The sequence below is a fragment of the Streptopelia decaocto genome (genome assembly GCF_964273445.1).
Source record: "Streptopelia decaocto genome assembly, chromosome: 6".
In the NCBI taxonomy this organism is placed as follows: Eukaryota; Metazoa; Chordata; class Aves; order Columbiformes; family Columbidae; genus Streptopelia; species Streptopelia decaocto.
The window spans coordinates 12,453,974-12,521,961 of record NC_138660.1 but is presented as its reverse complement, the minus strand read 5'-3'; the positions used below and the strand labels follow the sequence as shown (position 1 = coordinate 12,521,961).

At 40.0% G+C, this 67,988-nt stretch overlaps 2 protein-coding genes across 5 annotated transcripts; one reads left to right on the top strand and one right to left on the bottom strand.

Moving 5' to 3' along the window:
* Positions 1–12,767: 12,767 nt before the first annotated feature.
* NCEH1 (neutral cholesterol ester hydrolase 1) lies at positions 12,768–34,678 on the bottom strand. Of its 2 annotated transcripts, none has more exons than XM_082056562.1 (5): positions 33,606–34,678; positions 23,560–23,788; positions 21,628–21,697; positions 19,013–19,184; positions 12,768–17,508 (listed from the first exon to the last, which is right to left on the bottom strand). In XM_082056562.1, exons 1-5 carry the CDS (start codon positions 33,741–33,743, stop codon positions 16,891–16,893), a joined length of 1,227 nt encoding a protein of 408 aa, XP_081912688.1. In that variant the 5' UTR covers positions 33,744–34,678; the 3' UTR covers positions 12,768–16,890. The 2 variants fall into 2 exon arrangements, with proteins under 2 accessions (XP_081912688.1, XP_081912689.1); XM_082056563.1 differs by lacking the exon at positions 33,606–34,678 and adding an exon at positions 33,145–33,521.
* Positions 34,679–37,975: 3,297 nt separating this feature from the next.
* Positions 37,976–67,517, top strand: ECT2 (epithelial cell transforming 2). 3 transcript variants are annotated; one of them, XM_082057080.1, is made up of 25 exons: positions 37,976–38,118; positions 40,602–40,759; positions 41,597–41,679; positions 42,803–42,985; positions 43,520–43,609; positions 44,612–44,719; positions 45,848–45,921; positions 46,045–46,175; positions 47,041–47,156; positions 47,349–47,411; positions 47,773–47,995; positions 49,566–49,702; positions 50,393–50,512; positions 52,159–52,227; positions 53,203–53,313; positions 54,334–54,430; positions 55,151–55,232; positions 56,189–56,267; positions 56,457–56,576; positions 57,739–57,877; positions 59,444–59,598; positions 61,574–61,681; positions 62,359–62,505; positions 64,551–64,876; positions 66,248–67,517. In XM_082057080.1, the coding sequence occupies exons 2-24, from the start codon at positions 40,630–40,632 to the stop codon at positions 64,857–64,859; spliced, it is 2,874 nt and encodes a 957-aa protein (XP_081913206.1). In that variant the 5' UTR covers positions 37,976–38,118; positions 40,602–40,629; the 3' UTR covers positions 64,860–64,876; positions 66,248–67,517. The 3 variants fall into 3 exon arrangements, with proteins under 3 accessions (XP_081913206.1, XP_081913205.1, XP_081913204.1); XM_082057079.1 differs by lacking the exon at positions 64,551–64,876 and having other exon boundaries at positions 41,600–41,679; XM_082057078.1 differs by lacking the exon at positions 64,551–64,876.
* The last annotated feature ends 471 nt before the right edge of the window (positions 67,518–67,988 follow it).

Genomic DNA, 67,988 nt, shown 5'->3' with positions numbered 1-67,988 from the left:
GGTGCCTCCCAGGCACTAGAACAATATGTCCATGCCATAGTTTCCTTCTGAAGGGTCTCATTTAGGGTTAATTGAGAGGCCAGTCAGAGACAGCTTGAGAGACACCACCAATAGCTTATCTGAGATGGTGGTTTGACCATCCCAATGGCAGTATCGCTTTACAGCTCCCAGACCCTTTTTAACCAGGTTTGAAATAAATCTTCTTCAGTTCTCAAGTCTGCATTATGGCGTTGTAACATGAAGGGTTTCACTGATGTATTTAAGAGACAAGGTGGTGCAGAGCAGCATAAGAAACCTTCATGCAAAGCTGTGGCCTGAGGTCCCTTTGAATGAAAGGAAGGGCTGGGATGATGGGTCAGTCATTCACATGCCTCCTTCCACCTTGGCTTCTGAACCAGCTTTAAACTTCACTGATGTTACTCCCTGCCAGTGCCCAGCTGTGCAAAGGAGATTGGGATTATTTGGGGTAACACTGGCACTTCTTCCCTGTAAGGTGTTTTAGAGAAAGAGGTGGAAAGTGGAGCGGGAAAGGCAGCCTCATGGCTTAGCTGTGAATCACATGAGGTGGCTGTGAATTTTAAACAGAGAGATCTTTTGACACTGCAGCTCAGCCCTTAAAATGGGAAACATAGGTCCTTTGAACTCACTGTTATCAACTGGAATAGTAGAATGGAGTGTGAAATAGCGATGTTAATTTGAGCAGTGAGACTAATATATAGCCCACCATGTTTGCCAGTGCTACTGTTCTGCTGATTGCTGATGGATATACAGATTTTATTTAAATTACAGGATAGCAGAAGACAAGGAGTTGCTGTTAAAAATGTAGACAGAAGGGTTATCAGGGTTGATTCCACCAGGATTGCCCAAGAGGAGAGAGAGAACACTGGAGATGTTAGGAGTGGACACCCAAAGTGTACTCAGCTCTGCACACAACTACATTTCCTTTTCTTCAATGTGTCTTTCAAAGACACATTTACCACCACCCTCCCTGTCACAAATAAGAGGTACTGTTTCCATTTTTATGTCAGATAAAACTGATCAACTGTCCACAAGCAATAGATGTTTGTTTAGAAAGCCCTTTTTTGTAGCTTGCCTATGGAACCTATTAAACAGAAATTTGCTCCTCTTTACAAAATATTCATAGGGTGGAAGCTGGTAACATTTTATAAGTATTCCATACATAGCCTGTTTTCTTGTGGTTGTATCCTCTTTCTTTGCTCAGAAATTTTCTCCAGGGTCACTTGAGGATGTAACTGTAGATGCACAGCAGCTCTCCCCAGCCTGCCATGCCTGCAGAAATCTCAGATTTGCCACCTATGTCCGCCTTCAGAGTGAATCAATTTGGGGGAAAGAATTGTGCACATTCCTGAAGACTGATGTGTAAGGTATGGCGAATCAGGTAGATCTGAAAGTGCTTGACTGCATATGCACCTATTGTACGAGTGCTTATATTTCTAGCCTGAAAATTGTAAACAAAAAAACAGCGCTTGTACTTGTAATGTGTTTGTTTTCTTGTGCTTATCCTGCGTTTTGACATGGCTACACAGGCGTTTATTCCACAGGGAGCACAATAGCTGGATGGGGATAGCAGAGATTGCAGATAATACCCTTACAAAGCATTAGCAGGACAATGCAGTAAAGCCCTTTGAAGTTACCCACAAAGAGTTCAACATCCCTGGGTTAACTAAAGTGTGTAAATATGCATTGAGAGCAGGGCAAGGGCTGGGGTCTGAGCCTGGAGGGGGGCTATGGCAGCAGGAGATGGAAGCAGGAAAGTTTTGGTAAGAAGGAAAGCAGATGTGAGCACATTGTTTGTAAAAAACCCTCCCTTTTCAAGCACTGTTTCCTGCCTGCAGAGGAGGCTCCCTGATGTTTTGAAAGGACGGAGTCAAGTCCCAGTATTTTCAGGGCCTGCTCTTGAGGTGGGTTTTGATGCTTCATCTAGTTAAATGCACACAGGAATCCCTTCTCTGCCCCAAACAAATGGTGAATTTCCTGCCTCTTCTCTGAGCTGTGTAGGAATAGGCTCTTATTTAAACAGGATCAAAGTAGATGTCAGCCCAGACTCAAGTGCCAGTGTAGATTAGCAATGCTCCATCTCTGCTAAACATGACCCTGATACCCATCAAGACAAAGCAGCATTGCAGAAAGAACAAGAGCAACAGGAAAGTTGCAGGAATTGGAATCTGGTCGATTCTGTTGCCTTTGGGAATTTTAACCCTAAATCTGCCACAAGGAGAAAGAGCTGGGAGAATTTGGTGCAACAACTCAACAAGTTGCTTTGGATTTTGACTTTCTTTTATTCTTTCTTTTATTTCTTTTATTCAACACCGAATCTTTTTGAAGGTTAGAGGCAGTGAATTCACAGAGGCATCATTGCCTAACTCAGACAAGAACCTGTTGCTAATCAGAACAGGTTTAGCGACCTCCTTCTTTTGAAAGTCTCTGCTTCAATTAGAGAGGTAACATTGCCAGTGAGCTGACTGCCAGGGGCTCTGGATTATGGTTCTTAAAATGCAGTACAGGAAGTCTCCAGAATTTTATAAATGTTCCCGAGGCAAGATTTGCAGGAAAAAGCAATAACTTCTGCTTCATTTGCACTTTGTAAATCAAAACAAGGGTCTGAACAGTGAATTACATTCCTCATTCCTTATCCTGGTATGCCGCCTGTCTGATTTCGGTTGTGTCTGATCCTCACAGCCACGTAATGGTTTTAAATCTGGACAGTTGTACAAGAACAGAGCAGGTCAATGATGCTCTACATAAAGGCATGACTTAGAAGAGTACGATGAGTGGAAGTTGTGTCTTCAGCAGGACATTTAAGCTGCCGGTGTTTGCCTGCATCCCGCTAGAAAGAAACTTGTGAGCTATTGGTTTTGTTTGTTCCCCTCCTTAGAGCCAGTCCAGGTGTAATGTGTTATATGAGGCAAGCCTCCAGAGGCTGACAGCTCTTGTCACTGCTTCTGATGGAGTGCATGGAGAGAGAAAAAAATTCCTTCTGACCTTTCATGGCTAGATCTGGCAAGGCTGAATGGCTGCATCCTCCCTGGAGCAACAGGCTGCCAGGTCCCCAAAGGTCTTAAGAGAAAACATCTGGTGTTCCCTTCCCTTGCTTTTGGGTTTTTCTGAGCTATGAACTTCTTATTACAGATTTTAGGGCTGGAAAATTGCTTTTGTTTTCTTTAATAAGTATACATTTATTAATCGATGCTTAATTATTCATTTACTTCCATGAGATGGTGTTGCTGTAGAGAGTAAACTGCATCAAACAGATAGAGATGTGTGGTTCAGGGAGAGACCTGCCAGAGCTCCTGAGAGCTACACTGGACTCTTTGTCAGATTTCTTCTCTGACTTTAGCCAAATTATTCAGCTTTTCTACCACAGAGTGTCCCTGTCTTCAAGGAGACCATGAGGTGGAAGAAATCCCAGCACTCATCTCCCCCACAGGTGGATTAGGAAGAATTCATGCCTGAAGAGCACTTTGCGAGAATTGACTTTTAAGGCTGAATTATTGATGCCTTGACAAACTTCTGCTTTTTTGCACAGGGAAGTAATGTCATGGGAAACAGATTGCTTAAAAACTCTACTAATCAGATAATTCTTGCACATGGTACTGATCCGGACTTAAAAATCTCCAGGTTTGCATAGATATGGAGGTGTATAAATGAATGCACACTACTATCTATATATATATATATATTTGAATACCTGCACACAGTCTGTGTAATTCATACCAGCGTAAAGTAATCCTGGTTTGGTGCATTCAGCAAAATTTTGTTTGTCGTGCTTTAAATACTCTGGATAACATTTATGCCCAGATACAAAAATACTGTAGTTGAACCAGTAATCTGTTTTGCATAGAAGATACTTGATATTAAAGTTTCCTAACATAAAGAAAATATTTTTCAAGCAAATGCAGTTCACTATTTGGTAAGCACGCAGCTCTCCAAAATCCCTTTCAGGTTACTTTGCTTTTTCTGACAGCCTGAAGCAGAGGTGTGATATATGTTAAATGTGTGTTTACACCCAGTTCTTGCAAAATCTCTTGTATTCACCTCTTTCTTTTTCTCAGATTAATGTAGGTAGAAGACATAATGTTCAACCTGGCTTTCAAAGTTTCTCACCTAATTTCTGATCTTTGGTGGAGTCTCAGCAGTTGCAGCGGAGTGCAAAAGTCTTGTAAAGGTAAGAGAAAGCGAGCAGGGTGTAAGTGTTGATGATCAGGGATAAGACATCTATCTCCTGAACAGAAATGTCAGGTGCAGGAAGCATTAGCTCAAGTAACTATAAAGGCCTTAGGCTGTGTTTGGCTTAAGACACTACTAATTAATCTAATGGTATCAATGTTGCCTAATCTGTACAGTTTCAGAAGGATTGTGTCCTGACACAGGCAGCACCAGCAAACAGGTCTGCTGATGGTCAGCATCACGTCTCACTAGTTCATCCGTACAACCCTGAATGCTTCCAGAGAAGGAACTTTTGTGCCCCAAGGAACATTTTTAAGGTACGTGTTATCTATTTATGAAATCCGGTTTTCAAAAGGCAAAAATGTATTTTTCTGAAGCTTTTCTTCCTAGTCATGGTATTTTAACATTCCTGTGATGCAGTTCAGACTAGCAAGTGCACCGAACAGAGGGAGCACAGCTTGATGTTTGGGCTGTGCTGTTGGCAGCTCAAATAATCTAGTCATGACTTGCAAGCTAACTGTTATAAAATCACTGTTACTGGATAAACATGGAACATCTGGCTTTCATCCCTTATAACAGCACCTTTCTGAGTGCTCACAGGAACACTGATCTGAACTGAAGATTGCAAAGTAAATGTGCAAGTCTGTAAAGATGCTTAGGGACCTCTGCAATCGAGTCATCAGCAGGTAAAAGCACCGAGGCTCAGCTACACAGGCAATCCCTGCAGAAATCACAGAACTGACACAGAGGCATGATTTGTGCTTGGAGACTCACCCAGCTAATGAGATCATCGTCAAGCGAGGGAGAAATGTCATGTTCTTCAGGAGCTGGTCTTCGTAATAGTGAATTCTCTAGTAGTAATACGAGGGATCTATTGGAACAAGCACTGCAATGTTAGCGTGCAACCTTACACTGAAGCAAAGAACTAATGGCTTGTTGATGCTGAAAGGAGACTGTCCTGTCACTCAGCTGCTTGTTCCCGCTGTCTCCCTTGAACTATCATTCACCTGACCTTGCCCTGGGCCAGGCCACAGAGCAAAACAGGAACAAGAAACAACTCCACGTGCACAGAGAATAGAATTTTTTGGCAGTTTGCGCTCTCACTGGAGTTTCCCCAAATGCTTTGTTTTTACAGCTGATGATTTTTTGGGTTTGAAATATGTGCGAGTGTCTTTGGGACCATGCATTGGATGTGGTCCTGCCCTCATTCCAGTTCACAGCAAAAGCCACAGGAACTGCAACAGGAACAGGCTTGTTTCATGGCTTACGGCCTGGAAATACTGTACTCAGTGCAACGTGGCTTTCCAAAACTGGATATGATCGACAGCATCACTGCAGTGTTTTGTTAGGTTAGATGGCCAAATAACCTGTGGAGAAGCCAAATACAGACATGTTTTCTTTATAGTTAGTAAAAGATCTTAAAAAAGCATAGCAAAGAGCTGCCAAAGTTTTGGAACTTGGGACATAATGCACATGCAGGAGAGTTAACTGTCAACTGGCATAAAGGGGTGAAACTCTCTCAAGGTTAATAGAAATATTTCAGAACACCAGCAGGGAATTTGCACAGCTGTGTTTCAGCTGCTGCCATGCAAAGCCCTAGAGAATCGGGCTTTCTCCGAAGAAACTGTAAGCTCTGCAGTGTCGATCAGCAGGAATACCTATTTAGTCTGTCTTCAAACAGAAGTTCACAGGACTCAGATGGTTGAGCAAATTACTCTGCTTAATGAATGTTAAGCAGTTTTGAAGTTATTTACTCTGGATGGACTTGTAGATCAAACAGAAGAAAACCCACCTTGGCTTAAAACTCAAGGAAAAGTACTTACCTTTTTACTTATTTCACCTTGCAACTCTGATGGACTTAAAACCAAAGCTCTGGTAATGTGTTTGTGTATTTTCCAAGCCCATAAAGATAATCTTAGCCCTAGAGGGCTTACAGTCAAAATCGTTACCTTGCAGCTCCTCGTGTACACACAAACTGCTGTGCAGCGCCAATGGAAACAGTGTGATAGTTCACCTCTGCAGGTACAGAGCTAGGCGCGGATAATAAAATGTGTTGCCACTGTTGGGTTTGTAGGAAGGTCTTTCTGTTTCAAAAGCCTTTTGCTCATTGCACCTGTAATCACAGAAGGATCTTTTAGTAATGCATCTTGAGACCAGTGTAGGGAATGGGGAAGTGCACCCAGCAAGATAACTCTGTCTGATCCTCTTCCTCCCTGATAACTCTGCACACAAGCTTTCTCACACTTGTGTGAAATATTAATGTGGAAGAAGGAGACTGGTGCTCGAGCCCCTCCTGACGTTTTCAATGTATTTCCCAGGCCTGTTTTTCCATCCTGCAGTGTAAAATTAATTTTGGCAAAATCTTGAGTGAATTAAACTGCAACACAGTGATCTCCTTGCTCAACTCATATTTGCTGTCTGCCTGATTTATGTTGAAAAGAGGCACTTGGGCATGCCAATTATCCTTTCTTTTATTTGCTTTGTGCATTGAGCCTTTGGCTACTAGAATTAAACTGGAAAATGCAATTAAAAGCATTAGCTGTAGCAAACATACCACAAAATATCATTATATGCTTGACAATGTTCTCCTTCATATTATTAATCCCCACAGATCTACCTGTGCTATTAGATTTCATATATGGATTCTGTTTTTCTCAAACACTACATTAATTGGAATGAGCAAGTTGCATGCCTAATTGTGTAAGGAAAGAAAAGGAAGATGTCACCATACTGGAAAACCTCACCTGACTTCTCTTGGTAAATATGGTCTGAACTTGAACTTGAATTGAACAAACATTATTCAAGCTTCAAAATATTTGTGAATAGCTAGACAATGTTATTAGATAATGTTTTTTAGATAAACAAGTGTTTGGCTTGGTGCACCATGGAAATTATTGTGTGTAAACAAAGTTGTCTTCAGTTGTGATGAACAGCACAGAGAAGCAGCTCAGGTGATGGTGATCTGTGCAGATCCTTCCCATGTACACACCTCAGCACGGCCTTGTGAGCCAGGCTGGCCATATCCTCTGAGGAGCAGGCTTGGACAAAAGGAGTGCAAATGTCCCCCACTCTTCATTCCCAAATTACAATAAATGAACAAAGAAAAGCAGAATTCTTAAACAGAATGTAGTTACAGTCAGTTGGAAAGTGAGGGAGCGCACTGCTCTTTAACACAATACACAAATTCCCAAGGTTATTTCCATGTGAAAATATTTAAAAAAAAAAAAAAAAAAAAAAAAGAAGGATAAAAAAGCCTGAAATGGTATTAACTGTGCAAACTCAGGTTACTTGCCTCATCCATGAGTCCGAGAACCCAAGCTTGCCTAACACTAGCTCCTCTAAAACCACTGAGCTTTATGGCCTTCTTTATGGTGAGAATGTGTTAGTTTTAATAATTGCTCACAAAACCCTTTAAAAAATATGTCTCTTAACTCCTGATAGAAATGCACCATTGCAAGAGGGACTCACAGAAATCCCTGTCACCCTTAATTTAAACCTTCTCTCTACCTGTGCCTGACACCAATAAAGTGTTGCCTTAGAAAGCAAACGTCCAAAGCATGAAGAGGTACATGCAGGAGAAATAAAAGGATAGGGAAGAAAGATGAATGCGGAGAAGTCAAGATCTGTGGTGACATATTTGCATCTCCATTTAGGTGGTGAAGAGCAGATAGGCTGGTACCTCTGCAGAGTTATAATAGATCAGGCTGGAAAAAGGTGATTTTTTTTAAATTAGCCAGGTCCTGCATTTCCAGCCCTTTGCTCCATGCAAACCTGTTAAATACATGATGCATGAAAATCCCAACAATAATAAAAAGCTGTAATTACAGGCATAAGGTGGAAGAAAAGTTTTGTTTTAAGAATGGTAGTGTCAGCAGTGGTGATATCTCTGACTGTAGGTTGTTTCATTGCAACATTTAAGCCCTTCTTGCTAGTCCTGATAAGGGTTGTAAAAGTGTATAAAAACAGGCACCTTTGCCCTGTTTGACTCATTTCACTTAACGATTATTGCTCAAGGTGGATCAGAGAGAAAACAGAAATGAAACTTTCTATACTCAGGGCACACAAAACTTCAGATACACAGGGTACTTCAAAGCACCTGGAAGTACTCTCTTCTTTAATTGTAAGGCATTCGTTTTCTGGCTGGTGAAATCTGGACACTTCTAGTAAGGTTTTGGCTAAGAGCTAATGTCCTGATTTGCACTAGTTCCCCATGTTTCCTGAGATCTGTTTTTAATGGTTTTGTAAGAGCGATGCTGACCTCTCGTTCACAGCAGCCCAGGCTGAGTCAGAAAACAGGCAGGGCGTTTTGGCCAACCGCCTTCCTTGTTAGTTATGAGCAGCAGAGTCGTTTAATATTTGAAGCACTCTACTGGAACCGCATTGGCTCATTTATTTGCAAACATTTCAGGGAAAGGAAAACAAGCTGAGTGGTGGGGCAGGGCAGATAAGGAACTGTGTTGTTTTTCCCTTAGCTGATTAATTTATTGATCTTGCAGAAAGCACTGAGTCTGAAAGTTTTAACCTTACTCACCTGTGTTGCAGTTTGCCTGTTTGAAAGAACATGGTAAAATGCCATTTATGACAGGTTGGTTTGTTCCAGTTACTGCTCTCCTTGCTCTGGTGTCAGACATCCCTCACCAGCACATTAGATTAAAAAACCCCCTATAACTGCGTGGGAAAAAATTTTATAAAGTCTTGTCTGAGTTAGTTGTATCCCTATTCAAATCCCACTGTAACAAAGCTCAAGAAATGCTGGGTGCTCACAGATCTTTATGGCTGGGGCAGCAGCAACCCACTGCTGGGGTCTTGGAGCTCCCTCTCCACAAGCCTTAGTTAAGGTCCTAAAATGTCAGTATGTCAGTCAGCTAATTTCTTCCTTATGAAATAGCTAAGCCTCCTCAGCTGCTGTGGGGAGTACAGTATTTTCAGAGGACTCTGCCCGCTCCCAAGCCTGCAGCAGCTTGGGTGTTGTTGGACACCATCAAGGAAGAAAACAGCAAAACTGCTCCGTCAGTGCAAGTGCCAGCTCATGATGGCGTGTTGATGTATTTGCCTGACTAAACACCACTGACACGCTGGTGAACTGGTAGGTTATGCAATGCATTGCACAGGTAGGCTATAGAAAACATAGAGTTTAAGAGAAACACAAGCAGCTGAATGCTGGGCAAGTCACGAATTCCCAGCCTTTGGCTGCTACAGCTCCATTCGGGAGCAGAAGAAGGGCTCGGTGGGCTCCAAACTAGTTGTTTGGATTAAATTCAGTCTCTTCCTGCAAGCCTAAATGAGTGAACAGTGAACGCCCTCATTGTTTTGTCTCAGTGTTTACAAAGGGCTGGCATGTGCGCAAGCGCTGTGCTGTTCCAGAGAGCCCAGAGAAGTGTCCCAGGCGATGGAATTCCCCCAGCCCCACCTGGGAGTCCCCCCAGCTCCCCCATGGGCTGGCTCTGCCCGTGGGAGAGCTGCTGCCAGGGCTAGTGGAGGCACGACGGTTTAGCCCAGCTCATCTCCAAGCCTTGCTGGGTTTTGTTGCTTTTTTACATTTTCCTCTCCCCACTCAAATGTGCTTCCCACACAGTAAAGATCCCCTGGCTTCCAATATGTTCTTTAGAAAAAGGATTAAATATTGAAAGGAAAAGCATCTTCTGCTCTAACTTGTTCTTCATCTGGAAAAAAGTCTGGAAAATTTCCTTGTGGATCCTGGCACATATTAGCCTTTAATGATTTGTGTGCCCTCATCGATTTGAAGTTGCAAGATAGTTGGTTTTGCTCCCAGCTCTGGAAACTGCGGTTGAGTCAAGCTGCATTGCTTGGACACATGCAAGTCAAGTTTGGTGGCTCCTGTCACAAAGACAAGAAGGTGCTGAGTTAACCCTGCTGCCCTTCACTGATTACACATTAGTAAACAAGTCTGTTGAGGACGTTTCAGGAGAAAGAGCACCCAGCTGTCTTGAGTCTGCTGGGTTAATATGCAAACAGTGAACGACTTTTCACAGCTCAGGAGATACTGTTCTGGGCAGGCATAGGAGAGGTCCCATGGTAAGAATAAATTCTACTTGGGGTAAAGTTGCATTTCAAAGTGACACTGAAAAGTAAGTTAAAATTGGGATTTACATTTTGAGGTAAAGGCTCAAAGAGGTGGAATGGGTTGCTGATGCAATTAAGCATGTGTATTTGCCTCAAAGGTGACTGGTTAGGGGACTTTTTTTAGTTCTTGCTTAAACTCAGACACTCCCTTGGAAACTCAGGTCAGAAGACTGCCAGCTCAAGAAATCAAGGTGATGACACTCATCGAAACAGAAGGCCCAAATTCATGCCAATAGCCTCAGTTTCATCTAAAAAAAAAAAAAAAAGACCATTATAAACCTAGAGTCAGTCTATAATCCTTAATGAAGTGGTTTTAGGTTTGTAATATTGCAACATATATATGCATATATATGTCTGTACGTATATATATGAATATAATTCATAATACGTAGTTCCTTAGAGCATGCTTAAAAATACACATTGGCTCAGGCTAAAAGCTTCCGTCTCACCAGCTTCACCATATCGTTCATGGTGAGCAGTGCAGTTGCACAGCCCAGTTCCCATGTCCCAACCCCCCCAGGACCAGGTGACTGTGCCCCCTGCACTGGGACAGACTCCCCCATGCTCCATCACCCCGTCTCAGCCGCAGACTAGAAACATGCACAGCGAGAGCCAAATAACCACGCACACCCCAAACAGTCTTCAAAATCTGAAATAACAGCAGCTAGATCACTTTAAAAAAATCCTTAGGGTGTGCCAAGGACCGACAGAGATGCATGCTGAGAACAGTTCTGAGTTCTTTGGGGTTTTTTTTTTGCACAAGAAATCTGAGTAATTTCCCATTACTGTGAGTTTTACGCCTTGTCTATGCATGAATTCACAAGTCAGGGGTTGCGTTGCCACGAATGTTTTGGTTCAGTTCCTGCAAGAAGGCTTTCGGTTTTATAGCGTGTAGAACTATCCAAACAAGTCTTTGTTTTAAATGCTCCCTCTGCTGGCTATAGTGTGAATTATTATATTTTAAACAAAAGCCTCCAACTAGAATTCGATTGTAATGAAATTACTAGGTTAACAGTAAAGATTCCTTTTCTTTATTCCTCCACCATATTCTGACTTCCACATCTCGATAGCATGGAGTGTTCTGCACCTGTCCCTATATTGACACAGCATTTGTGGGAGAGGTAGTTTTCTATGACACCAATTATTATTGCTGCTTTAAAGCTCTCGATATAAAATACATTCTCTCATTTAACAAACTCTGCCTTTGCTATATGCCTAGACTTTCTTGGGAACCGAAGTGCTGTGGTTTGTAGAGATTCTTCTTCAGAAAAGAACAAGTGATTTTGATGGAAATATTTTATGTTGTCTTGCTTGTATAAAGTCAGAAAGAATTATTTAAAATATAGTTTCTGTAAAAACAGTTTTAAAGGACCCATTGCAGGGTCTCTTTTTTGTTTTCTTTTACCTGTCTTCCTGTTGAACAGTTGATAAACACTTTAAAACGCTATAGAAAATAATTGTGAACAATTATTGAATTTACGTTAGGGGTAAAAGTCTTATATAAATGATGTGCTGCCAACTACTTAAAATCTATAAGAGAAATAAATGCCATTGGGTTAGTGCCAGAAAAAATGGAATGAAGAACAAGGAGAAAACCTGTACCTCCCCTAGGGGTGAACAAAATGAAACAAAATGAAAGGAGGCTCAGCCCCAAAGAGTTTTCTAAGTGTGAGGTGAGGAGAACAGCCCAGCCAGGAGGGTATATATGGCAGAGTAACGCTTGAGTTAAGATGCCTCATGTACTCATCTAGTGCCATTTGAAGGTGCTGATGAGGATTTTGTGCCAGAGACTTTGTCAGGTCTCAGGTGGCAGCTCAGAGTCCATTGGGTGCTCACTGTGCATCCTCCCGCAGCAGCACCGGGCATGGGGTGATGTGCACCCACCCCTGGGAGGCACAGCCCAGCCTTGCCCAGCCTGCACACTCAGCCTTTTCACTGAATCTAAGTAAACATGATGGGAAAAAAAACTTCTGTGGGGCCCAGCCTGTTTTTAATGCATTCAATTTATTGCAAGCAGAATGGCTCCTGCTGATTTAAAAATAGGCTCAGAAGTACTTTGAAGCTTTTTTGCCCAGCACTTTTTTTCAGCAGGGGGAAAGCTTTATATTCTGTGAAAGTCACAGGAACCTGCTGGACAAAATGGCAAACCTCCACATTAGGATATTTCAAAAGTAATACTGATATGACCTTTCATAAATGAGAGAGCAGGGGAAGAAAATGGGTGACAGTTCAGAAAGAAAGAATGTGAAGGGAAGGCAAAATAGGAACGGAAATGGAACTAGGGCTTCCACTGGCTAAAACAGTGACACTGACCTCTGCTAAGTGAAAACTCAAATTGGAAATATTGTATATTGGGCGGAAAAAAACCAACAAAACAACTGAACAGAAAAAAACCCACAACAACAAACAATGGTCCTGGAGAAACAAACAAACCAACCAAACCACAAAACAAACAAACAAAACCCCCAAGCCCCTAAACAAACAAAACCAACATCACAGATCTATTTAACTTTATTTCTTTGTTCTTCATTTTGATAGCACATTTCAATCACAGTTGCCAATTGGGTCTTACAAGATCTTTCCCCTCCACTGGGAAAGAAGCAAATAATGGTCATGCATAAGATATTGAATGGATTCACATCACATTTGTTGTACTTTGGAGTTCCAAATATCATAAATAAGAGATCATTAAACAGGCTGGTTTTGTTTTGAACAACATAATTGTTACAGATCATAGCAGCTTAAAAGGTTTAAGACAAGTGAATTGACTTCCAGTATCTTAATTTGAAAAAGTTTCCAATAAAGTTTAGTAAGAGATTTTAAAATATACCCATGATGCACCTACTTAAAAAATATAGAGGCCCAAACACTACAAAACAATGTTTTAAAGATTAAGCATTTCTGTTTAGTTTGTAGGACTTAAACCCATGATGGCCTTTCTACTTTGCCTAGGGATCTGATTTTGGAATTACTTCGATAAAGGTTAGGAAATTCAGCTTATTTGTGATTTCTATACACCACAAAACATCTTTAAATTAGTCTGGGTTTCCAGAAATGCTGAACACCCACCCTTTAAGAGATTCCAAGCTAGGCAAACAAAACCTCCGTTTATTCCTGCAAATATTAATCAAAATACTAGAGAGACCTGCTAATATAGTTCCCAGGTCCCGAAAGCAGGATGCAAATGCCTATAGGTTCTTACATTTGAATGCTTTGATGGTAATTAGGGAGATATTCTTGCATAGATAAAAATCTAATTGTAGGAGGGGAAACAAAAAAAAGCTATCTTCAAAAAGTAGCTAGCCATACTCCTTGATTTAATGAAATGTAGACAGATTTATTGAGTATCTTCTTTTCCAAGAGTGACTTTGTAGTATGCACTAGTGAAATTTTGTTACAAATACTCGATCGGATCCTACAACGTGCAAAGTGCCCTAAGCTGCTCTGTGAAATAACCAAGGAATGAACTTGCTGGGTACGCCCGAGGAAACGCTTCAGGAGATGCAGGACTAAACACCTGAAGAAATCAGGATGTTGCAACATGCATTTAATCTTCATCTCTTGCTCTGGGGCAGCAGCTTTCCATAACGGTGCCTGCCGGCCCTCAACTTCCAACTTCGCGTACCAGGACTACGTGCAAAGGAGAACAAAAGCAAGGTAGGAGGAAAGGTGAGTTTGGACTAACGCTTACTCCAAGGTTTACTCCGAATTTTAATCGGTGTCTTGTGCAGCAATATACTGAAAGGTCTTCTTATAGCTGGAACTCAGACCTTTTTTTACCTGTTACAGGATCCATCACATATCTTTGCAGCTATCACGTACTTAAACCATGTCGCTGCACGATAAAAGTAGTCAGGATATTTTGACAGAACTAGGTAATACTGTAACATCTCATCCAAGTTGTGCTGCGATCTTAGATGTCGCATCAAGCTACTGATGACTTAGTAAACATATTCCATCCAGTTATATACTCACTACCGTTTCTTGTGCCAAGACTTCAATGTGCTTCAGTGCATGAAGAAAATTTACAACTGACTCCATTAATATGTATTCCAGCTCTCCATTTCATTTCAATGAAAAAAACAGCAGCAATTATATTATAGCTTCATAGCAGATATTTATAACTTGGCTATCAACACATGCTGATCTAAAGCTTTGCAGATAGCTCTCAAGCAAACTTAATTATTATAGAACTTATATTAACCACTTTCTTTTTCCAGTATTACAGTTACTACTATCTTTTAATGACAGCAGGAGGAAACAAATGACATCTTTTCTGACATGGGTTTACTCTTTAAGTGGGAAAGCCAGGAAGAAGCGTGTTGTTACAACTCAGTGTAACAATATATTTTTATTCTCTTTAAGTCATAGTTCAAAATCAGGTAAATGGAGCTGTCTCCATACAGAGGAAAAGGACTCTGGAGCAGATTAGTAATTTGTCTTTTGAATGGACATAACTTTGGTTGCTGTTTTAAGTGTAAATTGTATCTATTGAAGCTGTGTTTATGGAGGAAAGAGGGTTTAAATCCAGAAAAAAAGTTAAAAGTCTTCTGCAGTGTTAACTGGGTATCTTGACCAAAGCTTATTCTGATTCAGATTGCCACTCAGCTGCTCTAATTCCATCGAGTCTTTGTAAAAACTAAATGGAAGAAGAATCTGGGCTGCTGTTGAAAAAGCTTTGGTTTGTGACCTCCACGTGAACCTAAGCCCAGAAATGAGTTTCAGCCTGCATGACTGAGCCGACATTGAGACCTTGTCCCATTAATAGCTTTTCTTAATACTTACAACCACATTAACATCCTGATGTTTCTAGGAAGCACTGATTCAGCACAGCCACTCTCTTATTTAATTCAGATATCAATCGAAGTGGACTGCTCTGTATATATGTTCAATGACAGAAGGCAGTTTGCTCTACCAGTGCCTTTTTTTTTTTTTTTTAAAGAACTATTCAGAATCCTGCCATGAGAACCGCTCTAATGAAATTGTCTTTGTCATGATCTCCCAACAGCCAAGAAGCCTCATCCTCTGGTATTTTGACAGCAGCCAGGACAGAGATGAGCCAGCTGCACAGGAGGACCCATAACAGCAACATCACCCGTCATGGCCATCAAAGAATGATGGAAATTCCAAAGCTATGGGGGCCATTCAGTGCCTGCCAGTCACCCTCACATCCCGGTGCTTCACCTGCACCTGTGGATTCAGCTTCACAGCTCCTTTGCGAGGTAGGAAATTACTGCTCCCTCTCTTGCAGAAGAAGAAAGTGAGGCGTAAAGAGATTAAGTTGTTCTCCTGGGGTCCCACAGGAAATCTGTGGTAAAGCTAAGGACGAATTTAATCCACTACTTTAGTCATGGGGCAGCCATTCTCTCCTCTTTGCTAGAAACACTGGGCTTTTGACACAAGCTTCGCTTTTGCAAGCAGTAAGCATCCTGTGACACACAGTGTCACAAGTTGTTTCACTTCCCTGTCTTGCTGCCTGGAATTTACAGACTGGCTCAAACTGTAGAGATCTGTTGCACAACAAGATCATCTTACCTCACGTTTTGGGTCAGTCTCCAACACAAAGTTTAGCTGCAAAGATCAGATATAAATCTTCCATATAGATTAGAGCCCACTTCTGTTCCCTTGCTGCCATCCTTCCAGTAAGCATGAAATATAATAAACATTACAAGCACAAAAGAAAAGTCAATGAACAAAAACTACTATTAATTACAAACATTAGTGCAAACGACACAGTAGAATTTTTAGTAGCTTGTATGTTCTGTAAGGAGGTCATGAAGCTGAGGCTTTAAACACAAAGCCACATTCTTTAGCCAAATAAGTAGTCAGCTTTGAAGCTCACTCACATAAACCACCTGGATTCTGCTGCTACACACAGTATTTTGTCCTATATATTTCTATGCAAGCTGTAATAATTTTTATTGAAAATATATTTAGTCCTGTGCTTTTGTAAAATATAAATAACTAAAAAGACCAAATTCCAAAGCTGAATTACACATTTGGCTAGGAGACTTGTCTAGCATCGTCTTAACTGCCCAGAAGAGCTTTTTATTTTTTTTAAATTTAAACGAGCCATTTGACTATGTGCCTAAAGCCAACACTTAAATCCATGCATGACATTAAAATGCATGGCTCCCCTGTCAAAGGCGAGACTGCTCACACTTTCTTTGACAGCAAGTGCTCACCGCTGTTGAAAACTAGCTCCCATTTTTACATATTCACATGCAGATGTAGGTGTTTGGCTTATCTCCCATCACTCAAAAAATGATGGCCTTTCTGACTAATTAAGAGTCAAAGCTTGAGAGCTGCAGCCAGTTAAGAATGCTACAGGAATGCTGATCTCCCTGCTCAACATTTGCTTATGTTTGGCAATAGTCATCTGAAAAAAAGGGGGGGCGCCAAAAAATAATCAAAGTTTGAAATGGTATTTCTCAAAATTCTTTGCTGGGCAAGGTCAATCGAGCTAGTAAATGCTGTAGTTAGTCATCTGTAACTACCCCCCACCAGCAGCTGCAGTTGAACAGATGAATTTGGAAAAGTGCACTTTTTTACTGTTTGCTCTTTAGCAAGAACAGACACCAGAGTTGGGCACCCCGTGTCTTCTGGAGAGATTTCTCTTCAGAGGTTTTCATCCAGCCATTTGATGTAGCTGTTCCTGGTCTGAACACCCGCTGAGAAGTCAGTAGGCCAGATGGTGAATATCATACAGCCATGAAAGCAGTCATCAAAGTGATCGAGCGTGACTTCCACGCCAGCGTTCTCTAAGCGCTTGGCGTACATCACCCCGTCATCTCGCAGGACGTCGTTCTCACAGGTCAGGATGTAAGTCTTGGGCTGCATCTGCAGAGTTTCATTGTCTGCAAGGAGCGGGACTGCTCGTACATCAAGCAGCGCTGGGATCTCCTGGATGATTTCAGCCCTGCCTGTGGTTTGTATTAAAGGCTTGTAGTTCTTTTTGAACGATGAAGGTAGTAAAGATGTCCAGTTCAGACGTCCTCTGAAAGACAGAGCTTCGCCAACATCCAGAGCAGTGTGGTTGTTAATCAGCAGTGAGTGAGCCAAGTCATAATTCCCATTGAAGTAATCTATCCAATAGTTGATCATGACATAACGAGGAAGAACAGGCATATTCATGTTCTGCTGATAAGAAGGTGTATTGAAGTCAAACGCCTGAAGGACTGGGTAAATTAAGGCCTGCAGTTTCGGTCTGACGGTCAAATGCTCATCTTTGCTAAGCTGTGTGAAGAATATAGGGTAGAATTTGGATTATAAAGAAAATAAACATTACAATATCAACATAAAGCTTCATGCAGGCAACCATTCATTTGACAATTTTTAGGCTGAATTCTGCTCTTATGCATATAATGTTGCTCTCTTGTCTGAGTATTAGCAGGGCGATCTTTCTTATTTTGTTAAGAGGGCCATCCAGGCAGACTCAGTATCCTGTCTCCAGCAGAAATCAATGGCAGAAGCTTGTTGGAGGGTGTAAGAAAAAAAAAAAAAAAGAGTAAAGTGGCATTTTGCTAATGCAGTTTCCAGTTAAACAATGTGCAATTGAAGAACTTCCTGAATCAAAGGAGCTATTCTTGCTTTTAACAGTTTTTAATGGATTTTTCTTCCAGGAATTTATCTAATTTATTTTTTTTTTGAGCATATGCAAATTGTTGGCATGCACAGTTTTCCCTAGCAAAGGCTCACCTTGTACAGAATTACCTCACTGTGACCTGAACCTGCCATATGCATTTGATTTTATCCTACCAATTATACATTTGGTACCCTCTAATCTTTTTCTGGAAGAATCAGCAAACACTTGTTTTGTTTCATCTTCTATATGAGATACAAAGTTCTCCATCATATCCCATCTTGTCTGTCTCTTTTTCAGGCTGAAGAACCTTAGTGTATTTAGCCTCTCCCTGAAACAGCCCCACGTCATTGCTTTAAAAAGAATTATGCATCAGGGAAATGAATTAGGAATGCTGCTTTAAAAACATGGTACTATCATGCTTATCAGTCCTCAATTTTGAAACTTTTAGTGTAATTGTACCCTATTAATTTTTCACCCTAATTCAATATTGCAAGGTTGTCATAATAATTAGCTGTCTGCACATGATATCTGCTTTCTTATCACCAATGGTTATGGTAATACAAAAAACCTAATAACAATATTTCACTCAACCATGAAAAATATTATTACTTGCCCCAGGCTGCCTTTAAAATCTTTACTAGATTAAATCCAGATTACATTTAAATTGCAGATATAGAAAAGAAATTTCCTTAAAATTGCAATATGCTACAGGATGACAATTTAACAGAAGAATTAAGCTTCTATTTATTGTATTTTTGTCCCTCATTTGTATTTGAAAGAAATAAAAACATTTTCAGAGACAAGCATCTAAAAATAGAAAGCTAAATTGATAAATTACGCATGTACCTAGTTAGCTACTTAGAAAAATAAAGAATTCACCAACAAAAGGGATAAAAAAAGTAATTTAGCTACTTGCTCTTAAAATCTGGCCCATAACAACTCATAACTGCAGTAAGACATTGCAAGTGATGTGATTCATATTGCAATTGACTCATTTTTCTTCTGTAAAGTGACCAGATGCTGGCTTTCTACCATTCTGTCTCTAGGGTTGGCATATCACCTTGTGATGACGCAGCACAAAGAACCTGTCAACCTATATGCATCTCTGAATTAGGGATTGTCGTAGTGTAATACATAACAGAGACTGGACGTTACCTGCTGACACACAGCAGCTGCCAAATTTCCTCCTGCGCTATCGCCAGAAATTGCAATTCGACTCGGGTCAACTGAATACTCAGCCAAGACATCAGGCTGCAAGAAATGTTTAGTAGCCCGAAGAGCATCGTGGAATTGCTCAGGGAAGCACACCTCTGGTACCAGCCTGTATCTGCAAAAGAAAAGAGGTGAGAAACAATTATTACCATGTTATCTACCTCTCTTTCAGGATGAGCAGGTGCTATCAGGTATTCTTTAATGGCAAATTACTATTTCATTAGGACAAATACGATGAGAAAAATATGAGGTGTGTAATATTTATGTAAGACTTAATCTTATAATTAATGCTCTAATTCTGAAGGATTAATACAAACCTACTAGATATGAATAATACCAAGATCGTATAAAATTGTGCAGCTCATTCCTAGGATTTCCCAATAGAGGATTTAATCACACATTATAAAAATGAATGAGTATTTAAAACAACCTTGGCAAGGGAGTCATTATAATCAGCCTGTTTTTGATCCAAATCCCCCATGACTAGTATGAGGAAGAATATTTAATATACTCCCGAGAGATTCCACTGAGCCAAATAGCTAAGCAGTTTTTTCCTAAATTTTTACCTGTGCTCAGAAGGGGGTGAACCTTGCTCACCTCTGTGCCACGAAACCAACAATACCCAAGAAGCGAAGCCAAGAAGAACCAATTTTGTTTCAGTGCAACAGATTCAGTAATTCCTCTCCTATATCAAGGAGAGGAGCAAGAATATGCTCATTGCACAGGTGGAGAGAGTGAGGCACAGAGAGAGAAAACAGTAAAACAGTCTGCCCAGGAAGAACCAGCAGCTGAATCCCATTCACGAGATTTTTCTCAGTTTCTAAACAGTGCGGGAGAAGTCTGTTCATATTTACTGAATAATATGTAATATAAGAGTTGTTACTAGGCCTTATGGTACAAAGTATGTCTTCTGTTTGTAGCTTTTCAAATAACAGATTTTACATATTCTCAGCAGAGCTCAGCAAACAAAATCCAATTTTCTGATTCAAAACATTTTCTTTACAATCTAAACTAAAAAAGTTTCATATGCAGAATAAATTTTAAACTTAGGTTATGCAAAAAGCATTTTGAACTCCAAATCTGACCTGCCTTCAGAAAGCAACCTATATATTGCATCAGCTACTAAGGAATACGAGAGAGTCCTTTGGGAACTCCTTGCAAAACTGGAAGACAAACTATGGATATATCATGAAAATGAGACATGCAATTAAACCAATGAGAAATCTAATTAGACTTCACTAATTGAGTAAAAAACTTTGACTGAAAGATATAATGGCTAAGGAGAAGAGGTAAACAATAATTCAGAGAAACAAGCAGAATTACACCACCATAAATCAGAAAAGGAATAATAAGGAACTTTTCAATACTGTGATTGCAGCTCATCTGGAATAACCAACAGTTGCTTTTGTACTTTTCATTTTTTCTACTAATAAATAACAAAAAAAATAATAATAATAAAAAAAAGTGATCCTTTAAAGTATGCTGTAAGTATTGAATGAGTGAATGAGTAACATCAACTCTGTAAAATTAAGTTGCAATTAGATCACAGAGCTTGGTTTGTAATCAACAGCAGGTGGGAAGCTTTAGTAGTTACATCAAGTGCTTGGGTGTGCAACAGAAAATATTAAAGTTGACAATAAGGATGGGAAAAGGACCAATCAAGTAGGAGTCATCTAGGTAGTGAGCTAGTCGAGAGGTTTGTTTACTTTAGACTTGTTCAGCGAGTTAAAAAAGCAACCCTGCTTCTCTGTTGTCTGGCACCCTGGCAGTCCTCGGCTCTTGAGTGGAGGACAAAGCTTAAACGAGACAGTGGAACAGCGGGAGGTTGAGAGAGCGGCAGGGAAATGCCAGACTCCTCAGTATATTCTGTTTAATGAGCGGGGGAGAATGATTTGATAATTTTTTACATTGCAGACCCTTGCTCAATAGGACATAGAAATTACAGTTTATAGACAGACTTCAGGGGGTGTTAATATATATATTTTAATACCATATGATTTTTAATGTGTATGTATATATGTATATATATTAAAAATATACCTTGCACCCGTGGGAGCGGCCACTGAGGATGGCAGAAGTCCCTCTTGCCACATGAGAAGGCATAGAGATGTAGTTCAGCCTTCCTTCAGGTATATATCATGTCCAAATGTGTTTGGTTTGTTTGGTTGTTTATTCTTAAAGTTCACAAGTATTTACAGGATCATAACTTGGTACTTGAGTGATCTCAGGTTTTAGCTGCACTTCTTAAATATAGATACCATTGCAAGATGCACTAAAATTTGCATTTTAGTAATTGTCCAACTGAATTAAGTGCTACTTTCTTTTCCCACATTTCTGCCTTCTAGAAGGACCTCTAAAATAATTAGAAACCCAAATGAATTTTTGATACCTTTCCAATTTGTTCTGATTTTAAAACGGTAAAAATATCACACCGATAAAGAGAATGATTGTCCAAGTTAAAGCCTTATACACAAGCCAGTGACAAGAGAAGAGCTAAAAGGACTACGTTACATATTTCTAATACCTTAAAATTATTTGATCAGTTTCAGATTACTCACTCAACTGAGACAACTACAGCATTGAGAGATTCAGCCATGATTCTGCAGAGATTGTGATAAAGGCTTGTTCCTGGAATGAAAGGACATGGTGTTAGGAACATACGAGTCCATTTGTGTCAATATTCACAAAGCCATAGGTAAACCTTCTCAGAAAATATAAACACATTATACAAATATAAACAAAGTAAATGAGATCAGCGTGCAATAGATAATTGCCAAATTCATATTGTAGCAGAAGGAACATAATTCATGCCTTGAAAAGTCCCTGCAGTCTAATGCTTTCTTTCTCAGCTGGTTCTTGGTGACTTGAGGCATGCCATTTCATCCACCTATTACAATTCTCTCAGTTGGGCAAAATTTAGGGTACCCAGAGGCTTGGGGGCATTAGCGTCCAGAGTTACCACTCTCTGAGTCACTGCTTGTTGGTCATTTTATTATAGCGTGCATTGCTTTAATTCTAATGAGTTGCCTATTAGTGTCAACTGAACTACTCATTTAAGGGAGGATTAATCACAGCTATCATATTTATTGGTGGACTGATTTTCTTTAATTTTATTCCTTTCCAGTTACTTAATTGATGGTTCCTGGTACTATAAAATATACTAAGACACTAAGCGTTTCCTAAAGTATCTAGTTTTAGAATTTAATATTTAGCGTAACATTTGTGCCATTAACTTCTGCATCTTGGACTCAAGGACAGTGTCCTGACACAGCTGAGCTACAGTCATCCAAACAAAGCGTGACAATTTAATATAAACTTTTGGCACAAGAGTCATATGCAAACTGTTACAAAACAAATGAGGTGGGCAGGACACTAACAAACATCCCTTAGACAGGCCTAAGAAAACCCATCTCAGAGTACAATCCCTCTGTAGGAAGAGGAGAAAAAATTTATAGTGCTATAGGATAAAGTGATGGGATTTCCAAAGGCATGTGAAGGCCAGATTTTAAAGTTATTTAGGAACCTAAATCTCACTTAAATCATGGCCTAAGAGACTTACACATGCATAGTCCAAATGCAACCAGTCTTTGTTTTGGAACATTTTGGAAAAACTCCATTAATGTCATTAATGTTCTTTTTCTACAGATGAAGCCACAGGATGCATGAGGGCTGTATGGACTTCATAATGTCACAAGAGCAATGAGGAAGTAAAAGGAGGAAGACTCCCATCAGATGGACCAGCCATAAGAACCACATGCCCTTTCTCCTCCCAGGGTTTTTCTCCTGTACAAGGTGGTAGGATCAGCGGTTAGCTTATCACGGTCTATAGCTATACCTTAATTTCTCTGATCATGTTTCTAGCTTCCAAGTTAATTGGAGTAAACAGCATTAATTTTCAAGGTAACTTCTGCTGGTGGTGGCAGTTGTCCCCTAAGGGAGGGGCCAGACCATGGCAGGGGAACCCACCTCTACTCATTTCCTCCATCACTCTGCCCATTGCCTGTGATCAGCGGGATATATTCCAAGTATGCATTATTTAAAAGCCAAACGTTAGCGATGCTGTTACAGTGTTGTTCAGCTCACTCTTCTGTTAATTACTGAGTGAAAATGGGGCAAAACCCTTACACGTGGTTGCTGGATCCTGATCGGCATTTGAACATGGCCATAGAAAATGGAGGACTGGCCTTACCCCACCCAGGCATCCCAGGAATTTAAACAATAAGCTATTTTCTCCTCTCAGGATGTAACAAAATTAATCTTTTGGCCTTTTTACAGCTCATGTGCAGATAAGAGATGCATTTTTGCTGTGTGTTCATGATATTTTTTCTCCTCCCTCCTTAGAGCTGGATCTACCAGAGCAGAGATAGCTACTACTGAGATCAGGTATGTCTTAGTGAAATGGTCATGCCTGGCAGAAAAAGCAGCTTTTGGCTTCTCCCGCTAGAAGGACACCAGCCCAGAATCCTATTTAATTCCTGGCAGACACATACTTGCACTTGCCAAGGCCCAGCCCCCTCCGTGGATATAGACAACGCTGCGCTTGAGCTGTTCATCCCGCTTCCTAGGGGGTTCAAATATTCGGACCTCCACGCCATCAAAAACAGCATCTGTGATGGTAAGGTCTTCAGAGGAGACAGACTTCAGTTTGTCAAAGGTACAAATTATATAATTCAGAACTATTAAGTGATGGCTGAGTCTCAGGTAGTGAATCAGGTGACACTAGGAAAAAAGAAAAAAGGACAGTTCTGTTACTTCAGAGCATATCATACAAAACCGCATTGATGTTTAATGCAACCATCTTCAAAGGGCAGGTCCTATATGAAAACGAATATGGATTCTTAGAATATTCACCAGAAAATGAACAATTATCAAAGACCTCTAATGCTTTTAAAGCTGTGTTAAAACAAAACCCTGTCCATAAAAGATTCTGTGTTGTCAAAATCAAACTATGAGCACTACATGGATCAAAACAAATGTGAATGAGCACTCAGATCTTTGCCTTTGAAAGACACTTCTGAAAGGAGATGAACATCGCCAGTGTGCTCCACCATGGGGCCTGGGAAGCTCCTCAGACCAGTGCCAGCAGAGGGCAATACCACACAGACTAATTTTTTGTGGTGGTAAGATGCCAAAAATGCCAAGTATTTCTCTTGTTCCACCCCAAAGGGTTAAGTCTTTCCCCTTCCAAATTCTCGAGGATTGCAAAGAAATTTGAAAACAGGAATGGTCTTAAAGGAATATAATAGTTGTTTACTGGCTTGTCCTGTATTTACCTACTGAATTGGGAAGGATCCAAAACATTATCCAAGAACCATGGCAGGCTAGTGACTTTTTTTTCCCAACCTCAGCTACTAAAGCACATGACTTTTTTTTTTTTTTGGTGGGTGGGGTGTAAAACGCTATGAAAATGAAGAATGATCTGATCTTTCTGTCCCCTTACAGTAGAAGGAATAACATTTTATCTCCTTTGCCTATCCAGGACTCTTGTTTTCAAGTTTATTTTTTTAACTTTGCCCTGAAGAGATTAAAAACCTATTTGTCTCAGCAAATAGCACAGGGATCCAAGGCATTCCTCCAGCCCAAATGGTTACGACCTGCTCCCCCTGTGTGACCTGCACACTATTTGCGGTGAATACTTGTGCCCATTCCCTGGCTGGTGCGAAAGGGGAGGCAAAGGGCTGCAGAGACCACGATGTTGATACTGGACATTAAAAAGTAGTGGAGGTCTTTCTCATTGCAAAGTTAATCTCTATGCTAGTGATTAAGGCTAGAAATTGGAAAAATCAGCTCAGCCTTTTCTACAACATTTTCAGTCGAGGTGATGAAGTTGGGAGGTAAAATTAATACAGGCCTGATGTGTATCTTTAGGATGACCACCATAAAGAAAACTGTCAGCTGGGATTTTTTATTTTGGATAGAGGTAACAGATACTTGGAAGAAAAAGTGTCCTGTTAGGAGACATGCAGCTCGGCTACATACAACCACTTTACTGTTTTAATTCTGCCGGTACCAGTGGTACAGCGCAAAACCGCCAGTATGAATTAAAGGTGCTGACACCCGAAAAAGCAGGATCACCCAGGTACCGGTCTGACCACATTTCACATTGTGAAGAACAGATACTTGCCATAGTTTAACCTGTACAAAAGCTAAGTGGAAGCCAAGTCTGGTTCCTTGTGACAGCCGTGATTTTGCAAGTAAGAGTTTCAGAGTCTCTTGCTGGTTTCTATTATCTGTTCACAAGGATACACACACACCTCCGGAGGAAACGCTGATTTTGAAGCATTCAGCAGCATCCATGCCAAAGAAGATCTGTCTTCATAGGTCTACAGCCCTAGTTTCTCACATGTAGCATTTTAATCTGTCATCCTTAGTTTGAACGTTAAAAAAGAATAAAATAATAAATATATATGTATTTGCTTTCAGTTAGGTGCTGTAGAGAAACAGCTCTGCATAGCTGTATTTCCACTGCAGATTGCTGTAGAAAACAGACAAGCTTTTATATGGCTTGCTATGAGAGCAGGGAGAGGAATTCACTTCCAAAACAAGAATTTACAAAAATGACCTTATTTTCTTGCTTTAGCTTGTAGTAATGTCACCCTGCTGCCATAGTTTGGTGGTAATCCAAATTTTAAAATGCTTGCTGCTTTTTGGATGGAATATCATTTCTTTATACTGCAAGGCATTTCTCTGGGAGAAGAAACACAAAGTATGCAGCCATTGGGAAGAAATGCTGAATTCATGAGGCTGTTTGTACCTCTGAATTTCAGAACATGCATTTCTCCTACTGTTACTGAAAAATTCCCACAGGAAAATCCAGTTCAAACTCAAAATCTGAGGAACAATACATCTATTAATAATCTGGCACACAGTTGGGCTGCCACTGATGTAACCAGCTGAAGACCAGACCCTCGCTGTGCCCCATGGAGGCTCCTGGGGACGGTAACCACTGGGAATCAACTTCAGAAATACTGCCAGGGAAAACTGTGCGTTTGTAGATTTATTTTTTTTTTAGCCTGACTGTTCTGCAATAGACATCCCATTTTAGTTTTCTCCCCCTTTAGTCCACATTCTTTGTAGATGAGATGATCAAATGTTCCCTGGAATCAGAAATGTTTTACTTTCAAGGCTAGTTAGTGTTGTTTACTAGGAAGAGTTTTGCCCTGATCTTTAAAACTCAAAGCACCATGGCCATCCCCAGGTTATCACAGGCTTTCATGCTTTTTTTCTTTTCCTAGAATAGACCACTCTTCCTAAGAATCCAAAAGCCTGGAAGAGACACTTTGTACATCAGGGCACAAAAACAACAGTCCTATTTTTTTTGTTAGGCATTGGCTTTTTTTTTTTGCTAAACACTTATCAGACAGATTTTTTTGTAAGTACACCTATCTAATCAGTCTGTCTGATTGCCCTTTATAAGGCATCGTGATTGCACTTTTTGCTGGCAAAAGTTCTTTGCTTGTCCAAAGTTCTTACAAATAAAATTCTGATATTTATATTTTTTCTATAAACAAATATTTAAAATAGATATATAATATCTTATCACTCTGTAATATAACTACTGGCAGCAGATGTGTTTAATGGTTGGCTAACTCTTCTAGGACTACATTGCCCCAAAAAGAGCAAACCTGCCCATCCTGTTGACTGTGCATTCCTGGCACCTTTCTTGTGTTGACACGAACAAATGTGAAGCCTCAGAGTATCACCTTGCTGCATCAGCTCCCTGTGAAGCCAGCAAAATCAGAGAAACAACAGCAAATTCCAGCCAGGTCACCATCTTACTGAGAAGCCAAGGCAGGACAGAGAGACTGGGGGGGAAGGATGCAACCAGCCCTTTTGGCCACAGTCCACAGCTGGATTTGGCTTAAATCCATTATCAAAACTGTATCCAGTCACCTCATGTCAGCAGTGAGTGGTTTGATCCTTGCTGGTATCTATGACTTTATCACTCTTACTGTGACAGAATGCAGGACTGTTGCAGGCTATCAAATACAGCACTTAAATACATGGAAATTACGTGTGCGTGCCTATGCATGCAGAATAGAAGAGAGAAACAGTGTTCGCTGGTGAAAAGGGAGACAAGACAGCGCTGTAATAAAAGCTAGTGAAGGCACAGCAAAAGGACAAGGGGGAAGTTAAGAAATTTGGGGGACTACAGAAAAAAATAAGAGGGGATAGTACAAAGATGAAAGCCCTACAGGCAATTAGCCCAGAATTGCTGCACCAGCCCCAAGCATGGCACAGCACATCATTCAGTCTGGGTCACAAACACAAGTTTTCCCACGTAGGAACAGTTTTTTATGCATCCAGCTGAATAAACACTTTTGTTTTCCGAACAGGTAACTGGGAAAACATGTCAGGTGAACCTGATGGCATCATGGGCTGGATCGAGTAATGGCAAGTAAGGCAGAGCTGGATGAACAGGAGGACCCCGCAAGACAGGCTAGCAATGCAAATGTGAGTATTTTGCTGTCTTTTGAGCCAATTAAGCAAATAACCACCGTGGACGTATTACAATACCCCTATTGCTCATTTCTGATTGCAGCTTTTCATTTTGGGGCTGCTCTCTCTGAGACCCACGTCTGCCTCAGCAGCACTGTGGCTTATGCTCCCCAGCCCTCCAACAAGTCAGGCAAAGCAACCAGTACAGCCACAGTCTACTTCTCTTTTACCAGGACATCCCTATAACAGGAGTTTTCAGGTAGGGACAACCCAGGGACCCTCTAGAGATTGAACTGTTCAAGACTGATGCTTTCCTCCTAGTGAGTTATTTGGTGAGGGGTACTGGATAGTGAAAGATTTAATTGATGCAGGAGAAAATTTTCAATAAATGAAGAAAGGAGTCAGGGTGGTGGTAAAAAGCAGACAGAATGAAGAAAGTAGTGCTCTAGACAGGCAACATATTCACTTTAATCACCAATATCTGTCCCTAAACTATTAGGATTCTTCTACTGGCTCCTCAGCTGGTAATTTCATGAAGAATCCCAAATGCTCATGACTACTACACCTACATCCCTCATGGACTTGTATTCCATATTAGTCATGTGTTCTGTATTACCAAAAAAAAAAAAAAAATCCAAAATAGTTTTCCTGTTGCTAATTTCTATTAACCTCTAACAGTACTCCACATATTGGAATTCTTTGTCCTCGTATGACTTCCAGAGCTAATACTGTTGGGCTTCACATCTCCAACCTTTAGTCACACAATTATTGCAGCAGGTCACATTCAGACAGGGCACAAAGGCACCGTGTCCCAATGCACCAGCTGCTTCCTCTGCTGCCATCACAGCTGTCAGACCAAAGGTCCCGCTCTGACCTTACAGGCCTCAGCAGGATCAGGAATTAGGCAAACAACTAAGGCTCTTTCTTCATATAACCCTACTGGGGACTGAGCCAAATCTCACTCATGACTCAAATGAGTAATGATGCTGGAACTGGGTGACTGAACTGTCTAAGACTAAACTTCCTACCTTAAAAGATGCAGGTACTGTCCTCAATTCAAGCATCACTTTGCAAAACACATTTCTAGAACATTAGAGTCCAAACTGCCAGCTACAGTATTTGTAGTCAGTAACAGAGATTAGTGAAAAATACACTTATGTCATTTCCCCCTTTAGCTATGGGCAGAACATAATTTTTCTTGTAGATTTCATGCAGTTTATCCTGTTTAAAGGTGAATGTCTATTTTCTTTTATTTTACAGACACCTTTCTTAATGCAGATGCCTTATTGCCTAGTAAATAATATGTATTTTTAACACTGTTATATAAAGACAGTCCTCAAAGACAAGTGCTCTTAGTTCTACGAATTGCCTTTAGAACTGAAGTCAAGTAGACTGCTTTACATTTTAGCAATTAGAAGCAGAAACTAGATTACATTTTTAATGTAGGGTTTTGTGCACACAATGGATGAATAGGTATGTGCTTTTATCCTAGACAGAGACAAAAAAAAAAACGAGTTATGTTACTGCACAGAGGACTTCCAGCGTGGTTCCGTTTCTGCTCCGGTGCCACTGCTGTGACACCCACCTCCCACAAGTAGTGGCTTGGCTTACTGTAAAGCAATCCCAAGACTTTTTTTCTTGCATGTAAAAACATCAAGAACTTACTTGGGCAGCTACAACTATGACTTATATCCAGAAGTCACATGCTGTGAAATGTATGAGTAGACAGATTAAAGTGCTAGAACTAACTACTGTTTTCTCTAATCCTAGATGTTGATGCCCCATGCCCTAGAATTCATTACAAAAGCAAGTGGCAGAAAGTCATGAAGGGATTGATTGCTTGGCTGATGAGGACAAATATGAGGATAGTTTTCTCCCCTGTGCAGCTGCCTACCTTCTTCCATATACATCTATCGTATGGACTCTATGCCAACCTATTCGTCCTTCTAAACCTCTGCTAACAGCTGTCCGAGTTCCAGAAAAGTCCTTTCTTCCTTGCCATGCACCATAATAGCAAGTATCTTGACAGCGGTGTTCAGAAAACTTACTGCTTATTAAGTAAACATATACTGCTCTCTTTACTCTGATAAGGGAGACTGGTTAAAGGAAGAAGTGAAAAACACCTCTATCAATCCTGCTGTTAACTGAAGAATTACAACATGCTGCTTTAGACACTTCTTGACAGACACCAAGTAAAACAATAACTATGGTTAAACTTGTTGCTCAGTCCCATAATTAATTTTATGTGGCTGTCCAAATTTCAGTGAATCTGAATTCCGACATACCTATATACATATGTATGTACATAGTTTTTCATTTCTGATCTAAAATTGTGTTATATCAGTTTTCTGTAAAAATGTTACCATGCCCTATTTTGAGACAAGTGAGAGGGGCAAATTACTCTCAGTTAAGCACTTTCACATCAATTCATTAATATTTTTAAAGTCCAAGTTTCTCTGCTTTCATTCTGGGGCAGCACAGGACATTAAAGAGGGTGCAGGAACAAGGCTCTAAAAACCCAGCTCAGTTTCCAGCTGTCGAGGGGGGGTGACAATAAAACCCTGGCAGATGTATTGTTAACCTCCTCCCCGCCTCCCTTCCCCCATTTGCCCCTCCCTCTCCCCTATTCCCACTAAGGACAGGCGATCAGGAGGGAAAGAAGGACAGAGAGAAGAGAGTTGGAAAAATTAAAAATGTTTTACTAATGCTACTAATAAGAATAGAGAAAATAATACAAAACCAATCTTGAAAGTCTCATCAACTACAGAGCTGGCACCCAAAGTCCTGGATTGGACTCTACAGCCAACCGGAGCTGGATTCAGCCTCTCACTAGGCCTCAGTTTGCAGGGATGACTAGCAAGGTCCTTTCCTAATGTTGGCTATAAGGAAAAGGGACGAGATCCTCGTGATCTCCCACTTTTATATGAAGTATTCACGTGAATGGAATGTGGTGGTCAGTTTCTTGGTCACCTGTTTCTCGTTGCCCCTCTAGGGAGATGTGAATCTGTCCTTATCAGTAAGTTTGCATTCCATTGCTGTGTTTACCAAAACATGTATCTGGTTCTCCAGGAAAATGCAGCTAATATGAAAGCTTTAGCTGTCAGGCAAATTCACTAAAAGAGAAACTTGTTTTTTTAAACAAAACCAGGACACCAGCTCCACCACTGGAATTTTTGTGACCTCAGGTAAGTTCTCTTCCTATCTCTGTTCCCCCCAATTTAAGATTAGGATGACAGTATCAGTCCCCTCTGTAATATGTTTTGAAACCTGTTTACAGCAACTGCCATATAAGCATTATGTATATTTTTAACCATGTGATTACACTTCAACTTTTGTTGAAGTGTCTCATCCTAAACTAGGAGCTGAGTTGGTCCTTATATAATTAGTATGCTTAAAGCTAATGACAGCCTTATTATGTTTTATTGGTAGTGATTATTAATGCACTGAGAAAAGAAACACATTATCCTTAACAAGAAATAGTCATGCTTAATTGTCAGAGTCTTTTCCTTATTTTGAAGTAGATTTGCAAAGACAATTAATTGCACTTGAAACACATGAAGTTTGTTTCATGCTTTTGGAAAAAAATGATTACAGTACATTTCAGAGATTTTAAAAATCAGAAATGTACTTCTGTCTGCTACCAAACCCACAAAGGAAAGTAATAAATAGCAAGCTGAAAATACATTCAGAAGTGGGGCAAAGTTCAATGGTCACATTTAGAGAAATGTTAAACCACTTGGTCTTGCAATAGCTGGTAGAGAAAGAAAGGAGAAGCTGAGCTCTAGGAAAAGGCATATCCTTTATTTAAGATACACACAAAAGCTGTCTAACAAAGTAAATACTCAAGCTTAACTTCTGCAATCCTAGCTTCAGTTCACACAGTTCCTTCTTAATGGCAGTCATTTATTCCTGACTTTGTGCTGTCTCTTTTGTGTTGGAAAGACTTCTAACACTTGGAAAAGCAACTTCTCTTTCTCTCCGAATGCCCGAGGCTCACCTGTTTTATGATTGAGGGCACCTCTAACGCCTCACTTTTATGCTTTTGTGCAAAACTCACTTGTTTCTTTGGTTTGTAAGCACTTGTTCCTTCCTTTGGTTTCTAAGCCACATTACAGGAACTCTTACTTGTTTAGTAACTTTTCTCACTATAGAAGTTTGTATTTCTATGGCCAGAGATGTAAACAACCAAGAAATTACCACTTCCCCCTAACAGAGACTTCCCCACCCCAGAGAGCAGGGACAGATATGAGCATGTCAGCCTCTCGCTGCCAGTTTAATCCAGATGCCACCAGTCAGGCTTTGTCCTGCCAGATCCTCTTCGCATTAAAATCTCTATAATATCTCAAGAGAGATACCCGTTAGCCTCCAGGCTAGAGGCACCAGAACTCATCTGACTATGCCCCACATACCACATAAACAAACTGAATGCCTACATAAGCCAACAGCAATATACATATATATAGTCACAGTCATATGATTTTCTAAAGATAGGTCTCCTTCAGCTAGAGGTTATGGACTTGATTCAGGTGTTCCTGGCTGAGCTGGGTGTTTTGCAGGCAGCAAGCTGCGGGGCATCATGGCCTTTCTGTCCATACCATGGACGAATTTGGTTGATCTGGACACTTGCTGTTCAGTTACTTAACAACATAGAACAAGTGAGTGTCAAGCCATAGATTTTCCTGAAGAATTAAGCTATTGTAGGCCATGTTTGCATAATTTTCATAGCAGACATATAGGAGGGTATGTAAGTAAACAGGTTTTATCCTATACAAGCAAGCAGGCTTTATCCTTTTGTCCTAGATATATGCTTTGATTCAGTGACACATTTTGACAATGAAAAGATGCCCCAGTAGCTCAGAGGAGTGGTCTGTCTGCTCCCAGACTGTCTCCAACAGTGGCAACCAGAGAAGCTATTCAGGCAGAATATATTAATACAAGTCTGGACACTGTGTGTAAGCCACTTTCCTCATGCTTCCCAGCATCTGCAATTATTGTATTAGGAATGTAGAAGGTACATTCCCATCTAGTCCCTGTTAATTAATTTAATCCCATTTTGAATATGCTGGTGCTCTCCACCCAAAGTCCAAGGTTTTGTACATTTTAGTCTCAACTTAGTAAACTGAAATGCTGCTAGAAAAATATAAAACAAAAACAACAAACCCACAACAAAACAAAAAAAAACCCAAAACCTTACATCAGGCCTGACAATGACTGATTCGTCCTTTTCAAAGATCAGACCATCCTAGAAAAAAATAAAGTTGCCAGTTAAAGCCACTATCAGAAAGATTGTGGTCTCTCATGTCAGCATAAAAGCACCGGCAGAATATGAGGGAAATATAATGAAGTGACAGAACTGGCACGTGTGTCTTGTGACCAAAAAAAAAAAAAAGCAAGCATTCAGTTTTGTTCAGGAACACTATTCCAAATCAAGGCAGTTTTGTATGTGAAAGAGCTTCCCTATGTCTTCTTTCCTTAAGGCATACTTAATGTATCAGAATAAAAAAACATTCTCTTTTCTTGATCAAAATCTTGCACACCAGAAACGAGACTAAATCACATCTAACAAAATCTACACCATGAAACCCACAAGGGCAGACTGGATGCCAGCTTTGCTGAAATGTGCACGCTTGATTTACCGGTCAGGACGAAACCACCAGCAGCCTGGGGCGACCCCGTCGCGCCTCCTGCCCGGCGCTGCCCCCGGGTTTCACCTCCGCCCGCAGAGTGTCGCACCCGGACCCGAGGCCATTTGCTCCTCCTGGATGCGACCGGGACCCGGCACAACAGGGATCGGCTGCAGCCGCGGATGTCGGTGATGCTGCCGACTCCTCCCGCTCGGCTGTAACTACCGAGCGCTGCCTGCGGCGCGGCTCTCCGGATGGGCCGGTTCCCCCTCGGGCCGCGGGGACTCCGGGACCGGTGCGGGAGGGCTATGCGGGAACCTCCTCCGGCGCGGGGTGCACATCGCGACCCGCGGGCGCGGCCGCCGCTTCCAGCCGCCTCCGGCACTGGGGCGCGTCCGGCGGGGGCTTGGCGGGGGCGGGGGGAGTCTGTCCGCCTCTCCAGACCCGGGAGCGGGCCCGGGGCGCTGCCTTACCGTCTGCTGCACTGCCCGGAAGGTGGCATCCAGCAGCATCAGCTTCCAGGGGTCCGACACGGTGCCGGGCAGCGGCAGGTACACGTAGTACGCGGACAGGGCTGCCAGCGCCGGCAGCAGCAGCCAGGCCGTCCGCATCGCCGCCGCTGCCACCCCGCGCTGCGCGGGGGCCACCTCAGGGCCGGGCTCCCCGGAGGAAGCCCCGGTGTTTCCGTGCCCAGCCCGCCGGCTGTGTGCCAGCACCCGCTCGCGGCGCCCTTATCTGCGCCTCCGCGCCCGCGCAGCGCCGCCCCGCCCGGGGCCCGCCCGCCTGGCGGGGAGGCCGCTCCGCGGACCTCGCCGCGCCTCTCGGCCGGGAACACCTCGGGCCGGCCGCGAAGAGGCCTGTGCCGCACGGCTGGCGGGGGCCCGGCGGGGAGGGGGCTGCGTCTCCCCTCGCCACGCTGGTGTCGCCCCGAGCGGCACGGCCAGGGGCTGAGGGGCCGCTCCGCTGTGCGCTGGGCCACCCGCGCCCAGGCCCGCTTCCCTTCGCCCACCCCGGGGCTGCCATAAAGCATCCATGAGGTTCTGTAGGGCCGGCGCAGGAGGCAGCGAGCCCCCAGCAAACCCCCCCGTTTCCCTTCTGAGGGGTTCCAGCATGTGCAGGATGGCGGCTCTTTGCCCACAGAGAACGGAACACCCGGGTCCGGGCAGGGTCTGCCCTTCTCCACCGAGCCCAGAGGCTGTGGCGGAGGCGAAGGCTGCGATGGATCGAATCCCATCAGTCCGGGAGGATCCCAGCTGCTGGGTGTTTCCAAGAGGAACTCGGAACACCCTCATTTTAGCTGAAGAAACTGTACTGTTTCCAGTTTAACAGACCAACTCCACAAAGGAGATTTTTGTTTTTTAGGTATGATTATGTTCTAATTTTATTTTGGACTGGGAATTTTTATTGTTAACCCTAGGTCAGTAACAAATTTTAGTTTAATGCAGGAATATTTCCTGTACCAAAGACAACAACATTTTCTAAATAAGTCTTTCATCCCCATAAGCACTTTCTTGTCAGATTAAAAAAAACCTCTCTTTGCAACATGCAGGAAATATAAATACTAGAGAGTTCAGCCTTGACACAAATGACTACTTAATTCTTAGCCACAGAGCTGTCTTCAGCAAATTAAAATACTTATTTAAATAGCCAGTTTCACATGTATTATGAATATTAATGCAGAAAAAAGAATGAGCACTGATTTTAACAGTAACATTACTTTAAAAAATGAATTTGTAATACTTTTTTTAAAAATGGACATGAAAATTAATAAGAGAAACATGTTTCTAAGAAGTAAAGGGCAGTTTTTAAGCCAGTTTACTGGAAATGAAGCAAAACCTCGCTGATTCTAAAGGCTGCAGAAGAAAGTTTTTGGATTTGTGAGGAAATAAGACTCTCAAGCATGTTTAACCTTTTTTCATAACAACAGCAGATGGAGTTTGTGTAATTTTCACAGTCAGTTTTGAACAGACTATGGATGTGAAAGGGCTGTCAGGAAACAAGCTTTGCCAAGGAAACAGCACAAGGTGAGGTTCTTGAGCTCTCGAGTTTTTATACTGAGTTGTCCTTTTCTGTATTATTTTGTGCTCTCACCTCTTTTACCATGTGCCCTGCTCCTCTGCCTCCTGTGCTTTGCACACTACCAGGCTTTTCCCAGCATCTGCCCCTGAACTCCACACCCAGCATCCTTCAGTGTAACAATTTGTGTCTTTCAACAAAAATCATTGTTCCCAAACCTCCGGCAAAACTGGGTCTAGTCCCACTCCTCTCTCATCTATTTATCTCTTCGAAAAAGAGACAAAAGGGCTGGACGGAATTTGGTTTTGAGGTTTCTCATGCTCCCACTGATCCCCACATACATCTTGTACTTGATCTCCCCCCTTCTGCGTATTTTGAAAGTGACTGCTATGGCTAAACTGAATCAATAGCTCTTTGAGGTATCTCATTTTTTCTCAGGTGCTTATCAGGAAGTCAGCTGGTTGAAATACTAAAACACCATCGTCTGAGAAAAATTCCTTCTTAAAAAGAAAAAAAAAAAAAAAAGGATAAATTAAACCCCAAAATGCTTGCAAGATATCTAGGAGACAAGCAGTTTCCCTACATAAACTCACCCCCTGCAGCCAATGCCCAGAGACACTGTGGGTCACCAAGGTTTCCTTCAGGGCTCGCGGGGTTCCCTCAGTTCTTCTAGTGTGGCCTCCTTGTTTTTTTCACAAGGTACAAGATCCTGCTCCCACCAAGCTGATGTGACAGGGCTCTTTTAATGATTTAATCTCCTGGAACTTTCTCCCTGTGGGTATTACTGCAAGAGGAAACTATTTAACCATTAAATGAATGTTATACTTCTGGGTTACCTTGACACTAGGGAAGTGGAAGCAAGTTTCAACTGCATGTGACATTTTACACTACAAAAACCACTAGTTGTTTCTATTTCAGAGCCTTTAATATGAGAAACACTTAGATTTTTAAATAGCAGACATACAAATAATATTATTTTTGTCATCATTCCTGATCTAAACTTCTGTGAGAAGAAATGCACTTGATTAAAAAAAAAAGCTCAGCCACTTTTCTTAAGTGATTACTACCTAAAATGTGTCTGCATTCTGTCAGTCCCAGGAAGAACAGTTCATCAGAATACCCTAGTTGCTTTATGAGATTGTTATTCTAGATTTTCAAATCTATTAAAAACCTGGCCAATGTCCAAGCCACTCTTCATATGCATAGTGAACCTATATTTATGTACTGACCATTTAGGTATCACTTATATTCTTTTTAAACCTTCAGCTGAGAAGTGATGCACGTATCATCTGTTAATCCTCAGCCCTGATAAATATACTTCTCCTGTCTGTGCAGACACAGCATTTTATACAGCTTTTTCAAGGATCTAGAGGTCAGGTGGAAATTAATGTGCAATCAGTGGTATCTTTTCCAGAAACTATATAGCAGAACTTGTTCCAAACCTAGGAGAAACCCGGTCCCTGGTTCAGAGTGCAAGGGATCCTGGCTGAAAAGGACTTTTTAAGAGCACAAAGAGAGCTGACAATGGGAAAAGGCCAGTGAAGCGTGGCCTGGAATGGCAAAATGATGGCCTCAACTGGTACTTCGAAGTGACAAAAGGACCTCAGGTTAGGTCAAGTGCCAAAACTGAAATGACCTCCTTGCTTTCCAGACTGTTATTCTGAAAGCTTTTCCTCAAGAAAATAGTCCTAATTTACATGTACCTCACCAGCAAATGTTTATTCACGTAAACAATGCCTGCTATTGCTGTCATCATCTTCTGGTTTCTCCTGTTCTGTTTTTCTTCCAGATCCTATAAAGTCAATGGACTCCCACTGGCACTAACAGCTGATGGATCACTCATGAAAATGTGCAAACTAATACAAACCTGCAGTACTAAAAAATGAGTGACATCTAAGAACTCAATCCGGTGTATAAGAATTTAGCATAGAATAGAAAAAAAAAGAAAGTATTTCTCTCATTTGTTTTAAATCAGCCAGTGGGACATTATCCTATATCAGGTTTCAGAGGTGCTGAGCCTCTATAGAAGAATTCCTTCCCAGATCAGTAAGTTTTAGTCTTAGAGAAGATTAAAAAAGACGGTAAAGCATTTGGTGAAATTAATTTGTTTTGGGGTTGGTGCCACTGAGTCAGCTGACTGACTTTCATCTTGGCCAGTCACATTTTCTCATGTCAGCTCTTTTCCCTAGTTTCCTATAATCTGATTATTGTGAATATATAAGCACACTAATATCCTCGGCAAGGCAGAGCTTCCTAAATTATTAACAGCATTAATAGTCTTGTGACGGCCACAGTAATTATTTATCCTCCCTTTTGCGCAGTGCTCAGAGCTGCTCTGCAGGGCAGCGGGACACGCTGTGTCCTGCAGCGCCCGCCACATGACGGTCCGACCGGGACACGGTGCGGGGAGCGGGACAGGCCGGCGTGACATCTGCTACAGCAGCGCCGCACCCCCCCGGCATGTGGCCCGCCCTGCCCCGCAGCAGGATAGCGCCTCAGAACGACGGCGGCGGCTGCGGCGGCGACAGCTCCGCCCGCTCCCACCCCGCCCCGCCCCGCCGTTCCATCCGGGCCCCTCCGCCGCGGCCGTTGGAAGCGTTCGAAACCCTCCTGCAGCCAACCAGCGCAGAGCGCCACCACCCCATTCAGCAACCTGCTCTCGGGTACCGCAACAAGGACTGCTCTTCTGTTCACAAAACTTCCTACCGCCAATGGGGCGCCGCCTGGCCGCAAGCGGCAGGTGCGGCATCCAATCAGAGAGGGCAGAGAGGGAAGCGCTGTCCAAAAAGAGACGGGAAGCGGGCGGGACATATCGGAACGATGCCGAATGAGGTGGCGGCTTAGAGAGGAGCGGTGGGGCGGGCAGCCAATGCGCGGCGCACTTAATGCGGCGGCTCGCTTTTTGAATTTGTGTTGGTGGCCGCTCATGGCGGAGCTTCTCTTTGCGGTTGGCGGCAGGTGGCATCAGCGGTGAGGGGGGAGCCGGCCCTGGGCGCGGGCGGCTGTGGCGCAGAACGGGTGACCGGGCGGGGGCTGGGGGAGGCCGAGACCGGGCAGGACAGCGGGCGGCCTGGGGCGGGGCCGGCTGAACTGGGCCGGGGGTGCGAGTGGGACCTGGGGGCCGCTTGGGGCAGCCCCGCTGCTCAGCGCCGCCCCGGGCCCTCCCGGGGCTGCTGGTGGGCTCCTCGGGGCAGAGCGGAGGCCCAGGCCCGCTGGCACCTGCCGGCTCCTGTGGCGGGAGCAGCTGCCGCTGTCCGATCTTGCCTTCGGCGGCGTCCCAGCAGCGCAGCTCGTCACGCTTCTGGGTGGCTCTCTGGAGGGAAATGAGCGACACGGGGCGGGGGTTTACGTCCTGTTCTTGCTCTAGAAAACGTATTTTGGCGTATGACTGTTTTGTGCCATTCAGGCTTTTTACGAACTGTTTTGAGGTCATTTGTAAGCATAACGCTGTGTGGGCATTCGGGTCTGCCTGAATCCTGTAGCGATGGTGTTCTGACTTATGTTCTCTTTTATGTAAGGGAAAACTGTTGTGTTCATGTCTTCTGTGTGCTGTTTGTTCTCTTCTGTATCTTGGCACCATCTGTGTGTAAGTCCAGTCACTGGTATTATGTTATTAATTAATATGTGGCCATTAAGACAGGGATTTTTTTTTTTTTTAAATACACCTGAATGGAACGCCATAAATAAATAAATTGGAAAAGCCATAAAGAAAGTCAATGCTCAGCCTAAAGTATGGGCTTCTCTCAAATATGCTATGAACTTCTCTGTAAGTTCATATACATGTTGTTAGATATAACAACAGCAGCACGAAAGGAATCATATTGACACCTCATACTTTTTAAAAACAATCTATAGGATTTAAATTTAATGGTACCCTTAATTGGAGGGTGTGTGGTAATCATTATTAACAACGTGGTTTGAATCTTTCAAGATTATGCTTCCTTCCACCCTCACTACCGAAGAAAAGGTAATTGTATAACAGTTCCTGGTGGCATCTTTCTAAGGTTTTGGATGGGTGATCCATCAAGACTCTTTCTGGTTAAAGTGACTTTCTCCTCTTCCTAGGTCTCAGGTTATTTGGAGATAAACTATAGTAGCTGGGACTTACTGTTGGGAAACTTAATTCCATGGAGCCTGTACAACTTGTGTGTGACATTAAACTTGCAACTAAGGTGGCAATTTTGCTAATTGAATATGCCTAGAATTATGGTAGATTTGTAGTGCTGACTTATTGTTCATCACTATATTAGGAATTACCTGATGTGTTATCAAGACATTAATCTTGTCCAAGAGTCTCAAATATGATCTCTTAAGCTGTAGAATACAAACTCTTTTCTATAGTGCCATTATGCAAAACACCTTTTTTTTTCTTGTCTTCTGATTTTTACTTTGCTATGTAACTGGACAGGCATTGCACAACTTGAACAACAGCATGTGCAGTTCTCACAGGGTTTAATGTGTTATTTGGATGGCTACTGTTTTAAAGGGGCACTTACAGTCATGAGGAGAACAGCTCTAGTTAAAGTGATACAGAGAGCTATTATACTATAGCTGTTCAGATAGTGCAGCTAGTCTAGATAACTTCTGATATCACTGTGCAAATATTTATGTTTGTGTGAACGATGAATCACAGGAAATGCATACTTCTTGCTTCACGCACAAAGGAAAATGTGCTACTTGTTGACCAGGTGTCTTAGGGGAAATTTTCTGGTACAAGCGTGACAAGTTTGTTTGATGGGCTGGGAAAGCATGATATTTTCTATCCGTGAGAAGACAGCAGGCCTCTTTATCTGATGGTGAATGGATGCTTCTACTGTATTACAGTTCAAGTGCGACAATAGACTAGATCATATAGATAGACATATATGCCCTTATTACCTTCACAGAGACACTCATGTATTTTGAGAAACCTAATTTTTCTTTGAGTAAATTGTGCTGGTTCTGCTCCTGGGTGGTCATTTTTATGTAACCACAGAAACCCTAGCCAGTTCACCTGAAAAAGCATATTTTGGCAAGATGCTATGCGTACCTTATTTTTTATGCTGATGTTTCACTTCAACAGTGCTAAACTTTGTTTCAAATCTAGCTTATAATAGTTTATCACTGAAACAAATAATAACTTTTAGTTTGGTCGTTTGTGATTAGGCTTTTTAAAAAGAACACTAGGGTTAGTGCTTCCCTGCTGCTTAGGGTTCAAGTACAGTCCTTGCAGCTGCTTGTACAAATGAATGATTTCTGCCTGCTCAGAACCATCTATATAGGTTTGTTGTCAGACATTTCTATCAGTTGTGTCACTTGTAACACCATTTCATAACTACTCTGCCAGTGTGAGCGGAATTTAAATCAGAGTTGGAATGTTTAGTGTTCGGAAGTCTGAAGTAACTTCTGACTGCCTTAGACTTGTATTAATGAGCTTTTTGCAACTGTAACAGTTTAGCACATCTATCTTCTAGCTGTTGAAGAAAGAAACCAGACACAATCATGGCTGACAGCAGTACATTGTTTTCTGAAACTGGAAGGAGCCTCTTGACTGATTCTTCTGTTCTTGATTCAAAAATTATAGAAGCCTCCAAAGAGAATGTGGTTCCTGGATCTGCTTTGGATGTTGAAGGTAGTGGGAGAAGCTTATTTTGAGACTTCTATGTATGATTACTTTGTAGGTATTTAACAGTTTTGAAAAGTGAAAGTGCTTTGCTGAACTACAGAACTGTATGTTCTTAGACATGAATAGTCTTGAGTTTGAAACTCATTCAAGAACAAATACTAAAATTAAAAAAACCAAAAGAACCCAAACAAAACTAAACCAAACCAACCACAACAACAAAAAAGGCTTTTTTTTTTTTCCCCTGCAATGCAGTAGCTAAAATCCCATGGCAGACTTTTGGTGTAAATGACATGGAGGCAACCAATCCTCCTTGTATTTTGAAAGCTTATTAATACATGAAGAAAAAGAACAAGATACTTAACTTCAGTGCTGATATTCCTTAGTGAAACTGAGCAGTTACTAGGAAGTAGTGGACTTTGTCAGCCAGGAATGCAGAAAACAGAAAAGATGGCAGCTGTCTATTTTCCAGCAGGTCTTGGTATCTAATTCTGCTGGAAGCATTAAGTCAACAATTTTCTTTCTTTCTTCCCTCTCTCCCCATCCCCCCCTTTCACCGTTGCTGACTCCTCTTGCATGTTCTTTCTTTGACTGTAAGGTAACTGGTCATGAATTGCAGGATCTTGTTTTACCATATACTAGAAAGTTTAGGCTCTGTGGTCAGTTTGCCTTGATTAAAGGACAGGCTTCTTGAGGTAACATTTATTTTCAGGCTTGTTCCTTATAAATTAGGTATCTTGAAAGGATGCAGTCCGCCTGTATTCTTCTGTATATTAGTGGTTGATTTTTAGGAATAATGTGGCTTTTTCTTTTAAAATACAAATAATATCCTTGTTTTCCTATAAGCAGAAGAGATGCCTCAAATAGAAACAAGAGTGGTTTTGGTTCAGGAAGCAGGGAAACATGAGGAGCTTCTGAAAGCCTTGGAGGTATGTGGGCCTAAGATAAAACAGTTGCTGGAATGAGATGGTGTGCTTTTAGACTTCTAGTAATCAATTTGGTTTTGTACTAAAGTTCTGCTCTTCCACAGACCATTAAGATAATGGAAGTACCAGTTATAAAGATAAAGGAAACTGGTCCTGATAAATCAGAAGAAAAGCTAATAAAAAGTATTATTCTTATGGTATGTCATGCAATTAAGCACATGTGATTGCATGCAGCATGTTACACTTCACTGGGACTCAAATGTGTATATACTTGAATTTGTATTAATTGCGTGTGATGGTCACAATATATATTAATGTTTCTGATGGTATCTCTTGAAGCTCATCAAAATCATCACTTTCTTACAAGCACTTTCTCAAGTATGGAAATAATATCTGCAGCTCTTGATTAGTGGTGTTTCCTAACGGGGGTAGAAATATGGAGACACTCAATTGCATGCTTATATTCAGTCAACACATAAGTTTTTGCTATGAACTGACTTCATAATTGGTTAATTGACTTTTCTTTCAATTGAAAGCTGCAATTAACCTTAAGTGTAAGAAGTGGTTCTTCATTTCTGGATGTGAAAAACCTAGAAAATAAAATTTGGAGCTAATGACTGAAATTGGAACAGAACAAATTTTTAAAGCCCCTAAAAATATCAAGCAATGGAAAAGATTGACTTCAGTTCTTTATATCTTATGCAGCACAGAACTTGTTTTTGCAAGCTGGATGCTACTTTTTTTGTAGCATCTCAAAGTACCATAAGCTGTTCCGACAGTCTGAAATTTCATTTGTCTTTTGTGCTTAGTTGGTGGGGTTTTTTTTCTATCTGTAGATATTTTTCTATACTATATTATCAGTGTGAACTGATATGTAAACTTCTGAAGTAGTTAGAGTCCTTATTCTTCAGAAGGAGGAATTGCTTTAAGATATTTTAGGTGCAGTTCATAGCTATTCTTATGCTACAGAACCGTGTATCTCATTCAGCTTTCACAAATCCTAAGAGTCTGTCTCTGTTGAAATCTGAATCATACTAATGGTCTAAAATGAAAGTCCATTGAACTTTGACACTAGTGTAAGTATGTCACCTGAATAATGCTTTCCCCTTCATCCTCTTACATCAAGGAAATTAAAGTGCCCTACATAAAGACAGACACGATAGAAGAGCTTGGCGATTCTGATTCCCCAGAATTTGAGACCATCTTTGTTGTGTCAGACTTCCAAGATTCTATCTTTAACAACCTCTGCAAAGCAGATTGTCGTGTCATTGGACCTCCAGTTGTGTTGCACTGTGCACACAAAGGAAAGGTATGTGCTTTCTGTTGGAATCTGCTTAGTGCTTCTCTGATGCAGAGAGCTCTAAATATTAAGTGTTCAAAATGAAATCTATTTTGCTTTGTCAATCAGTCTTAAGTATTCTTAACACTGAATGTTAAGAAAAGCAAGTTTCTAATACCATGTTACAATGTTGCATGTGGTGAGAAAGTAGAAGGAGACTAGTAAGGCTACAACTACTGCAGTAGTTGTGGGAGTTGTTGACCCACTAGTAGGAGCTGTGCCATTAGGAAAGGCAGCTCCAGCAGACTCTTTGCATGTCCAAAAATTGTCATGTACAGGGGATGGACTGAGGAGGAAAAAAAGAGTGCTACCTGTGGAACTTGGGATGCTCAAGTTAATTTATCAGAATGCAGGTCTGGAGCTGAGGTATGACTGAATACACAGACTTGGACTAGTGCCTGGTGCATTTTAATACTAGGAACAATAGTACTGTACTAAAAGGAATGTTAAAACTCTAATGGAAACAGCATGCTTTTGACTAATAAACTTGCTTCTTACTTTCAGCCTTTACCTTTCTCCTGTCGTCCACTGTACTGTGCAAGTATGTTGAACTTGGTACTGTGCTTTACAGGATTCAGAAAGAAAGATGAATTAGTAAGACCTTTTTTTCTTTTGGATTGGTAAAGCTATGTTAATGTTATTTTCTAAATAATTTTCTGTTCTATCATCTGTAGGTTTTAACTGTGACTAGAACTCGTATGTGGGGAATGAGTTGCTTGGTTTGTTTTGTTCTCTTGTTTTGTTGTGTGTCCAGAGGCAGTGATGTTTCAGGATGGGAACAAAATTGTTTCCTTGTGCAAGTCCTGTGATGCCGTTTTTGGTTGCTCTTTTGTTGAAGGACATTAAATGGCTCTAATTCATTAAGGCTTAAAGACTGGTAGACTTGGGCTTCATATAAGATGATGTTTACCCAATAGTGTCATCTTATTTGTACAGGTAGTAGTGTGGTCCAGTAAAGCTTTGCAGTTCTGTTTGGAGCATTTGCAGAAATACTATCTTGCTATTAGGACTTAACTCTTTACATTAGAGAAGTTTTCCATTTCAGTGGTACAGGTGGCACCTAATTTTCCTATTGGACACCTGGGAATCAACAATATGGCTCCACATCTTCATATGGAGGAAAAAACCAAACCAAACGCCTTTGCCCAGTATTAGCGATAGTCAGGTTTGATCTGCTAGATTCAAGTTGAACTAATCACAGTCTTCTGTAAATTCTGTCAATTGCCCCTTCAGATATAATAGAATTGGCTAAATCAATGAGGATAACATGCTTAAAATCTGTTGTGTGTGAAATGGTGAAGTGATTATGTATGATTATCACGAGAGTACTGGTGACGTGGGTAGTTTTCCTAAAGCTACCCAGCAAGGCTGTATTAAATGCTAAAAAAGAAAAGTTAGTAGTTTTTCTAATGTATCAGCTATATCTTCTCCTGTAGTGGTACAGGTTGTTTTAGGAAAAAATTGGAGCATTTCTATTCCAAGCTATTTAATGTAATCCCCTGTAGCTTGCTTTGTAAAATATTTTTGTGCCACTCTCACTCTGCACTGTACAGTTCAAAAGATATACTGTGAACTTATTTTGTCTATATTTTTCAGGTTAAGCTGGTGACCTTGGTTCATCATATGGGTGGTATTATTCGAAGGGACTTTAGCTCCAAAGTTACACATCTGGTGGCTAACTCAACACATGGAGACAAATTCAGAGTATGTAAGCTTGAGCTGGTACTTCATGGAAACTTTCAGAATTTTGCTCTTGTAGACTAAATCTGTAAATTATACTTCAGCTTGTAAGTTGCTGTTTTTCCTGTACTAAAACCAATGACTTGTAATGGTGAATTCATCTTGATCTAGTCTTAAGCTCTGACGTGTTTTTGTCTCTGTTTGAGATCTAAATAATATAAACTGCCTGAATGCAAAGGCTTTGAAATAGACGAATATAGTAAATAAAAAGAACCAAGACACTTAATGTTACTGATGTTATCAGTACTTAAGACATTGATAAACATTTGTTCATCAATGGACAAGTGTTTATCTATCAACATGCCTGCTTTTTTTTGCCCATCCAAACACTAAACTTCAAAGTAATTTGCAAACAACTTTAGTGCTCAATTTGTGTGCATCAAAATTATTTTAACTTGTTAGGTATAAATATGTGTAGGTGCTTTTGTTTTCTGACAACACCAAAAGGGAATCCTTCAGGTCATGTATGTCCAGTTGACAAGTAAATACAAGTTTATAGGTCACATGGAATGTGATATAGCAATGCCTATATCCCTTGACTCTCCCTTGTTTGAATTATTAGTAGGCTTTTGAGTTTTTCTTTGTCTGTCTTCCTAATTTTCCAGTTGGAAGAGAAGACCTAATTTCTAATTGTTCAAACACTTCTTTCTGCCAGCTCAAAGGGAAAAAGTAGGAAAATTTTACAATTTTTCTCAAGCAGTCACGGAGGTTACCTTTGGAATAGTTGTTTTCTCTTGGGTAAAAGCAGACAAAGATGATTGTCTTCATACAAAGTATCAAAAGCAGAAAAAAGGTCCTGTATTCCACTGGAACAGAGACTTGGTTTTGTGAGTGAAGGATATCAGACTAACAAAATGATGCACTTTCTAAAAAGTGTCAAAATAGCTATTGATTGGATTTCCTAGCGACTGAGGAATTAATACATTCTAATTCTGGGGAGTTACAGTTGGATATGATTCTTGAAGGAATATGTTCACTTTTTGCAGTATCTGTCTTGAAAAGTAAAGGCAAGGTTACAGATTTTTCTTGGCAGGAGAAAGACTTAAATACAAATTCTTACATGGTACAACTTGTGCTTTTCCTGTTTTGTAGATTGCTGTAAGTCTTGGTACTCCTATTGTGAAAGCTGAGTGGATTTATAAGGCTTGGGAGAAAAGGAATGAAAGGTAGGTGTTTATTTTCCTTCTGCCTTAACCTTGCATCCTGTTAACCTGTAGTGTTGTGAGCTTTTGTTTGAATAGTGATGTAATGATGATTGACCTTTTCGTGCACCTTTTTTTTCCCCCCAGTGATTTTTGTGCAGCTGATGATGACTTCAGAAATCAGTTCAAGGTTCCTCCCTTCCAGGACTGCATGTTAAGTTTCCTTGGGTTCTCTGATGATGAGAAAGCTAGCATGGAAGAAATGACAGAAATGCAAGGTTATTGTTTATGCAAGTTGACCTGTGGAAAGAATGGGGTTTATAACTGATAAATACTTAACTGAAGCTGAAATCTTGGACTGTTAATTGTGAAGCATTAATGAAGACTTATCAACTTTGAGAACTACAGATTGACTTTTAGATGTCGTTATATGCATAGGTTCTGGTAGCTATTGAAGACTTTAAATTTCCTAGGCTGATTGAGACTAGAGAATTTAAAAAGTAATTATAGGATGCTTGAAGATACCTGGGAAAACCTGCTACATAATATGTATATTCTGCTTCAGTTTTTGTAATCAGCTTTGTGGTATTCATCTTTGCATAATTCAGAGAAAGCAACTATGATGTTTACAGCTTTGATATGAATCATCCCTGGTAAAACACTTAATTGGAAGTGTTCAATTTTTCAGTAGTGTGTAGTCCAATATTAATAATCACATTGACAGTAATGAGGTAACAGATAACTTACAAGTCTCCTGTTTACCTGAAACTATGTATAAGGTTGTGACATGCACAGGTTGTAGTTTGTGGATGTCTTTAGGGTGAGTATTGCTGGCTTGCTCTTCCGAGAAACAGGAAAAGTTTTCCAGAAGAGTATTGCATTTATTGCCAGATGGCTTGAAAGGCCCTCTAAATTCTGTGTACTCTTGAATTTTCAATATGAACTTTACTCCTGCATACTACATCTGATTTCCGAAAAGCTATCCACTGCAGGTGGACGTATGCAGGGTGTTATGTAGATCCCCAACAACTGATCAGCTCACTAAAGGGTTCATCTCTGTGGCTCTTCTCTCATGCTACTAATTTCTAACAATAATCTTGCTAATTTGCCTTTTTTTTTTTTTTTTTTTTTTTTTAAATCTAGGAGGACATTATTTACCAGTTGGTGATGAAAGGTGTACACACTTAGTGGTTGAAGAAAGTACAGTGAAAGATCTTCCATTTGAACCTTTAAAAAAACTTTATGTTGTAAAGCAAGAGGTTAGTGCTGACAAATTCTTGCAATTCCTATATAATACTTGTTACGTGAGAAACTTTTCTTTTTCAGAATAAGCCACACGTTTGCATTTGGTATGCAAACTGCCTTACTATTATATGTATTATTTTCAATATTTTTAACTCGGGTTGAAGCCCTGTAATGTGTGTTTAATGTATGGTTTCTTTTTCCTTTAGTGGTTCTGGGGAAGCATTCAAATGGATGCCAGAGCTGGAGAGTCCATGTATTTATTTGAGAAGGTATGCTGAAGTCTTGTGTAACGTGCAGCATGTATTTGGTGGTAAAATTAGCATGTGCAATAGGATGCATGGGGACAGAAATCCAATGTTTTAAAGCAGCACTTGCGTTCCAGATAATGGATTATAAGTCTTATACATAGAATGCTAATTTAGAAATTATTTTCTGCTTTCCAGAGGTTGAACTTATTTTCAGTTAAATAAAGTATTAGTGTGGTTTCCAGTTCAAAAGAAAAAAATTAAAAAAGGCTTTGCCTAAGGAGAGTTGTGTTGCCTACTGGTCTCTACGGTTAACTTACTTTTACACTGGACTGAGCTGGACACGGCAGCTAAAAACACCAAACTGAACTTTCTTTTCCAACAGTCAGAGAGTCCTGGCCTCAAGAAGTCTGTGTCGCTGCTTTCTCTGAGTACTCCAAACAGCAATCGCAAAAGACGCCGTTTGAAAGAGACTCTTGCACAACTGACCAGAGAAACGGACCTGTCGCCGTTCCCTCCTCGGAAACGCCCATCAGCTGAACACTCGCTTTCTATTGGGTCCTTGCTGGATATTTCTAACACTCCAGAGTCAAGCACTGCCAATGGAGGTAGAGCTAATAACTCATTCAGATACACTTTCAATGCTTAAGAGTGCTTTGCATACAAGTGGTGATGGTAGTTGTAGGGAAGTCTTACAGGTTTTGCTACAGATTTCTTAAATAATTCCAGGCTTTCTCCTTTTGAAAGTGTGCAGAAAGCAGAATTGGACCGAAGAGTTCAGACAGAGACAGAGGCCAGGTTGCCTTTTGTCATCACAGTAAGCATATTCATGTCTGAAGGAAAACATATGGACTTGGTAAATATGAGTTACAAGTATTACTGCAAAACATTTTAAATACTCTGCTGAAAATCTGCAGCAAATTAGCAGCGTAGTTAACAGTAAATAATCTAAAAACCTCTCCAGTAGGATACTTGGAGAAAGGATGACAAAGATTCTGTTCTGAGGAAGTCAGAGGGAAAATTCCTGCAAAGCCCTGTCATAGATCTTTGAAATGTTCTGTTGAGGTAATGCTATTTGTACCAGTAAACTGCCATGTCTAAAACCTCACAAGAATATAAATCAACTGGTTTTCATGAGTTAATGGGCAACGAACTTGGTTGCACATGGTGGTTGTGAAAGAGAGGAAACTGCAAAATTTTGGATTAGTTAAAAGCTGAGGTTTGGAAAAAACCAACACACACACAAAACAAAAACAAACAAACAAAAAAAACCAAAAAAAACCAACCAAACCCAAACAACAACAAAGCCCCAATTCCATCATAGAGGAGGTATCTGGAGTTGCTACTGCTGTAAAAAAGCCCCTGTATACAAATAAAATAAATCTCCATGAGGCACAACCTATAAGTGATAATTCAGAAGAGATACAGGAAAGATCAGCTTACTCTTAAGACCAGCTTTCTTAATGCTCTTGTAACCCCTGGTACAGAGTTTTCTTCTAATCCAACATCAGCAGACAGTTTCAGAAAAAGTGCTAGTTTTAAAACAACAGGTAAGGTACTTTTAGTAACTGTGACAGAATGAGTGAGTGCAGGTCTCTGAGGTCCAATACATGAGCAAGTATTTAAAACTAATGGACTGTTCCAGGTCCACCTCAGTTTTATTGTTAAGAGAAATCACTTTACTTTCTGTGTCTTTCCCCCCTGCCCACAATAAGATTAAATCTAGGTGTTGTATGCAAGGACTGATTTTAATAAATGGTTTTGAGCTACATACCTAATGCAAGGATGGTAGACAATGAAAGGTAATTGTTTACGTGGCTAAGTGAAAGTAGAAAAGTACTCTTGTATCTGGTGTATGTATAAATAATGTTCAGCACCTAATCCTCACTTTCTACTAAACATAATAGGGTTAAATCATTGACCTGTCTATAAATGGATTACTAATTTTGAAGAATAATATATTACTGTTGTTCTGTAATTAGGCTGTAATGAAGCCATTTTCTAGAAAGAGCTCTGATAACTCTAGGATAACCTACAGAACAGCCTTTTTTTTTTTTAATAAAAAAAGCCATCTTCCCTTAATTCTGAAGGTTTTTTTCCTGTCTTTGAGGGTGAGCTTTTTTTAGGGATTCTATTGTAATACAGCTGTATTTTATTTTGGGAATTTCTCTTAATCAGAAACACCAAAATCCTGTGCAAGGCCTTCCAAAAACTCAACTCCTCTTCCACTGAAGCAGTCTGCAAGATGGCAGGTTGCAAAGGAATTGTATCAGACAGAAAGTAACTATGTTGATATTCTAACAACAATCATTCAGGTAAGCTGGTTTTAAGGCAAGTACAGTTCAACTGTAATAAGACATCCAGTGTTTATATCCCTGATTATTTTCAACCTGTGATCTGCAGGGTTTTGAGGGCTTGGGTGCATGAAAGGTTTATAAAAAGATGACCATGTAAACAGTCACATGTAATTTTACTGACATATAAAAATGTTTAGTATGTGTTAATGATAAAGGCTGGAAAATACAATTTCTAATCTGAGATCTGCAGTGGAGTTGCTGTTTGTATGGTAATTCTAAGCTTCAGGAAAACAGTATCTTCATAACTCAGATTGTCAAGATATTAGTGAATAGAGAGATGTGGCAGGGGAAAAAGCTTTTTATTATTATTATTATTACAAGAAAAGCAGAATAGGAAACAGCTTACAGGAAGAGCTTTATGTCTAGAAAGTCTATTTCTATTGCAGCTGATTATCTACTTACAGAATTAGCTGACATGTATGAGTAAAAAAGTAGATGAGAGGGGGTTACATGGTAGTGATGTATTGAATTTAGTGTTTGTATCTTAAAACCACTCCTCCATAACCTGCTCTTGCTAAATGGGAGTATCTCAAGACTCTGACTGTAGGAAAGTATGATCTGGAAGGAAAACACTGTTGCTGTCATAACTGTTTCTAATGCAGTGTGTGGCAGTTGGAAGGACATTAACATTTTTGTCTAATTCATCAGTTATTTCAAGTTCCGTTGGAGAAGGAAGGACAGCTTGGAGGACCAATCCTTGCACAGGAAGAGATTAAGACCATATTTGGCAGTATTCCAGATATCCTTGATGTGCATACTAAAATCAAGGTAAGCTGCAACTTCTCCCATGCAGGGGAAGCTTTGGTACAGACCTTGAATCTTTTCTGCTTGCTTTGAGTTGTATTTGCTGAATAGCTGTAGATTCATCCTAGTGCTGTTACATGCTGTTCAACCTATGGAATTATATGCAAATCCAAGGTGTGCTTTAAGATGTAACAGCTTTGTATAGATCACAGAATCACATAAATATCTGAAGTCTCAGAATCGTGCATGTAACTAATACTGCCATTTATGAGCTGGCTTCTGCTTTTCCATTTTAATCCTTCCTCCTGTAGGAGGCTTTCTGTCAAAGGGGCCAGTGGTGTCAAACAGTGGTCTAACTCACAAGTGCTTACAACATACTTGCTTCTATTAAAAGCAGTAAGCAAGGACTCTTGGGAGGATGGCTAAAGCTATGGAATTAAAACAAACAAAAAAAGCCAACAAAACAACAAAAATTTGCATTTTCCTGGGCTTTGAACGAGTTCATATAAGGAGACTTGTATATTTGGGAGGAAAAACTGATCCCTCCTTAAATGGCTTTGAACCAATTGCCAGAAACTACCAGCTCATAAAACTGGCTAGCGCTTCAATCTCTGAAGCAGTTGACCCGGTACTGAGGCTTAATAAGAGCTAATTAGAATTCCCTAAGAGATTATTTTCTTGAGGCTTTATTTATTTTACCTTTTGATCTGGATTGCAATAGCTATCTGAAGCCATCTCTGGGTCTCACAATAGACTATGATGCAAATGTTCCTCAGATATGAAGTAAAATATCCTTTAAATAATGGCACGTCTGTTCCTGTCTGCATTTCACAGTAGGCTTTTAAAATAGAGGGACTTGCAGACTGCCTGTAACTCAGTGGTTTGATGGTGTTTTGTTTTTCTTTTTGACCGTTGGGGTCCAGTCTAGTTAATCACTGCTAGGTATTGATATGCACCCACTGAGACAGAGATGAAAGTAGAGCATGTGTGTTAGGTGGGATTTACCTGCAGTGTGCAGTGGAGATGTGGTGGCTGTGTTTTCCTTCACCTTTGGTGAAGCAGCAGCAAACGAATATTAATGGTGAATCCTTTTCGCTTAAGGTGAATCTTGAACCTTCAGCTGTGCCCTTCTGTCTCTGTTATTGGCTGACAGTGAATAAGCTTTATCCTTATCAACCTGATACAGGCTTACCAGCTTGGTCTCTCTTTCCTTGACACCCTGGTGCAGCAAATGAGGGAAATCTATGCTAGTTCTATTTCAATCCTATCTTATGGACTCAACAGTCCTATATTAGTAGTTTGCTCTTAATTAGAATTGGTTCAACAGTCTTCTGTGTATACTTTTTAAAAATAATTATTTGGGATATGGTCTATAGTATGTTGTACACAGTAGTGTCATCTTCTTGTGGAGTTGGCTAGTGCTGATATACCACTAGGCTCTGTTTGCATTGATTCAAAACTATATTTAGTAAGCCAGAGGCCTCTTGCCTTTGGCTCTCAGTAGACCAATGTGGCTTAGTGTGAAATTGTACAGCTTTTCAGATTGCCTGTTTTGCCAGCCTGGAAACATAGCTAATATATGTGTTTGGCAGAACACTGATACCATCTTACAGTTCTGTGCAGTTGAGTCTCACCTTATTTTCTTCCCCACATATCTGCGTGTGTTCTAGGAAGACCTGGAAGATCTCATGGTGAACTGGACTGAAAGCAAAAGTATTGGTGATATCATTCTTAAATACGTAAGTTTCTTTTTTTAATGCATTAGAGCTGTTACAAGCTATTATCTTGCCTTACAAATAGTTCATTTGTAGGAGCTAGCAAACACAAGTAAAGCACTACTGAGTGAGAGAGAACACTAACTTATATAATTGGGTTTTCTGTTTAGACTTTTGAGTAGACTTAGGTGATGTATTTTGTTTGGGTAATCCAAGTCAAGTTTGTGTGTGTCTGACCACTTGTATGAGGGTGTAAAACTACAAATAGATACGGTTGAGAACTGTAATTTGCAACACTACGGACATGCTTTTAACTCGGACATTGGAAGGGCTCTTCCTGTGACCTTAGCTATCTGGTGCCTCTGATCAGCTAGTAAATAACTAGGAAAATAGCTTTTTGTGGAAACTTCTTGTATTCTTCCTTCAAGATCTGAAATGTGTAAGTGAATAAGGGCTCCTTGCTTTCCCATGTACAGAACGCACAGAAAGCTAGATCTGGGACTGCGGTACATTTTAACATAAGTAGTCTGCTAGGTATCCTGTGCTTTTGCTGACCTCATCATTTGGAGGCAAACAGTATTTGGCATTAAAAAATCTTCAGTCTAAGGTATTGCTTCTGGTAACTTAATGCCTTTTAAAGGTGACTGCAGTAACTGGAGAAAATACCTTTCTGAAATTTCTAAAATTCTCTACAAAAGCATCTTGCTAGGTGAGAATCTGTCTTCTACTTCAGCTGCTCAGCAGTTTCTGAGATTGTCACGTGTACTTGATGTTTTTGAGAGCAGTCTGCATTTAATCAGCAGCATTGAATCTTAGGCATCTGGCATGCAAAAAATGTCTTAACTGGTGAATATTCTATGAATACTCATGGGCTTACAACATTTTATTATTCTTTATTGAAATGTGCCTTTGAGCAGCTTTGTGTGACTTGAGGCATATGAACATATGTACAATGCTACATAATATGTAAAGCAGAGCTGTAACAGTTGTTTCTTTCAGTCTAAAGACTTGTTGAAAACATACCCTCCATTTGTGAATTTCTTCGAAATGAGTAAGGAGACTATTACTAGATGTGAAAAACAGAAGCCAAGGTTTCATGCCTTCTTAAAGGTAAGTCTCTGCAGAAATGAGGCTCTGAGTAGAACATAGAGACCATTACCAAGCAAACTACTTAATGCAGTAGATGAAAGAATGGAATTTTTGGAAGCCTGGAGGGATGTGAACATTTCTTGGTGAGACAGAAATAGGAAAGATTTGAATTTCAATCCGTCAAGCTCCTCATAAAACTCTTTCATAAGATGTCCAAGTTCCTCCTCTGTTATGCAGCTTCCAAGGTAGTTTGATTATATGTGATTGTTGCTGGACAAAGTTCATACTGACTGCTTTCTCCCGAATACGTCTTCTCTTTTCTGTAAAGATAACTAGAGCTGCTGCTTTTTATTGGTCCCCATCCCTGTGTTTAAAAGACTTGTATTTCTGAAATAGCTTTTAACTTGTTTTCAGCAGCTGTGAGGTTCCAGGGAGGTAAAATCTCTCAACATTCTTGTGACTAATGAATAGGAACATAATAGTGGAAATTTAACAGGAAGATGATCTTCAAAGAAAGAGTTATCTGAAGATGAGTCTTAAAACTCTTGAGCTTTCGGATAAAGGTGTATAGTTGATTAACAGTGCAGCGAAGCTTTAACTGCTTCTCTGTATCTAACAAGTATCTCAAATCTTGGAGTCATCAAACTGACAGATGTCATCTCATGTTTTTGGAAGTATACAGAATTGTATCCAAGTACTAATATCTAAAAGATGGGGAAATGAATAAGAGAACAGGCTATCCCTTGTCCCGTTCTATGTTAGCAACTGAAACAAGGACTGGCGGATTGATAATATGGACAGTTTACAACTAGACATTCTGAGAACATAAATCATGTGGTAAATATTGTACAGATTTGAATATAATGTGTTATTAGCATGATCTGTTAATAGCTGAATATTTGTGGTAGACGGTTCTCTAACTTTTATTACAGTGCTAGATTCAAGGAAGACAATTTTTCTTGTAGTTCGTGATTATTTTTTGTGTGTGTGTGTCTGGAAAAAAGTAATAATTACTACATTTCTTCCCTTTCTTTTCCCCAGATAAACCAGGCTAAACCCGAATGTGGTCGTCAAAGCCTAGCTGAACTCCTTATCCGTCCTGTTCAAAGGCTGCCTAGTGTTGCTTTACTATTAAATGGTAATTTAGTGATATATTTTTTATTAGTTTATCTGTGAAGGTGTTAAAACCAAGATAATGCCTGCTTTTGTCATAATTAGAACAGCTTTTCTTATATAAAAAGAGCCTGATTCTAGGAGCTAATCATGTTTAATGGCAGTCAGCAAGATCTGTTACTGAAGAAAGCATGCTTTTGGCTAAATTTCACTTGTTCATATATTTGTCTGCAGGATGCAGGTAAAGTTTGCTCTGACAACAGTTTTTTCCTCTTTGAATACAAATATAATTGAGATTCAAATGCAGCTAGCATAAATTAGAGGGCAATTCATATTGACAAGGCTCACAGCTTAATGTGTTCCAGTTGGTATCAACCACTTGCTGTAATAATGATTATGTTAATAATAATAATAAACCACACCAGCACCCTTTGCTTCAGTTACAAAAAGGCTTCCATGCTTGTCCCTGCACTTCAACAAAAACAGCACCTGGTCCTGTTGAGATTTTTCTTTTAAAATAGTTTGAGGGTTTGGTTTTGTATTGTAGGTGGGTTTTTCCTAAATGATATGCATGGACAATTGCTACTCAGCCTACTTCCCCAATTAATCAAGGTTATTTGGACTCCAGGATAGCTGTGGTTTCTTCAGTCATCTGACTTGCAATTTAAGCTTGAATTTTTTGTATTCCTTTTCAGATGCTTGTAATGTGTATGGTTGGTTATTTTGTTTTGTTTTTTATTTATAGATATTAAGAAGCACACAACAGAAGACAACCCAGATAAAGTAACTCTAGAGAGAGCTATCGAATCATTAAAGGAAGTGATGACGTAAGTGGTGCTCATTCTGTGAATTGTAGATAAAATGTTTAGATACCTCTGTTCATTCCAAGTTCTTAGTGTGATGTTGCCATAGCTTTAGTCTCCATGTAAGTATATATAATTTTATGTGTTTTACAGTCTCCTTTTTGCCACTGTCACTTTGGCATTCTGTGTCAGAGCTCTTGAAGGAGTCCATGGCATTGTGCCCCAGCACTTCTACGTGAATGTCTGCTGACTCCCTGCCTCAGCACAAAGCTGAACCTCCAGAGTCCTCTGTTCTGTTTCAACTCTTATTTCTGTCTGCTCTCTCCAGGGTGAAAGAGATGTGTATTGTCTTTAAATTTTACTTCTATGTGTATATCCACTGACAGACATGCTACTGGTGGAAGATTAGTTTCTGTTCTAGTCCTGTATTCTTGGCACCATTCCATAAGTTAATTAGCTTAAAGCTGAAGCTGTTTAGATTGTAGGTCTCACCTCCTTTGAAGTGTAGTATATGTCTACAGGAATGAGATCTCCTGTATTAATTGAGTAAATGTTTGTCTGATTTTTTTTTTTTTTAACACGGCAACAACTACTTTTAAATTGTAATTATTTTTTTCATTTGCTTCTTGGTGAGCTGCAGTCCTGACTTTGGGAGATAAAATGCAGACTGTAAAGAACTGCATTGGGTTGGTCTCTAGTTTAAAATCTTGCAGGGCAGGGAAGGGGAATTGTATATTAACTGAATGGTGTGTCAGTGAATGATAACACGAGAAGAATATTGTTCTACGTCTGAAGTTTCCTATGTGCTTAGCATATGGTATTTGGATACTTCAATGAGCAAGTGTGGTTCATTTTTGTATTTTCCTGTGCTGCTGTGTAAGCAATATCTCTGAATGTTTAGCTTCATTATTTTTGTGTATCTTAAAAGCAGTGCATTCATTCATTGTTGCTTGATATTGAATATAATGTGCTTCCCTCAGACATATTAATGAAGACAAAAGAAAAACCGAGGCACAAAGGCAGTTCTTTGACGTTGTCTATGAAGTTGATGGATGTCCAGTAAGTAGTTTCTCTGAAAGTTGCAGACCTGTAAAATGATTGTGCACTAGTTTGCTCCCTTTGCAAAAGTATATGTGGGTAAAATGCAATGGTGCTGTTTTAAACAGATTTCTAGTGTTAAGCTGTAATCAAGCAGTAATCCAGCCCTTGAACTAAATGCTTAATGAGCTGTGTGCTTCTGTCACTTAGGCCAATCTCTTGTCCTCTCACCGAAGCTTAGTTCAGCGTTTGGAAACCGTAGCACTTGGTGATGACCTCTGTGACAGGGGAGAACAGGTCACACTTTTTCTGTTCAATGATTGCCTAGAGGTAAGATAACTATATAAGTACATCTCATGAACTGAATTATAAAAGGCTTAACACTACTTGTGAATATAAACAAGTAACACTTAAAAACTTCGAAGCAGAATTCTAACTCACAGAAAGCTGATAGCTTAATGTGTGATGTTGTTGCCTTTCCATTAGCTATTGTGTAAGCCAACACAATAGTCAATTCTAGATAGTTGAAAGGTGTTAATACAGCCTTTAGTGTCTTGCAGACCAATCAAAAATTTAAAAGCAGCTTAGTGTGTTAAGAAATAAACATTTATTTGAATAGTAGTCTGTGTAAGGCCAATGGATGAAAAAGTGTTAGAGTCCTCAGAAGGCTCAGAAGGATGTTTGTCCTTAGTTTAGTCATATTTAGTCATATTTAATGTGAGTAAATAGTGAGCCTCTGGGCTAGGTCTCTCTGTACTTAGGCTACAAAAAAGAAAAAAATCCCATGTTAAATACTTGAGACTAACAGTAAATTAGGAAGAACTAAGAAAAGTAATCTAACTGGATCTTGGAGACTTCTGTGGAGACACTGAGGTTGCAAAGGACATTCATGAAAGTACTTGTTACTGCATACAGCAGTAAAGAACATTGTCTTTGTAGAAGACCAGCTCTCAAATCATCCAAAATTAGCGCTGTCTTAAGCAGCACTTAAGCACAAAAGCCAATTGTTGTGACTAGTGATGAATTCTTCCTGGGAGACAAGCTGACTCAGCTTCATCCTTTTTTGTAAAGGAAGGAAAGGAAAATGAAAACACTTTTAATATAGCTTATTAGCTTTTCTTGTACAAATACAAGCAACTGAAGATACCTTACTTAGAAAACATGTAAGATACTTATGTGTTAATGTAGAGTAAAAACTCATTGACCAACCTCTACTGCAAAGCCCACTTGATGGCTTCATGGACAAGTAACAGCAGATGTTTCTAGGACATAACACACCATAGCCTAAGTTGGTTTGTGCATGTAAGTGTTGTCTTTTTGTTTGTTTGTTTGTTTAAATCTAGACTATCTTTTGGTAGGTTTCAAAGGGCCCTTGCCTGTTACACAAGGTATAACTGGGGTCTGTAGTGCAGAATTCCTCTTGATTTTTATCTTATTTTTGAGATCAGTGTCAATAGACCTTCAAACTTTAACCTCTTTTATCTAACCACAGATTGCAAGGAAACGGCATAAAGTTATTGGTGCTTTCAAGAGTCCGCATGGCCATACAAGACCTCCTGCATCTCTCAAGCATGTTGTTCTCATGCCTCTCTCCCAGATCAAGAAAGTCCTAGACATCAGGGAGACAGAAGGTCTGTATGTTCTGAAGTGTTGTGGTAGCTCATTGATACCGTGGTTCAGAGTACAAAGGATGAAGGTCTGCTGTTGTGGGATAGAATGCTAAATTATTTGCTGTATGGTGTGTTAGATATGTGATTTTAGTATAAGCTTCTGTTTGAAGCTCTGTATGAGCTTAAGAATTCCTTGTGTTGGCAGCTTTTGGCTTTTCAAAAATCACTGCAGGATGCCAAATTTGGCAGAACTACTAGATGGCATTAGCATAAACCAACCAAATTGCAATGTGAGTTAAGCTGGAGTGCACTTGACAGTTCTGGATTTACAGAACAAAACCACCAAATTTCACTCAGAGCATTAGACCGATCAGAGACAAGTGCTGTTGCTGTGAAACTAGATCTTCATTTTAACTGGTGATAATGATGCTCCGGAGGAGCTGTGTTCAGAACCTTAGAAGAAAAAATTTAGATTACTTAATTTCTGTGGCTGCTTTGCCACATACTGAGACTGCAGGGGTTTCACTCAAGTAATGTGTTGCTACAGCAGCAGAACTCATGCTCTGTTCCAGACTTGATAGTGTCTTCTAAAGAAGCCTAGTCAGACTAGTTTCTAGATGTATACCCTAGAAAGACAGATTTGATATATCACTGTAGGTGATGGTATGCAGGTCATACTTGTGCTTTATGTTCTCTGAAGCATCTGAACATAGAAACCCAGTGAAAAAAGAGATGGAAAAGATGGTAGGTAGTGTGATGCCTACCAGCAATTTGAAAAAGTACTTTAGGGTTTCTCTGTTAAGGGTTCTCTTTAAATTACTGTGCTACACTGAAGTGTTTGGGACTTGGGGATGGGAGCTACTTGTAAGTATACCATCTAACATCTGCTAAGAACTTCAGTATGTGAATCTTGGGAGAGGTCAGCTGCTTGCTCTTAGACACACTCCTATGTGACTGCATTTCCAGTGCTGCTTTTTTGAATTGGCAATGGGTGTTTTTTTTCTTTCTCTCTCAAGTGCGTTTAGCATGCTTCAACTATGTCTGCTATAAAGCAGTATCCACAATGGATTAATTTTCTGCTATCAAGTGATCAATCTTTGTCAAGTTTAAACAGTAAAACTGTTGTAACTTGACTATTTTAATGTGTCATAAATAGTACTGATGTCTTTGTTGCTTTTTCCTGCTTTACAAAATAGGGTAAATGATGTTTTTCTTGTTCTCTGTTGATAAAGAAATGATCTGTCCAATGTTTCATGAGTTAGACAATGAAATGGATATTTACTGCTGTATCCTATAAAGATTGACTAGTCTGTAGACTATTGTATGCAGTTTATTTAGTGAATAAACAACTGTTACATGAACAGTTGATTGCAGCCTCTTGGTGAAAGATAGGGAGAGAACTCAGTGTTCTTGCAAGTAATACACCAGCTATCATGTAAATAAAAATAAAATCCTTGTACCAAATCATATTGTTCCTGACAGATGGAGGGGGTAACTCTTCCAAAGGTTTCCCCTGAATGATAGGAAAAATGACTATTCTTTGTTTTAACTCCTTGCCTTTTTTTTTTTTTTTAAAAAAAACTGTAGATTGCCATAAAGCTTTTGCCTTAGTTGTGCGGCCACCTACAGAACCTAACAACAAGCTACTCAGTTTCCAGATGACAACTGAAGAACCTCCTAAAGAAGATTGGTTGAAAATGCTGTGTCGGCACGTGGCTAACACTATTTGTAAAGCAGATGCAGTAAGTGCTCTGGAAATATATTGCTGATTGGAAGTATTTCTCTCTTTTTGACTTGAAGCACATGAAGCTAAAGAACTTGTTAATAGTGGACATGCTTGAGGTGAACTAGAGCAGAAAATATTTCTGCTAGCACATCTGCAAGTGAGTGGTTAAAAGGTGGAAAGGAAACAGCCTGGAAGTTAGTTTCTTCGGATGCTAATAAGTACTTAATCTAGAATCATGTCCTTCCCCACCACAAATTAATTATAAATAATTTAAATCTCCGCTGCAGATCTTCAGTCGGGCAGGTCTAAACAAAGTTGTCTTCAGCTTGCTTCTTTTGCAGCTTTGTTTCCATTTATAATCCCAGCGTTGTGAATTGCATGTTTTGGCTTAGCTCTGTGTTAGGTTGAATTCTTTGTTCTACACCCTATCTGCATGGGCACTGCAATGTAAGAGACACAAAGCATCTTCCTCCTATAGACAGAAGCCTACAATCTTAAAACAAGGAAATAAAGGTGACATTGGCCTCCTCACATTCTTGGAAGTTCAGCATGGGGGCTTTCCGCAGCCGGAAAACTACTAATTTGAAGAGATAATCTCCAACTAGAGCGAGAGACTTTCACTTGTGTTTTAATTATGGAAGACTGCATGCATATCAGTCATCCAAATTTGCTGAAAATATGTGCAGTACATATAGCTGAAACAACTTGATTTAAGCTAGAAATGTTTTATGTACTCCATTGTACTCTTACTGTACGATGTTTGGTTATATGTGATTTTTTTATTATTATTATTAATTTTAGAGATATGCTTGTTTTGGGAGAGGTAGTTAAGTAATCAAAGTAGCATCTTTTAGTTTTATTTTGTTTGGCTTGTCACCTATGGACTTATGAATAAGAAACTTGGCTTTGTGCTTTTCTTTGTTTTTAGGTACTGACTAGGAAAAGTACTCATTCAGAAGTGTTAATTTACTTTGATTTGTCTGTTACCTATCTTCAGTCTCTTATATAAAACACAAAGGGATGGGAATTTTTTTAATAGAAATTTAACTCAGTGTAATGATTATATCATACCCTATTGCCCCAGGACACTTAGAATCATATGCTGACAGATTGTAACCTACTATGCTGAATCCCATTGGTTCTGTAACTGCTGCTTTTTACCAACTGTATAATACTTTTTTTTCTTGCTGATTGAAATGTCACATTGAGCTTCAGCTTAAGCATGCTTCCCCTTTTTCCTGGTTTCCAAGAGCTCTGTAGCATCATGTGAGAATGAGACAAAGTTGACTTTGCCACATGGTGGCAGTGAAGGCTTTAGCTACTACTACTACTTCATTAGACACTACAAATAGCCATACAGCGTGCTGTCTGGTGTCCTGGCGGGTTTTTTTTCTTTTTTTTTTCTAGATAAACTGTATTTTATTTGTATTTATCTGTATGTCTCAAACTCAAACCAACAACAAAAAAACAACCCCCAATTTATGTAAGTAACTAGCCAGAGATTGCTTTGCACATGCTAGAGTTTAAGAATGAGGCATGAAAAAATAAATCAAAGCTTGTGATTATTCTGAAACATCTACTGGGCTTAAGCTGAAAGGTTTAGTCTTGATGTTTGGCAGCTGGAGCTATCAGGATTTCACTCCAGAAGGGTGCTGGATGTGTCAGTGGAACAAAGGGGTCTATGTGGTGTGGATCTCCCCAGTTATACTTCAGAACCACTGCCTTTTTTTTTTTTTTTTTTTAAGGTGAACCCTGATCTTGAAACTGAATCAAACAAACCAAATGTCAAACTCCTGATGGTTTCATAAATGGATTGCACCAGCAGTTAATCCCATGATATGGCATGAAAGTAAATAGCTGCTTCAATGTATATGAAGAGTTAAATACAGAGGAATATGGCAATTAAAACCTCTAAATCTGACCTAATAAACTAGCAAATATTTTGACAGGTGCTGATGTTTGATTGTTATTAAGACTGTTTTTGTCTGTAGGAAAATCTCATCTATACTGCTGATCCTGATTCAGTTGAAGTAAATACTAAAGATATGGACAGTACTTTAAGCAGAGCGTCCAGGGCAATAAAGAAAACATCAAAAAAGGTAAAGACAGTGCTTTACAGTAAACCCCATTTTGGTTGTGTTATTGTGTTAGTAGTCCTGTTTCAGGTGTTTTGTAGTACTTACAGTAGTGACAGTAAAAACTTAATCTGAACTAAAACTCTTAACTATAAGTTCCTTAAATAAAGAAGATGGGAAATGTTTGAGATTTTGACTGAGTAGTTTTGGAATATCTGTATATAGTCTTAAGTATTATGGTCATAATTATTATGTAGTCATTTTTGAGTCTGTCAAATACATTAAAAAAAAATATCCCAACCCTCAGCTGTAACTATTTTTAGCATATTGAATGGAGTTTTTAAAGCTGCATGCAATTATCTAAATTCAAGTACCTTCAAAAGTGGGATGGGTGTAGAGTATGCACGTCTGGTAAGAAAACAGACTTTGAAATAGCAAGGAAGTACGTGCCAAATGCTGGTGTCTGCATGTGGATGCTTTCCTTTGTGTGTAGCTTGGCTGTTCTCAGCTAATGGCCAGAAGAACTGTGCCCTGCTTTGCTAAGAGGGCCTGGCTGGGTGTGTTTGGCTAGTTTTGATGCAGTCATAATAACATTTACTACACATCCTACAGAGGTTTAAAAGTTCAACTGTAGCTTATATTACAGTTATTACAGCCCTTTTTTTTTTTTTTGGAGCATAACTGCTTGTCAAACTCCTCAGGTTACAAGAGCATTTTCTTTCTCAAAAACACCAAAGAGAGCTCTTCGAAGGGCTTTAATGTCTCACAGCGCAACAGAAGGAAGAAGTCCCAGTTCAGCTAATGAGAGTTATATAGGCAGCAGACTGACTAGTACGTCGTCATTAGCGGTAAGTAATTTGGCTGTGCAGGCCAAATAAGTAACCTTTTAAGATCACAGTTATTTTAATGTCTGGTGCTGATCTTTTAACAATTTCAAGATCCACGGCAGAAAAAAATATATTTTTAACTACATTCATAGATGTGTTATTTTCTGAGCAAGAGTTGTTTAATGAGAAGGCTTACTTGCTGAAAATGCAGAAAAATCTGCTGTATGTACTAGGAAGTGGGAGTTGTCTTGCACAATTAAGTTGGGGGGGGAAAAAGCCTCTTTTGCCAGAGATGGAATATATATCCTCTTCTGAAGGAGTGAGTAACTTCCAACATACTGTCTTATGTTGGTTCACACTTTTGATTTTGGATAATGTATACAAATGTGGTGTACAACCCCGAATAGTATTGTGAAAGTATCACAGAATCACAGGCTGGTTGGAGTTGGAAGGGACCTCTGGAGATCATCCAATCCAACCCACCTGCTAAAGCTGGTTCACCAGAGCAGGTTGCACAGGAATGTGTCCAGGTGGGTCTTGAGTGTCTCTAGAGAAGGAGACTCCACACTCTCTGGGCAGCCTGTTCCAGTGCTCTGGCACCCTCAGAGTAGTTTCTCCTCATGTTTATATGGAACCTCCTATTCTTTAGTTGCCTGTGCCTGTTGGCTCTCATCCTGTCGTTGGGCACCACTGAAAAGAGCCTGGTCCCGTCCTCTTGACATCCTCCCTTCAGATATTCATAAGCATAAAGTATCAGTGAAAGTAGTGAGATGATAGACATCCTGTGAAATAAACTAGGGTGAAAGGGTAGAGAAATACAGATGCTGCAGTCTGAGAGTTTCTAAAAAGGCAAGGGCATTATCTATTTATACATGTTTAAGAAAACTTGGTAAAATAATGTGGTGTTTTACATACTGCAACTCTTCTGCTATGCCTGGCTACCTATGACAGCTTTCTTCTGCTACATTAGCTCAAACTTAGTTTCCTGGGATAGTCTAGCAAACCAGACTAGATCTAGAGAAATTCTTCATAATCTTTTATACTAGTGTTTGAGTAAACCTGTATGCTGAATAAATTTCTTTAAAGTTGGTAGCTTGTAGGACTGAAGGCCAAGAATGTGGGATTTCTTGTGTATCTTTCTACTACTGCCTGGTATGTCAGTAGCTTACTATAGAGAGAATTGAGTATGTTTGAGTGGCCATTTTGTAGTACTTACAGTAGTGACAGTAAAAATGTAATCTGAATTAAAACTCTTAACTATAAGTTCCTTAAATAAAGAAGATGGGGAATATTTGTGGTTTTGACTGAGTAGTTTTGGAATACAAATACAACATGAAGATATTGCCCTGCTCTCCCACATGAGATAGGCATGAGAAAATATGAATTAATAAGGGAGAAAGTTTAACAGTGAACTTCTTTGCTTTAGAGGAAATAAAAATCTGCCAGTGTGGTTATACCCCAGTTCTCTGTAGATATTTTCTTCCTTCAATTATGATTGTTCCAACAATTGTTTTTGAATTCTAATATTCTGTGTTCATTTTGATAATAGCACTATCTCATTTGTCATGAAAATTCTCTCTTCATGTGTGTGTACCTCATACACATTTTTTTCCCCACAAAATTATAGGAACTTATAGTAGCAAAAACAATTTTCCTATTTCAAAGTTTTCCTCAGAGGTCCTGGAACTGTGGGTACTAAGCTGTAACTTGGCAGCAGATCACATGTTGTGCTCTTTGTTTTAACCAATCCTACACACCACTGAACTTGTATAAAGCCTTTTTGGTTGGATCTCATAAGGTTGAGAGGAAAAGAGAGGCTTGGATTCCAGCACCTCGGTTGAGGTACCAGTGCAGTTCTTGAGTAGGAAACTAGAGCTGCAGGAAAGCTGTCTTGAGTCTGTTGTGGGGGTCAAAGCTGTTATTCAGACATTGTTTTATTTAAATAAAATCCTGGCATGGGGATTTTTTGGTGTAGGGAAACTATAGAGTAAAAATGTCAGTAAAGCTTGGATGCTTGAGTTTTTTTTCTTGTTTGGACTAACTTTTGAACCCCTTCCTAATTGTAGATTGCTCGTTCATCTTCTACATGCAGCCTAAATGGATCTGTCAAATGTGTTGTTAATGTTCATCGCTCCAATTCTGTTGATTGGAGCTCTCCAAATTCCAGGCCTCGACCTGTGCTGTGTCCTAGCTCTTCAAATATTCATCTTTCAAATGTTGTAGAAGAAAAAACCTCTTCCAACTTGGAAAGCTTAAATGGTGGTGCCTTGGACAGATCATGTCCTATCTCTATTATTATTACCCCTTGTGGCGATGCTGCAGATAATAACCAGTGTGGTGCTGAAAAATTCCGTGCATCAAATCCTGACTGTTAATGCCCATCTTGCACGAAGTGAGCAAAAAAATCTTTGTTCCTCTAAATTAAGACAACATGGTACAAATATATAAACCCCTATAATCCACGAAGTGTTTTAAATGGTGTTGGGTTTTTCTTTCACTTGTTCTAATGCATGAGTTGGAGTCAACATCCATGTGTGGTCTACTTCTATTTCTGGTTCTGGGCACAAAGTTAATTCTTTCACAAATCCCTTAGATTTAATTTTTCTGATTTATTTTTCCTAATTAATTTCTATACAATTGAATTATTTCTTGTTTCAGTGCAGTTGTCCAAGTGGCAGTGTAGCTCATTGGCGAGAGTTCTGAGGACTTTAATAACTCAGTTGCAGGGAAGTCTTCAGCAGCTGATTTTTACCTGTGGTTTTGAGTTTTTATTCCCCTATGTGTAAATAGAAAATACCTTGTACAAAATACTGTAGATCTAATAAGAGCTGCTATTATAAAGAGGAGTTTAAGATGTAATTTTCAAATATTGCCTATGACTGCAGATAGAACATGTGCCATAAACAGACATTAGACTTCATAGTGAAGTGGTATATCCTCACCTTCTCAAAAAATCCCTATTTAAAAGATTCTTGAAGCACACAGGTGCAGCAAGCTGCCTAAGTACCATGACCTGTATATATGCTGAAAGGCTGGTCTATGCTATAAAGAGCAACAGAAGATTGCTTGTGAAAGTATCTTGAGGTCTAATGTAAAAAGAATGTAAAATCTCAGCTGATCCAGAGAGGTTAACTTTTAGTGCTACACACTGATGTGTTGGTTTCCCTGTAATTTTAAGTCCCACAAGCAGCCCGTGTTCCTAGCACCAGGAAAGTCAGCTTTTTGCCTAGTTTGTGCCCATCCAGGTGCACTAAAGCAAGCTTTGACAAATCATTGTGCTGCCTATTGCCTTCTATAGCCAAAAAGGCATGTGTTTGGCATCTAACTTGGGGCTCAAAGCTGGTGAGAATACAGAAAGCTGTAGGATCTGAGGGGAGCTCTATTTCTGTAAGAGATTATCGTGCCTCCAACTTGGAGGGAGATTATTATTGTAAAAAGTGTGATGCAAGATGTATGCTAATACTTGAACAGCTACTCTTCAAAAACATGTTCTTGCATTCTGAATCTCTCGAGGCTGGTAACAAGGAAAATCTTTCTTCCTAATTTTTTAAAATATTTGCACTCTACTCATTTGGTGCTGTTTGCTGTTCAAAATATTAGAAATGCTCAATCATTAATTTCAAAAGCTGCTGCTGCCCATCTTAAGTATCTTCTGTAATGTTACATCCCTTATACTGTGTGTCAAGGTTGAGAAACTACTATTGCACTATTGACATTGGCTAATAAAAGATCAAGTAACTGTTCTTTTTTTCTTTCCCAACAGGGTATTCCTTCTCCTTCCTTGGTCAGTCTTACGTCAGTTTTTGAAAAAAGGAGTCACACGTTAAGTCGATCAACAACCCACTTGATATGAAGCAGGTTTAAAATACTCTGCTGTATTGTAGTGACTGACAAGCAGCTGGCTGTTCAAATGACCTCTTACTGACATTAATGGTACCTTAGTCATTAGCACTTAGCAATGATTAGCAAAATGTTAGATAACACTAAGTTAACCACAAGAGGTTTTTAGTTGTATTGAAGCAGATCAGCTAATCAGTGGAATAAGTAACTCTGTGTTCATTTAAGGCACAGTATTCCCTTGCACAAAGTTACTTGCTCACCAACATAATGGAAGTATTTTCTTCTATGGACATAGTCCCCTCCAGGCAATAAACTAGTTTGTCAGATTTTGAAATGAAGATGATGTTCACATAAGTTACCGCTAGTTTGGATGACTCTTGTGCTTGCCGGCCTTCATCAATTGGCAGAGCACTCTAATGTTTGAGTGGTTGATTCCTTAAATAGAGATGCATTATGAAGTACCTGACCTTCCAAGTATGACAATTAACCTGTTGTACAGCTACTTATTCCAGATATTTTATAAATGTAGTTGTTTATAAAGAAATAGAAATGAGCTTCTGTGATTATGGTTTTCTGCAGCCTCGCTGGAACACAGTGATATGTTATGTGTGTTTATTTGAAGAATAAGTTTAAAGACTATGACTAGCTTTGACCGCCAACTATGATCAACTGAATTCTTTAAATTTCTTTGAAGTGGAAGTCTGAAGAAAATAATTACCCTCCCTTTTAGCAGGGCTGTTAAACATCTTCCCCCCAAACCCCACAACTTTCACATACTTGGTTAATGAATCATTATTTAATGCATGAGACTATTGGTGTGACATTATAACTTGAGGGCCCAGTTTTGGTGTGTCACGCTCCAGGTGTAGTACTCTGAAGGCTTTTACCTGGCTTGCTGCTGTATTTGTGTCTTCTTTCAAAACTGTATGTTCACTTCTGACATCTCCTCTGAACAAGTAATATGATGCAATGCTATCTCAGGAACTGTCTAAATATGTATATTTCTGCATTTCATTAACAGTTTAACTGTCTGTATTAGCAGGAGTTCTCAACTTCTGGTTTCTTTTTAACCACCACTGTCTTGTCTTATGTCTATATGTAATTAGTGATGCTTTTGAATGTGTCAGACTTAACTGTTTTTTATATCTCTTTTTGCCAATGCAAGGAATGTAAATAAACTGTTTAAAATAACACTGCTTGTGGCTTTTGCTAAACAGGTTTTTACAAGAGTCTACTTTGTCTTTTCACATAAAAAGTCTTGTGTTGGGCTCTGGCCTACAAATGTTCTCTGATTAGCTATATAGCTATTCTTTGGTAGGTCTGAGTCTGCCAGAACTAAATGTTGTTTTTCCTTAGTATATTCACCACTTCCCTTCTTCCCCTGGATATATGTATCTATGGGCTTTTTGTCCTTAGCCATTCAAAGTAAACATCTGAGCTAGATATGCACTGATACATAATAAAGTGGCTCTAGGAATTAACTATTCAATAAATACTATACTTAAAAAGCAACTGATTTTGGTTTATTTTTTTGTTAATTTTGGAAGGGCATCTTAAACATGGTAAACTCCATGCAATTAGGATAACATCTGCCTATCATTATTCCTCTAGTTTTCTTTAATTTCCAAATTGTAATTTGTATCTAGCTTCTATCTCAAGTTCAC

Excerpts from the sequence above, each read along its gene's own strand:
- ECT2 (XM_082057080.1), top strand. The coding sequence starts at position 40,630 with ATGGCTGACAGCAGTACATTGTTTTCTGAAACTGGAAGGAGCCTCTTG. Across the intron at positions 56,268-56,456 it reads ATGAAGTTGATGGATGTCCA|GCCAATCTCTTGTCCTCTCA; the intron begins GTAAGTAGTTTC and ends TCTGTCACTTAG. Across the intron at positions 61,682-62,358 it reads TAAAGAAAACATCAAAAAAG|GTTACAAGAGCATTTTCTTT; the intron begins GTAAAGACAGTG and ends CAAACTCCTCAG.
- NCEH1 (XM_082056562.1), bottom strand. The coding sequence starts at position 33,743 with ATGCGGACGGCCTGGCTGCTGCTGCCGGCGCTGGCAGCCCTGTCCGCG. Across the intron at positions 21,698-23,559 it reads CTGGGCCTTGGCAAGTGCAA|GAACAAGCCTTTATCACAAT; the intron begins GTATGTGTCTGC and ends CTTTCATTCCAG. Across the intron at positions 19,185-21,627 it reads GCTGTAGTTGTCTCAGTTGA|ATACAGGCTGGTACCAGAGG; the intron begins GTGAGTAATCTG and ends TTTCTTTTGCAG.